The 72,089-nt window shown below is 36.4% G+C and overlaps 1 protein-coding gene across 2 annotated transcripts; it reads left to right on the top strand.

Moving 5' to 3' along the window:
- The first annotated feature begins 45,226 nt into the window (after positions 1–45,226).
- On the top strand, positions 45,227–71,714 carry ZNF711 (zinc finger protein 711). 2 transcript variants are annotated; one of them, XM_068962075.1, is made up of 10 exons: positions 45,227–45,263; positions 46,979–47,106; positions 48,576–48,680; positions 54,559–55,101; positions 60,957–61,112; positions 61,973–62,110; positions 64,110–64,244; positions 68,033–68,080; positions 69,410–69,553; positions 70,122–71,714. In XM_068962075.1, exons 3-10 carry the CDS (start codon positions 48,602–48,604, stop codon positions 71,297–71,299), a joined length of 2,421 nt encoding a protein of 806 aa, XP_068818176.1. In that variant the 5' UTR covers positions 45,227–45,263; positions 46,979–47,106; positions 48,576–48,601; the 3' UTR covers positions 71,300–71,714. The 2 variants fall into 2 exon arrangements, with proteins under 2 accessions (XP_068818176.1, XP_068818177.1); XM_068962076.1 differs by lacking the exon at positions 64,110–64,244.
- Positions 71,715–72,089: the final 375 nt, after the last annotated feature.

The following is a 72,089-nucleotide window of genomic DNA, read 5'->3' as shown; positions in this document are numbered from 1 at the left end:
TCATTTTAAAGAAGATTTCAAAAACAAAGCAGAAGAGGAAATTCCAAAGACAGAAGAAAAATATTTAAACAACGGAGGAAAAATACTGGGTCTGTTTCCTTCTTCCTGTTTGTATCAGTTTCTCTTTCCAGATGATCTCATGTATAATATTATTACCAAACCAAGATTCCCTCCTCTCCAGAGTGGTTGTGGATGGACATGTACTGAAACTCAGGGATGAGTTTTGGTGTATGTTTCACATCCAATTTAATCTTTTGTTAATCAGAAAGTACAGTGAATTATTTTAAAGTCTGTATCAAATTTCCCCATGTCAAAATACCTCTGTCAAAGTAGCTATGTTAAAATATTCTTGATTTCAGTATGGCTCATCAGAATGGCTATGTCACAATGTTGTGAACCCACTCATAACTAGCATGGCTATAAGAATAGGCTCTGGGTAGATCTGGTCTGGACCCACTTATATGCCTCATGTCTGTGTTATAAGACCAATTTCAAAGTCCATTATTACTAGAATTTACTCTTTGCTTATGCACTTACTGAAAGTATGGTCTTTAAGAACAAAGTTTTTATCAGTTAAGGTTTATATGTATTAGCTTCCCTCCAAAACTCTGTTGTATATTGTATCTGTTTAATGCTGCAACTCTCTATATTCAGCTTCAGTATTCTCTAAGTTACTTTTTGTCAACTTTGTTTTATCTGGGGATAAGCATTTTTCACACTATAACAATGGGAAGGGGGGTTTATATTTAATTCTTTTGGCTTGAAAGTTCACTCACTTCTTACAGTAACAGCTGAAATGAATCTTCCATTTGCATTTCCCCTTCTATAAGCCATTCTATATCATAGGAAGATAGATGAATATAAATAGATGACAGATAGATACAAAGACCTGCTAAGTTACTACCATAATACCCAAACATTTGCTTTTTAATAATATCTTTGTTTATTTGTCATCATTTAGGGACAGGCCTAGAGATATCTTGATATTTACATATTTAGCATGTGGTATCAATATGGGTCACCTTCCCTGGTGGCTCATTGGTAAAGAATCTGCCTGCCAAGCAGGAGACGCAGATTTTATCCCTGGGTCGGGAAGATCTCTTGGAGAAGGAAATGGCAACCCATTCCAGTATTCTTGCCTGAAGAATTCCATGGACAAAGGAGCCTGCCGGGCTACAGTCCACAGGAGTCAAAAAAGAGTCAGACATAACTAGGTGACAAAACAACAACAATCAATATGGGTCATTGTATTTCCAATCTCCTTAAAATCATGGCTGAACCTTTCCTCTTGCCCTTAAAAAAATCTATGTGCAGAATCCCTGGAGCTCATCCCTTCAAAGTGTCTTTCCTAGAAGTCCTGTATCTCCACCACAACAGCTCTCTGGACGAAATTACAAGTAAGTAATCCCTTAAAAGGAAAATTAAAGCTTGTAAATACTGGGGGGGAGGGGGGGGTGGGTGGCGCGGGCGGGGGGGCGAAGAAAGCAGAATCTTACTTGGAAATAATTTTAGTAGAAACTTTTATGTATTTATTTCTCAGTAGGAGGTGGGGTTGCAGAGAGGGAGGGGCATTGTCAGAGATAACAATGTTTCTAACTATGAATATATACATAATTTTGTTTATGCCAGAAGATAACTCTAATATATTTCTGAGTAAAAAAGCATTGACCTAAATTAATCTGTAAGATTTTTAAAATTGTATTTCCTTCATTTATCTAAGTATCCTAGTGATTTCTTAGATACTCTTAAACACAGTAAATACTCCCTAACAAAAACCTTAGTTTTAGTTAGGAATATAATAAAAGGAGAATGATTTCTTTGTTTTCTGAAAGATGCCATTATATCAATATATCTGTCATCTAATGTGCTTTCTGGATGATTTCATTTATTTGCTTCCTAGAGAATATATGATCGGAGAAGGCAATGGCAACCCACTCCAGTACTCTTGCCTGGAAAATCCCATGGACAGAGGAGCCTGGTGGGCTGCAGTCCATGGGGTCGCTAAGAGTCAGACATGACTGAGCAACTTCACTTTCACTTTTCACTTTCATGCATTGGAGAGGGAAATGGCAACCCACTCCAGTGTTCTTGACTGGAGAATCCCAGGGATGGCAGAGCCTGGTGGGCTGCCATCTATGGGGTCGCACAGAGTCGGACATGACTGAAGCGACTTAGCAGCAGCAGCAGAGAATATATGATAACAGTCTAGGTGTGTTTGATATTTTTTAATATCCTAAAATATTTCATGTTTATTTTTTCATTTAAAATAGCATTATGACTCATGAACCCAAAGAGGACAATCGTTATATCTACCCGTCTTTTAACTGTGATGGCTTCCTGGAAACAGCTAAACCTGAAGCAAACTATGGAGGCAAGTACTCCTTGGCAATGCACATGAAGCCACTTTTTGTGTGTATCATGTATTTCAATTTCTATATATAATTATTATCACAATTCATATAAAAGTATTATAATAATACTAAGGCTTTGCTATAGCAAAAGTATATGACAGAATCAGTGAAGATAAAGATACAGAAAGTTTAGCTTATAAGACTATCACCACTATTTCATTTTGTAAAATGGGATTAGGAAATATGAGTCCAAGGTATAGTATATGTAAGACTTAATATGAATTAATATGCTATATATATAACTTAAATTTGCAATATTTAGAAAGGAGATTTGAGATCAAAGGAATACTAGTTAAATTTCATAAGAATAACTCAGAGGTCAGACTGATATTATGATAATCATTAAACTGTCATAATTTAACAAGACAGCTGCTATTTGTGTTTTAGTGTTCATAATACATTAAATAGCACATTGCTCAAGCTAATGCTGAATACTGGCTAACTGCTGATCTCTAGTTACATGTTAACAACTAACATGAGGTGCAAACTGTTTCTTTGTATGTGTTTAAATCCAGAAATCAAAAAAGATGAAATATTATCACCTGAAAGTTATCTTTATAAATGTTCTTGACAAACGCAATGAATCATATAAAACTGAAACTGTTCAAAAATGAATATCTGGTGTTTGTTGACATATTGAAGTGTTGCTTTTTGTGGGGGTAGGGTCATTTTTAGTTGAGTGACCACTGACAAAATGACCTCCCCCAAGAAACCCACAGTGGGGAGACTGATATCACCAAGATGGCAACATATGTCATTTTTGACTTCACTCCTCCTCCTCAGAAGAGCTAATATCTGTTTAAGAATATGGCACAACTGAGAGAATTCTAGAAATAGGGGTGAGATTAGAGCATCCCTTGCACCACAGAGACCAAGAGATACTGCATTAGAAAGATAAGAGGAGCTGCTCCACACTGACTGCATTGTCCCTTCTATTGCCAGCAGCACCACTCAGAGAGGTCTCTGTTTCCTCCAGTAGGAAAGGAGAGCCCAGTGAGTCAACCAACCTTCTAAGCTTCATGGGTTGCTTTGTGAGAGCCCCTACTCTGGTCTCACCACATGGGGATTTCAGGGGAACTTGCAGGGTTCAACCACTGGGAATCTGACTGTTATGGAGAGGAGGGAAGGGGCTTTCAACAAGGATCTTGGCAGACCAAATTCATAGCTGCAGTGCCCAAGTAGTAACCCTAATTAAATGGCTTTGCTCATTTGCAAAACCGAGTCAGTGGTGCACTTTGACCAGGCTTAAGTGAACTGCTCAGCAGTTCTCATCAGGATGTAGATATGCCTGATTTGGGTACTCAGATGAGGAGTTTTTCTGGCCATAGTTCCTGGGCCAAGGAGTCTGAGGCAAGGAGCTGAGTCCACTGGGATCCATCCACTGGGGAGAGTGTCTCCCAACCCCATATGATCAGAGAGGCTGGTGAGAGCACCTGAAAGCTGTGTAGCCTAGCAACACTCCAGCTGAGAGACATGCAGAGCTGACTGCTTCCAGAGTAAAGTCAGTGGGCTTGGAGGGTTCCTTTGCTAAGCCCAGGCTGGGAGATTAACTCATAGCCAAGGCTGAGGGTAACTCCTAGTCCCTCCAATCCAGAAAGCCTGCTTGGAAAAAAATGGGCATTGCCTACAGTGACACTTCACTGTCCCACTCAGGCAAGTGACCTGAAATATAGCCCCACCTACTATGAATCCAGAGCTCAATCTGACCAGAAAAGCTGGCAAGAACACCTAGAAACTGTGTAATCAGCAATGCTTGGACTAAGAGTTGGGCTTGCCCAGTCAAGGGAACTGAGACACATCCCCACCCACTGTGAAGAGTATCTCCCACCTCATCTGATCAGAAACGCTAGCAAGAATATCTGGAAGCTGTGCAGCCCAGCAACACTCAAGGCAAGAAGCAGGCAGACAGAGCTGATAGCTTGCACAGCAAAGCCAATGAACCTGTTTGGCCAGAGAACTTGGAGTACGGGTTGGCTTAAGACAACAAACAAAGAGCTTTACTAACTTTAGGGCTGCATCTGTCACTGCACCCAAGCAGAGAAAATAATTCATGGCCCTGCTCATTGCTGGATACAGCCTCTATCTTGCCTGATCAGGGAACCTAACTAGAGCACACAGGAAGCTGCATAGTCCACCCAACACCCCTGATTAGAGTGGCACTTGAACAGAGAGCACAATCCATATCTGTCTCTATTTTCAGGAAAAAAAAAAAAAAAAAAACTGGTGTTCTCAACGGTGCACACTATTGCCTGATTTGGGGTCACAAACAATAAAGCCATACAGACTCTTGATACCCTCCCAAGGAGGGAAACTAATCAATAGGTCCATCTACTACAAAATATAGTACCCAGTCTCAATCATCTAGTAAGCCTGACCAGAGAATCCAGGGAAGTACAGCACCATCTAACAGTCTTACTTGAGTAAAGAACCAAGCTAGCAGTGCTATCCACATGTTCTCAGTCAGTGGCACACCTCCCCATCCCCAAATTCAGAGCTTGCATACTTGCCTACCTCCACCCTCAACATAACATCAGACCACACTTGCCTAAGGACATTACCAACAGATATGCCTAGAAACCCAAACTGAGTTGATTGGTGAAGATCCGCCTCTGCCTAAATGTGCACTAAATGTGCACTAAATGTGCCTAAATGTGCAGATACCAATGTAAGAAATCAAGGGTAACAAAAACCAAGTAAATATAACATCAACAAGGGAAACTAATAAAGCTCCAAGAACTGACCCTAACAAAATGGAAATCTCCAAATTGTCACACAAAGAATGGAGAACAATCCTCTTAAGGAAATCTAGCAGAATAGAAGAACACAACATAGACAACTAAATGGAATTAGGAAAACTGCTTTTGTGGATGGATGAATGGATGGATGGAGGTCAGGCCTGCAGCCAGAGGGAGATGTTGTTCTGTGGAAAGGGTGCTCCACAGGAAAGTGAAGTCACTCAGTCGTGTCCTACTCTTTGCGACCCCACGGACTGTAGCCCTACCAGGCTCCTCCATCCATGGGATTTTCCAGGCAAGAATACTGGAGTGGGTTGCCATTTCCTTCTCCAGGAGATCTTCCTGACCCAAAGATTGAACCTGGGTCTCCCGCATTGTAGGCAGATGCTTTACCATCTGAGCCACCAGGAAAGTCCACAGGAGGACACCAAGATATCAGAAAAAGCTAGAGCTGAAAAAGTACCCTGCAGGTCATCTAGTCTAACCCTCTCATTTTACAGTAAGAAGCCTAATGTTCTAAGAGGAATAGGGCTCTCCAGGGTTTAATTATTGGCAGAGCAGGAAAATTCCAGGTTTCTTAAGTCCTGCTTGACTTTTTTCTACCATTAACTTTGGCGAGTGCAAGGCTACCTTGGGGAAAACAAGCAGCTTTGCCCATGTTATATAGCATATATCCAAAGCATACACATAGATATATTCAAGTGTTGTAATTGTTATAAAACCTTAATACTTTGGCCACCTGATGCAAAGAGCTGACTCATTGGAAAAGACCCTGATGCTGGGAAAGATTGAGGGAAAGAGGAGAAGAGGGCAACAAAGGATGAGATGGTTGGATGGCATCACTGACTCAATGGACATGAGTTGAGCGAACTGCAGGAACTTCCAACTCTGTCTAAAACTTAAATAGTACTGTTTTTTCATGGTTCCATCTTGCTGGTAAATTTCAAATCTAATTTCAACTCATAAAATTCTCTCTAGATCTAGACCAGTGATTCTAATACTCTATAGTATATTTGTACACTTATATTTCCAGCAGACTCCTTAAAGACCTATTATATTATCTCTTCACTCCACCCTACTCCTCTCCTATATTCTGTATTATAGTGAATGGTGCCACTGACCCAATCATCTAAGACTGGAGTCTGTGAACACAAGGAAGTTCTTTTCTCTCCTTTACTGCTCCCTTTAAGTCTAATCATGCATGAAGTCGTGTGTTGTTCTTTTTTCCCTTAAATCTAGGGTTACCAACTCACTACAATTTGCTTGGGACAGTCTTGGTTTTAAAAGTGAAAGGCCCACATTCAGGGAACCCCTTCAGTTCTGGGAAAACTCATTCCCTGTCACTGACTTACTTCAGGTCTTCAGCATGTCTCTTCTAAATTGTTGGTGGTGATTTAATCACTACGTCCAACTCTTGTGATCCCATGGACTGTAGCCCACCAGGCTCCTCTGTCCATGGGATTTCCCAGGCAAGAATACTCCAGGGGAATCTTCCTGACTCAGGGATCAAAGTTACATCTCCTGCTTGGCAGGTGGATTCTTTACCACTGAGCCACCTCTTCTAAATTATGGCCAACTAATTCCTTTGCCACCTCTGTCTCTATTTCAGGTTTACCTATCACACTGCTGCCTAAGTTATCATCTTAAAACCAAATATGATCTTATTGTAATCTAGCTTAAAAGACCATGCTTGATCCTCATACAAATAGGTCAAAGTTCCTCAAGTAAGCATAATATGATGGATTTTAGCCCTCCTCATCTCTCCAACTCTCTACCTCCATCTCTTGCTTATCTTAGTCTTCCACTCTATGTTCCAGCCATACCAAATTTATGGCTTCCCAAATACAAATCCCATGGACGGAAGAGCCTGGTGGGCTACAGTCCATGTGGTCACAAAGAGTCAGACACGACTGAGCGACTTAACTAACTAACTAAATACATGGTTCCCAAGCAATTATGGCTCTATGTCTGCAAAACTTCCAGTCATCCTAGTATATACTTTGGGTATCACATTCATGAAGCCTTTCCCAAATCTTTAGGCAGAGGTAGTGCTCTATTCTCTGCCCTCCCAACAGTACTATTACTGTCTTCATTCTTATACTAAGGTATCATGTTATAAATATTTATCTGCCTGTCTATAGTATATGTGTCTTTTAATTCATCCAGATCAGCAACAATCACTTATTCATTATTGTATTGAGTGCCAAGCAGAATGCCCACTACAGAGTGATAGTCAACATGTGTGCGTGTGTGTGTGTGTTTATCTTTGAACCATTCTCTTAAAAATGGGGAAGGTGATTAGTATGTTTTCCAATAAAAATAGAGAACTCTCAAAATAAAGGCCTACAGCATTCATTCCTTTCTCAGATCTGTTTTAAAATAGTATTTCTAAATGCTCATGAACATGTTTCTCAGGGTCTCTGCAATAGAAAAGAGTATCTGTGAGTAGAGATTTTTAATTGTTAAAAAGTAACATGTTATGCAGAGAAAGTGAGGTTTCAGTATGACCCCTATCATAAAACAATTTTATAGCACTGACAAAAGTCTGGGTTACTATGACATAAACAATGTTGTTATATTAATAATAACATATGATTTGGAAACATTAGTGATGTAGCTTAATATTTGTCAATATGATTATACAACAAAAGAATAGTGAGATACTTCACAAAAACAACAAATTTAATTTGTAGTTATATAGTACTAACATTCACCCCTGCAAGATTAGAGTGTGGACTTTGTATAATTTCAGGAAAAAAAAAAAAAAGAGGTGTCTGTTTTTCTTAGGTAAATTTGCTCTTGTAATATTAGATTCTTCTTTACTATGGAGATTCTGGATTGCACTGTATCTAAACTTGTCTAGGGAAACTGTACTACAAGTACAGTATTTAATGGTTATTTAAAGGCAGCCAACAATTCGTTTGCTAAAAAATTTTGTGTGTGTTGTTTTAAATAATTAACATTTATAATGGTGATTAAACAAATTCTTAAAATGATTCAGATATTGCATGTCCAATTTTCTTATATATGAGTATATCTAAACAAGAATAGAGATTTTATTAAGTATCATTTAATTATGTTTGATATTTTTAACTTCCTTGCAGAGTTTGTCCATCCCAGGAGGTCCAAAATCAAGCTACATTCAAAGAGAGAGACAATAAATTGGACATCCAAGCTCTGAGGATCCAGAAGTCCCTTATAGGATAGGATGCATGCAGATGAAACTCAACTATTAAGTTTCCTGCAGAAAAAAATTATATAAAATCATCTGTTCAACCTCAAAGCATACTTGGAATATTTTAAGAAAGCTATGGGTATGAGTTTCCTATGCTATAAATTATCCTTTACCTTTCTTTCTCTTTTAATGCCATCAATTCTTATCTCTAAAATTTTTAACTCTTCCTTCCCCCCACCCCTCTCTATGACCACAGAGCAAAACTTTTATTTTCGGTTAACACCTTCATTAATTCACCAGGGATGGGAAATACTTGTTATCTCCAAAATTTAGCTTAACATTTGCTTACTGATTTATGACATGTATCTTTATAACATGCTCAGTGAAATGCACAGAAGCTTGGCTGCAAATTGCCTACAGAGAACATTGAATATATTTTATTTACTAGATAAACATATAGAATTTCATCAAAGCATCACCACACAAAAATGTATTTTCTTTGAAATGTGTGGCTTGATTATAAATTAGTCTCTTAAACTAAGAGTTACTAAATAATTTCTGTAACTGAGTGGCGTTGTGGAATGATTCCAAGATCTGGGTTCTTTCTTACCCTTTTCCTTTCTTCTATTATTCCTACTTCTCTTCCTTTATCCCTCCTTTATTTATTTTTTATGAATTTTTATTGGCGTATCTTGCTTAGTTGTTCAGTCATATCCAACTATTTACGACCCCACGGATTGTAGCCCTCTGAACTCCTCTGTCCATGGAATTTTTCAGGCAAGAAAACTGGAGTGGTTGCCATTTCCTTCTCCAAGGCAACTTCCTGACCCAGGGATCAGCCCACGTTTCCTGCGTTGGCAAGTGTATTATTTAATACTGAGCCACCAGGGAAGCTCTTATTATAGTTGCTTTCCAATGTTGTGTTAGTTTCTGCTGTACAGCAAAGTGAATCAGCTGTACTCATAATACAGCCCCTCTTTTTTTGGATTTCCTTCCCATTTAAGTCACCACAGAGCATTGAGTAGTTTCCTGTGCTATACAGTAAGTTCTTATTAGTTATCTATGTTATACATAGTAGCATATACCTGTCAATCCCAATCTCCCAATCCAGCACAACTCTCCCCATCCCTGCTTGGTATCCATACATTCGTTCTCTGTGTCTGTGTTTCTATTTCTGTTTTGCAAATAAGATCATCAATATCTTTTCTCTAGATTCCACATACATGTGTTAATGTACGATATTTGTTTTTCTCTTTCTGACCTACTTCACTCTGTATGACAGTCTGTAAGTCCATCTACATCTTTACAAATGACCCAATTTCATTCTTTTTTATGGCTGAGTAATATTCCATTGTATATATGTACCACATCTTCTTTGTCCATTCCTCTGTTGATGAATATTTAGGTTGCTTCCATGTCCTGGCTATTGTAAATAGTGTTACAATGAACATAGGGGTGCATGTATATTTTTTTAATTTTAAAAAATTATGTATTTATTTTCATTTTTGACTGTATTGGATCTTCATTGCTGCATGTGGGCTTTCTCTAGTTTTGGCAAGTCAGGGCTACAATTTAGTTGCAGTGTGTGGGGTTTCTCATTGCAGAGGCTTCTCTTGTTGTGGAGCATGGGATCTAGGCACATGACCTTCAGTAGTTGCAGTTGATAGGCTTAGTTATCCCACCAATATGTGAATCTTCCTGGACCAGGGATAGAACCTGTGTCGCCTGCACTGGCAGGCAAATTCTTAACCACTGGACCAACATAGAAGTTCTGTATGTATCTTTGTGAATTATGTTTTTCTTTGGGTATGTGCCCGGTAGGGGGATTGCTGTGCCATATGGTATTCCATTTTTAGTTTCCTAAGGAACCCCTATAATATTCTCTACAGTTGCTGTATCAATTTACATTCCCATCAAAAGCGCAAGAGGGTTCCCTTTTCTCCACACCTTCTTCAGCATTTACTGTTTGTAGATATTTTGATGATAGCCATTCTGACTGATGTGAAGTGATACCTCATTGTAGTTTCGATTTGCATTTTTCTAATAATGAGTGATGTTGAGCATCTTTCTATGTGTTTATTGGCCATCTCAATGTCTACCCTCTTTTCTTTAAAAGGCACTTATTTCACACCAGTTGTGTGTCAAGCACTGGTTAGTTGCAAAGATACGAAGATGAATCTGAGATAGTCCCTGGAGCTCAGACTAATAGAAAAGACAGAGACAAAAGCCACTTATTTTTATCCAATGTGATCAGTACAACAATAAAAAAAATGCATACAAGAAAGTAGTTACCCAAAGAACAATTAACCAATAAACCATTAGAGAGAAGTGTGATAATACTGGTGAAGGAAGAAGGCCATAAAAGAAGGTGATGGCAAAGCTCTCATAAGAGGTGAGAGAGAGTTAGCTTTATAAAGTGAGCTTGGGAGAGTTTTTAAGACAGAGGGAAAGCAAAAAGTGGAGAAGTGAAAACCAACATGGAGTATGCAGGAAACTTCCACATACTGCTGGTGTGTAAAAGTGAGAAAGGGCATAAGATAAGAGATGAGGCTGGGGAGGTAGACAAAAATTATGTCATGGAGGCTTTCATATGCCTTGTTAAGGAGTTTAGACTAAATTTTACTGGTTATGGGGATACTTTGAAGGATTTAAAATAATCATGACTGAAAGTTGCTCAGTCATATCCAACTCTTTGCAACCCCATGGACTATACAGTTCATGAAATTCTCTAGGCCAGAATACTGGAGTGGATAGCCTTCCGTTTTTCGAGGGCATCTTCCCAACCCAGGGACTGAACCCAGGTCTCCCACATTGCAGGCAAATTCTTTACTAGCTGAGCCACAAGGGAAGCCCTTAAATAATCAAAATCAGATTTAATGTTTAGATTGATCACTCTGATGGTTATGTGCAAGATGGATTTAAATGAGACAAGATGAGAGGCAAAACAACCAGTTAGAAGGCAGAGATGAGAAATCCTATCACTCGAGCAGTGAAAGAGAAAGATTGAGAGGAAAGGAAGTCTGAAGCAAATTTTAACAAGTAAACTGACATGACCTGGAGGCTCGTGAGATGTTACAGATGGGAGGGAGAAATGATTAAGGTTGAAAAGATATTGGCAGCATTCATGGAAATAGGTTGTTAACAGATTAACAGGCCAATGAACAGACTGGGTGAGGGGTAAGAGAATGAAAGAGCTGGGAGGATCAGTTCAGTTCAGTTCAGTTCAGTTCAGTTACTCAGTCGTGTCCGACTCTTTGCGACCCCATGACTCGCAGCACGCCAGGCCTCCCTGTCCATCACCAGCTCCCGGAGTTCACTCAGATTTGCGTCCATCGATTCATTGCTGCCATCCAGCCATCTCATCCTCGGTCGTCCCCTTCTTCTCCTGCCTCCATCCCTCCCAGCATCAAAGACTTTTCCAATGAGTCAACTCTTCGCATGAGGTGGCCAAAGTACTGGAGTTTCAGCTTTAGCATCATTCCTTCCAAAGAAATCCCAGGGCTGATCTCCTTCAGAATGGACTGGTTGGATCTCCTTACAGTCCAAGGGACTCTCAAGAGTCTTCTCCAACACCACACTTCAAAAGCATCAATTCTTCAGTGCTCAGCTTTCTTCACAGTCCAACTCTCACATCCATACATGACCACTGGAAAAACCATAGCCTTGACATGACGGACCTTAGTCGGCAAAGTAATGTCTCTGCTTTTGAATATACTATCTAAGTTGGTCATAACTTTTCTTCCAAGGAGTAAGCGTCTTTTAATTTCATGGCTGCAGTCACCATCTGCAGTGATTTTGGAGCCCAAAAAATAAAGTCTGACACTGTTTCCACTGTTTCCCCATCTATTTCCCATGGTGTGGTGGGACTGGATGCCATGATCTTCGTTTTCTGAATGTTGAGCTTTAAGCTAACTTTTTCACTCTCCTCTTTCACTTGCATCAAGAGGCTTTTTAGTTCCTCTTCACTTTCTGCCATAAGGGTGGTGTCATCTGCATATCTGAGGTTATTGATATTTCTCCTGGCAATCTTGATTCCAGCTTGTGTTTCTTCCAGTCCAGCTTTTTTCATGATGTACTCTGCATATAAGTTAAATAAGCAGGGTGACAACATACAGCCTTGACGTACTCCTTTTCCTATTTGGAACCAGTCTGTTGTTCCATGTCCAGTTCTAACTGTTGCTTCCTGACCTGCATACAGATTTCTCAAGAGGCAAGTCAGGTGGTCTGGTATTCCCATCTCTTTCAGAATTTTCCACAGTTTATTGTGATACACACAGTCAAAGGCTTTGGCATAGTCAAGAAAGCAGAAATAGATGTTTTTCTGGAACTCTCTTGCTTTTTCCATGATCCAGCGGTTGTTGGCAATTTGATCTCTGGTTCCTCTGCCTTTTCTAAAACCAGCTTGAACATCAGGAAGTTCACGGTTCACATATTGCTGAAGCCTGGCTTGGAGAATTTTGAGCATTACTTTACTAGCGTGTGAGATGAGTGCAATTGTGCAGTAGTTTGAGCATTCTTTGGTATTGCCTTTCTTTTGGATTGGAATGAAAACGGACCTTTTCCAGTCCTGTGGGCACTGCTGAGTTTTCCAAATTTGCTGGCATATTGAGTGCAGCACTTTCACAGCATCATCTTTCAGGATTTGAAATAGCTCTACTGGAATTCCATCACCTCCACTAGCTTTGTTCATAATGATTCTTTCTAAGGCCCACTTGACTTCACATTCCAAGATGTCTGGCTCTAGATGAGTGATCACACCATCGTGATTATCTGGGTCGTGAAGATCCTTTTTGTACCCTTCTGTGTATCCTTTTGTATCCTTCTGTGTATTCTTGCCATCTCTTCTTAATATCTTCTGCTTCTGTTAAGATCATACCATTACTGTCCTTTCTCGAGCCCATCTTTGCATGAAATGTTCCCTTGGTATCTCTAATTTTCTTGAAGAGATCTCTAGTCTTTCCCATTCTGTTCTTTCCCTCTATTTCTTTGCATTGATCACTGAAGAAGGCTTTCTTATCTCTTCTTGCTATTCTTTGGAACTCTGCATTCAGATGCTTATATCTTTCCTTTTCTCCTTGGCTTTTCGCTTCTCTTCTTTTCACAGCTATTTGTAAGGCCTCCCCAGAGAGCCATTTTGTTTTTTTGCATTTCTTTTCCATGGGGATGGTCTTGATCCCTGTCTCCTGTACAATGTCACGAACCTCCGTCCATAGTTCATCAGGCACTCTATCTATCAGATCGAGGCCCTTAAATCTATTTCTCACTTCCACTGTATAATCATAAGGGATATGATTTAGGTCATACCTGAATGGTCTAGTGGTTTTCCTGACTTTCTTCAATTTCAGTCTGAATTTGGTAATAAGGAGTTCACGATCTGAGCCACAGTCAGCTCCTGGTCTTGTTTTTGTTGACTGTGTAGAGCTTCTCCATCTTTTGCTGCAGAGAATATAATCCATCTGATTTCGGTGTTGACCATCTGGTGATGTCCATGTGTAGAGTCTTCTCTTGTGTTGTTGGAAGAGGGTGTTTGCTATGACCAGTGCATTCTCTCAGCAAAACTCTATTAGTCTTTGCCTTGCTTCATTCCACATTCCAAGGACAAATTTGCCTGTCAGTCCAGGTGTTTCTTGACTTTCTACTTTTGCATTCCAGTCCCCTATAATGAAAAGGACATCTTTTTTGGGTGTTAGTTCTAAAAGGTCTTGTAAGTCTTCATAGAACCATTCAACTTCAGCTTCTTCAGTGTTACTGGTTGCGGCATAGACTTGGATAACTCTGATATTGAATGGTTTGCCTTGGAAACGAACAGAGATCATTCTGTCGTTTTTGAGATTGCATCCAAGTCCTGCATTTTGGACTCTTTTGTTGACCATGATGGCTACTCCATTTCTTCTGAGGGATTCCTGCCCACAGTAGTAGATATAATGGTCATCTGAGTTAAATTCACCCATTCCAGTCCATTTTAGTTCGCTGATTCCTAGAATGTCAATGTTCACTCTTGCCATCTCCTGTTTAACCACTTCCAATTTGCCTTGATTCATAGACCTGACATTCCAGGTTCCTATGCAATATTGCTCTTTACAGCATCGGACTTTGTTTCTATCACCAGTCACATCCACAGCTGGGTATTGTTTTTCCTTTGGCTCCATCCCTTCATTCTTTCTAGATTTATTTCTCCACTGACCTCCAGTAGCATATTGGGCACCTACAGACCTGGGGAGTTCCTCTTTCAGTATCCTATCATTTTGCCTTTTCATACTGTTCATGGGGTTCTCAAGGCAAGAATACTGAAGTGGTTTGCCATTCCCTTCTCCAGTGGACCACATTCTGTCAGACCTCTCCACCATGGCCCACCCCCACCCCCACCCCCGTCTTGGGTTGTCCTGAGGGCATGGCTTAGTTTGATTGAGTTAGGCAAGGTTGTGGTCCTATTCTGTGAGTATGGTTTCAGTGTGTCTGCCCTCTGATGCCGTCTTGCAACACCTACCATTTTACTTGGGTTTCTCTTATCTTGGGCCTGGGGTATCTCTTCACGGCTGCTCCAGCAAAGTTGGAAGGATAGGGGCAGATTAATGCCACTGGTTTACATGACAAGACTCAACTGGTACATTAACACTGTCCAGCCATTTGAGAGTGACATAAGATAGGTCACTCTCCAACTCCCCACAGTGATTATTTTATGCCTTTCCTTGAACTCTGACCCACTCCCACACTCATACTCCCGTTCTCAGGAAATGACCTCAACTTGTAATGTTTTTTCCAAACTTTAAACTTTTTTTTTTTTTGTATTAGGGTATAGCTGATTAACAATGTTGTAATTTAAAGAATAAATTGAAACCATGAGATTAGAACTCCCAAACCAACAAATTCTCCTACATCCACCCTCTTCTTTCAAAGCATCTCACATCTCATCTAAGGGCAATAACTTTTACTCTGACAGATCCTATCCTCCCCAGCCTTTACTTGGACCTTGCTGCATCAATTATCTTCCTTTTATCCTGGGTATCTTCAATCTCTCTCTCTCTCTCTCTCTCTCTCTCTCTCTCTCTCTCTCTCTCTCTCTCTCTCTCTCTCTCTCTCTCTCCTGGCTCCATCTAATGAGCTTAAATATACATGAAACTTTTTTAAAAAGCCATAAAAACCCATCTGTGAAATCCGTGAAAAATGTCTCTCATAGATCTCTAACCAAGGGTCCGTATTACTATGTTCTGAAATCCATTCCTACATTTTGCCTGGAGACTATGCTTCCCCCATGCTACTCCAGCTTATGCCAGAGACAAAGAAGAATGCTAATGTGAGTTCATTTCTGAAAGTCATGGGACTACTCTGATGACTGGCTTTGGCTTGAGCACTCCCTAATGGCTTTGTTGAACCTTCCTTAGACTTCACAGCAGTCCAAGACATTTTCTCCCAACTATCCTTCCCTCTCTCCTTCACTCAGGATCATACTTTTTCAGCCTTTTCCATGTTTCTCCTCGTTTTCTCTCAACAAATGTTTCCTCTAATTAAAAAAACAAAAAACAAAAAAAAACAAAAAAACCTTGCACAGTCTAATCCTATCTTGATGCTTGCTTCTGGGAGGGCCTACTTAAACACACTCCCTTAACAACATTTTCCCCTGCAACTTCTCTGTTATTTCCTTCATTGTCAAGTTTCTGGAATGAGTTGTCATTACTCCCTACCTTCATTTCTCTCTCCTTGCTCATCCCTCAGTTCACATCAATTTAGCTTCAATACCTAGTACACCTACTATTTCACCCAAATGCTCTTACTAGTATAACCAATTACCTCTGTCACAAAATCTAATATATAATTTATAGTCTTTATTTTACTAGTCTAACCATCAGCCTTGATTACCAATGACCCTCCTTGAAACGCTCTCTTCCTTTGGTTTTGTGAGGCTTGCTCTCATTTTATCATGCCTAACTCTGCTTCTTCTCAGCCTCCTCACTGGCTTCTTCTCCTATTCAATTCACTAACTATTGGAGTTAAGTCCTTTCTTCTTCTAAACTTATTCATTCCCCATAAGCAATTTAATTTGCTCCCATTGTTCTAATTGTCATCTGTAGTAACTCTTAATTCTGCATCTGTAGTTAAGACATCTTCCTGACTTTTTCATGTGGTCATCTGCCTACTGCAAAAGCATTGGAAACTCAATATTTGTAAAAGTGAGCTCATCTATCAGGTTCCATCTTAGTTTCCTATGGCCACTATAATAAATCACCAGGAACTTAGTTGCTTCATAACACTCACTAATTTATTATCTTAAGATTCTGTAGGTCAGAGTCTGAACATTATTCTCACTGAGCTAAAATCAAAGTATGGACATGGCTGCATTTCTTCTGCTCTATGGAAAAATATGTTTCTTCTACTTTTCCAGCTTCTAATATACTCACATCCCTCTGCTTATGGTCTCTGTCAAAGCCAGTATTGGTGGGTTGAGTCCTTCTTACACTGCATTACTCAAAATACCTTCTCTCCTCTCCTTTTCCACTTTAAAAAAAATAAAATAAAATAAATTGGACTTACCCAGATAAATCCAGAGCAGCATCCCTATCTTGACATTAGATGATTACCTTTATTCCATCTGTAACTTTAATTCCCATTTACTATTTAAGGTAATATTCACAAGTTCCATGGATTATGACATGGATATCTTTGGAGGAAGGCCTTATTCCATTATTCAAGACTTTGATCACATTGCTTTGATAAAAATGAAGGTTTTGTTGGCAAAAGGAAAGGAGAAAATGGATATTGGACTGGCAACTAAAAGTGTCTGTCAGATTCTCCAAATGTAATTCTAACACATGCAGCACTCTTTTTCTCTTACAGAAAGGCAGATGGGGATGGGTAGATGAGAGACTGGCTTAACTGTTTCTCCAGTTAAATTGTTATTCAAAAACTGGAGAGAAGGGATTCATATGATTATTCCAAATTTGGGAGAATTTAGCAAATTCCGTGACATCTAATGTTGAATGTAGGATCAGCTCAAATTCTGTAGATGCAGTGGGGAGGAAGAAAATACAAAGGTCTTCCAGTTGAAGTTGCAGTGAGGCAAGTTCTTCTTTAGATTACCTAAAATCAATTTCTTCACCCAAACTAATATTGTATAAGGGTGCAATTGCACCCCCCTCCCCACCATGAATTCAAGATATACTGTAAAGATACTAAGAAAAAAGAAAATTATAGTCCAATATCATTTATAAACATAGACGTAAAAATCTTCAACAAAATATTCACAAACCAAATTCAACAATACTTTAAAAGGATCTCATATTATGATCAACTGGTATTTATCCCAGGAATACAAGGATGGTTCAATATCTGCAAATAAATCAATGTGATACACCACTTTGACAATTGAAGACTAAGATGCAGAACAAAGCATTTAACAAAACTTAACATCCGTTGATGATCAAAAGAAACTCAACGAAGTGAGTATAGAAGGCACATACCTCAATATAATAAATGTCATATATGAAAAACCCGCAGTTAACATACTCAAGGGTAAAAAGGTGAAAGCATTTCCTCTAACATCAGAAATGAAGCAAGGATGGCCACTCTTGCCACTTTTACTCAACATTGCATTGGTAGTCTTAGCCATAGTAACTAAACAATAAATAAATAAATAAAAAGAATCCAAATCAGAAAGGAAGAAGAAAAACTGTCACTCTTTATAGATGACATGATATCATATATAGAAAGTCCTAAAAATACCATAAAATATACTAGAATTGATAAGTGAATTCAGTAGTTATAGGACACAAAATTAATGTACAGAAATTCATCGCAATTCTGTACACTAACAATGAACTATCAGAAAGAAAAATTAATATTAGAGAAATGCAAATGGAAACTATAATGAGATACCACATTACTTCTGTCAGAATGCCTGTCATCCAAAAGACAACACATAACAAGTGTTGGCAAGGCTGTGAAGAAAGGGAACACCATACACTGTTGGTGAAATTGAAAATCAGTGCAGCCATTATGGAAAACAGTATGGATATTCCTCAAAAAAATAAAAATAGAACTGCTATGTGATCAATTAATTTCACCTCTGGATATTCATGACAAAAAAACAAAAACATTTTGCAAAGATATATGCACTCCAATATTCACTGCCGCATTATCCACTATTCGTAATAGAAAAGATTGGAATCAACCTAAGTATTCATTGATAGAGAAATGAATAGAGAAATGTGATACTGTGTGTGTATATATATCGCAATACACAATGGAATATTACTCAACCAAATATAAAACGAAATCTTGCCAATTGCAACAATATGGATGGATCTAGAGGGTATTATGCTAAGTGAGATAAGTCAGACAAGAAAAGACAAATACTCCATGATCTAATGGATATGTAGAATTTAAAAATGAAAACAAATAAACAAAGTGAAAATAGACTAATAGATACATAGAACAAATGGGTGGTTGCCAGAAGGGTGGGGGATGGAGGTAGGTGAAATAGTTGAAGAGGATTAAGAGGTACAAACCTCCAGTTATATAATACATAAGTCGACAGGATATAATATGCAGCATGAGGAATACTGTCAAAAGTATTGTAAAAACTTTGTATGGAGACAGATGATTATTAGACTTATCATGGTGATCACTTCATAATGTATGCAAACATGAAACCATTATGTAATACACCTGAAATCAACATATTTTACTTCATCTATATTTCAATAAAAAGTACAAATTAATGTTGTTACTTCTCTTCTTAAAACATTCAATATCCTTCAAATACCCTAGAACAAAGAGTATTCAAATTCTTACCATAGTTTACAAGGCCCTCCAAGACTCTAAGATCTAGGGTCTCTGTCTGTCTTTCTATCTACCTATCTATCTATCTACATCTGTATCTATCAAGTACGTGTTCATGTTTAATATTTATGGAATACTTATTATGTAACTTTATATGCATTTTGATAGAGTCCTCATAAAGTCCCTATGAGGTAAGTGATCTTATCTTTCCAGTTTTACAAATAAGGAAATTGAGTCAGTCAGTTCAGTCGCTCAGTCATGTCTGACTCTTTGCCACCCCATGGACTGTAGCATGCCAGGCTTTCCTGTCCATCATCAACTCTCTTCAAGTAGCTTAGTAATTTGCCCAGACCACATCATTAGTATCAGAGCTGGGATTCAAACTTATATTCTTCCCAGTTTCTTCACACACCACATTCCAGAAGACTCTCTGTTTTGATCTCACTGACTTTCAGGTTCTCTTTGAGGGCCTTCAAACATATAGTTGGTGGGTTACAGTCCATGGCGTCTCAAAGAGTCAGACACTACTGAGTGACAAAGAACAGAAACAGAACAAAACATGTAGTTTCCTCTACCTTGATAACCTAATCAGAAGTAAGTCCCTGGCACACAGACACTTCGGTGGAAGATGTGGCCACAGCCTAATTTAGAAGCTGGTCCTGAAAGAGTTTCTGAGAGGTTTAATGTTTTGTATCATATGCCACATAATCCTGAATATCAATGGGCTTCAGGTTGTTGAAAACCTTCTTTAGTCAACCTGAAAGTCTTGTAGGAGTATACCCTGTAGGTGTTTAATATCACATAAGAGTAGATTCTAGCTGACTCCTATAGTCCTCAGCAAAAAACAATCTGATCTCTTCATGAAAAGTCTGGCATAAAAAGGTCATCTGTGCAGTTAGAGATTTTGTCTGTATGCACTGACACATTCCCAAATTGTCAGAAGCTTCTACTGCAAGTGCTAGAGTCAGAGCAGGAAAAGACCCAGGATAATTAAAGGCATGGTTTATATACTAGAGATAATATAGCATAGTGGTTAACAGCCTAGATAACTTTGTAGTCAGCCTCTGCATTAAAATCTTAGCCTCTCCACTTATTAGTTATGGAACATTGAACTAATGACTTATCTTTTATGCTCTTGGCACTTTATGGAACAAATATCACATTTCAAATTTCGATATGTCCTAGATTATACCTTCCTTAGCTGATTTTGCTGAACTTTTTATACAAACATACATACACACATATAAACTTTACTCTTTTCAATTCTGTTTATTCCCTTGGTATATACGACTGGGATTGCCCAAATTATGAAATTATATTCAGGTCTGTTTTTTTGACTCCTACATCTACCTCACAGTGACAGAAGCAATTTGTTCTTTAATTGCTTCCTGCTAGGCACAAGGATGATTTTGGTTTGCCTTTCTGACACTCAAGCAACAAAAAAGTCCTTATATCCTTTGTTCCTCATGACTAAAAGAGACAAAAAATAACACAAATAGCAATGTAAGAAAGCTAAGTACCCCTATGAATAGGTTCTCCTCAGGTAGGACAGAATATTTTTACTGAATTCTTATGGAGTAAAAGAGTCTATTTTACATTACTTTTCTAACTAAAAGTCTCTAGCAAAGATTATTTTTAAGTTATACACAATAGCTTTGTTTTAGCTATCCTTGAAATGTCTACAACTTTATGACCTTGTATACAAAGTTATTCATTCTGTTTTCTAAGGGAATATTCATCCCTTTGGTATTTTTAACAGTTTCAGAGGAATTTTTTTTTTAATTTTTCCTCTACTGTTAAGCTCCTATCTTAGTAGATGTTTTGAATACATTGTATATTTAGTTATGATTGGTCTAGGTAGTACACATTCAAGGTTCATGCCTTCATATCATGTGGTTGAGATATTATCACAATAAAATATTTTATCTTAAGAATTATCTCATGTCTTTGCCCACAAAGTTTGTGTTATGACACTTGTAATCCAGAGACTTGAAAGGATTGGGAGAGTGCCTGGCTGGGAATTTTATTAGACTGTAAGAGGGATAATATTTTGAGTAAGGCAGAAGAGAATTTCAAGGAGGTCATCTAAGACCAAGAGAAAAAGACAGATATGACATTGCTAAAGAGAGAGAAAAAACAAGAGGTCAAGTATTTAGTTTACCCCTCTATAAAATGAAGTTAGACTAGATGGCCTCTCAGCTCACTTCCAGACATTAAGTTGCATCATCCAAATCCTGCAGGATGAACAAAAATAAGGTCCAGAAAGTGGATTAGATCTAGGAAAACAATTAGCAGAGATCAGAAACCCAGGCTTGCTGACTGGGGAACAAAAATCCTAGACCAAAAATATCAGGGCCACAAAAAGCGGCTATTTAAGGGATCTGAGTGATATACACAGGGCGTCAGCAACAAAAGGGACACTTGATACTGAGGCAAACACATTTTCAGGAGGAATTTCCCACATAGCTCTTGCCCAGGGTCACTCAGAACAGTTTTCAACATATGTGCAGACTTGAATCTATAGACACGAAAATAGGAGTGATTGTCTGAAGTAATGGCCTACAGGAGCAGGGGAAAGGATAATTCCAGATAAAAGGAATCATAGCAAATATCTTTGCCAGGGATTGGGGATGAGTTCAAAAGGAAAATTCCTACTTAAAAATTAAATCCTGCAAAATTATCTTATTTCTAGTAAGAAAACAATTTCCTTTCGTTTAGCAATAACATTCTATTGAAATATATTACAAGATGCTCTGTATTTTCATGTTCTTAAAGCTGCATCCAATCTTGTGGTAGGCCATTATGAATGGATTTGAAAAGACTGGAACTTTCAACATTAGTAAAGAAATAAGAGGATATTTTGTCTTTTCAAAAAGTTCTTTGAAACCCTGAAGTCTTGATAAACTTACCAGGATTTCCCTTCTGTGTTAAGTAAGACAAAGGTCCAATTACAGTCCTCAGATGAGAGTCAAAATCTGTGTTAGTCAGAAGCCTGCAATTCACAGAATTGTTTTCCTTTTAAGAAAGCTGACATCTGGCAATATCTTGTTTACTTTCCAAACACAGGACTGGAGAATATGTTAAGATTTCTGATGGAAACTCCAAATTTTAATAGTTTAGTATCTGATTAGGTACATCCATTTGACATCCGCTATAATACATGTATATTATCTGTTTTTGAATCATATAATTAAAATGAAGTATGATACTGTATGGGGCTTCCCTGGTGGCTCAGTGGTAAAGAATTCACCTACCAATTCAGGAGATGCAGGTTCAATCCCAGGGTCGGGAAGATCCCCTGGAGAAGGAAATGGCAACCCATTCCTGTATTCTTGCCTGGGAAATCTCATAGATGGAGGAGCCTAGTGGGCTGCAGTCCATGGGGTTGCAAAGAGTCAGACAGAATTTAGTGACCAAACAATAATTATACTATATATTAAATTATCTTCTTGCATAAGGCTCCTTGAAACAACACTAATTCTCATTGGTGAACTCATTACTGATATTGAGGAGCTCCCTTGGTAGGTGCAGTATTTGTAGACTAGTATTTCAATGCTCAGAGACTTAACTGAACAGATAATCAGATCTGTCACTACATTAACCTTGTGATATTTTCCCTGTCAACACTGGAAAACTATGTATTCAGGCTGAGAGTAAAAAAATATATTCTTGGGGCTTCTCTGGAGGTCCAATTCTTAGCTTAAGAATCCACCTTCCAATGTAGGGGAAGTGGGTTCGATCCCTGGTCAGGGATCCCAACTGCTGCAGGGCAACTATGGCTTGGCACCATTAACTACAGAGTGCATGTGCTCTGGAGCCCATACCACGACTAGAGAGAAGCCCATGTGCCGCGATAAAAAGGAATGAGCTACTGATACATGCAACAAGCTGGATGAATCTCCAAAGAATTATGTGTGAAAATGTGAATCCCGAAAGGTCCCAAACTGAATGATTCCATTTTAATAACATTTTTGAAATGACAACATTTTAGAAATAGAGAGCATATCCATGGTTGTCAGGAGTTGCTTTGCAGGAGGTAGAATAGAGTTTGCTATGGCTATTAAAGAGCATCAAGAGGGATCCTGGTGGTAAAGGAATTATTCCATATCTTGACTGTGGTGGTGGATACAAGAACCTACACATATGATAATATTGCACAGAACTAAATACACACACACAAATTCAGATAAAACTGGGGAAATCTGAAAAAGATAGATGAACTATACTAATGACGACATTCTGGTTGCTATAGTGTATTATAATTTTGCAGGATGTTACCATTGGGGAAAACTTCTGTGTTATGTCTTAAAACTACAAGTGGATCTACACCATCCTAAAAAAATATCAATAAAAGTTTAATGTTATGATGGTATATTTATAGAATGCTAAGGAACACAGTGGGAGGAAGTACTTAAAACTGCCTCAAATACAAGGGATAAGAGAAGATTTGTATTAAAATAGATGCCTAAACTGAGTCTTGAAAAATGAGTAGGAGCACTCCAGTTAGGTGGGGAAATTTTAAAGACTTCTATAGAAGGCAACAAAATCTGAAAAAGCATTCCAGACTGAGGAGAAGCAAGTAAAAGAAGTATGGCTGAAGCATAAAGAGCATACGCAAGAAATATCACTTTTCCTTTTGGAAGTAGTCAAAAGGGATCCCTGGAATTCAACACTATGATACATAAGAACTGAAAGGGAATCCTAGCACCCCTTGTTCTCCAGGAGTTAGGAGGGGGCCATAACCCTACTCTGGTCTCCATCTTTCCATTACATAAATAAAGAATTTGCCCCATATCTTTCTGCGTTCCTTGCAGGATTCCCATCTCTTCCTCACCACCAACACTCACAACCTCACAATCATTATCTGCTTTTATATCATTAGGATCATCTCTTTATACCATTTATCTCTGTTTACTTCAGTCACCTAAAGAAATCCAGAAATCCCAAATCTCTAATCTGCATATAACTTTGCAAATTATCTTTTGACCCCCTTTCCCCACCTCTCACAACCTCCTGAACTTTTTCTACATTGTCTACTGAAGCTTACAATCCATTACCAGAAAAACTACCTATATTCTCAACTTCTTTTCTGAGTATTCATTTTACTTTTTTTTTTTTTTCAAATATACATTCTTAACCTCTAAAGTTTAACATTATAACCTAAAATCTGGTAGAGACAGCCCTCTATATTTTTTTTCAGAACAATCTTGGCTATTTTCATCACCCTAGGTCAATGATTCTCAGTTAGGGGTGATTTTGCTCACAGTGGGATGTTTGTTGATGTCTCCAGACAAGTTTGATTGACATGAAAGATAACTTGAGAACACACACCAGAGATGCTGCTAAATATCTAACAATGCACAGAATGGCATTGTTACAATGCTACAATAAAGGCTACACTGGCTTCAAGTGTCAATAGTACCAAAGTTGAGATGCCCTGCTCTAAATGAATTTTAGAATCTGTGTGCCTGGTGACACAACCAAGTTGGAAATTTGATTTCAATGCCACTAAAATTTTGGAGCTATTTTTCACTCTTGATATTAAATATTTCTATTCTAAGCTAGCATATGTGTCCAGGTCCTTAGGCACATAACTTAAGATCTTAAAATGTTGAGACTGGTGTTCAACATTTCATTAAATAATCATCAGTATCAGCCACACAATTTTTATCAGATTCTTCCTATGGGTTTATTATTTTAAAAAAAATTCTGAAAGTTATTCATTTAAATTACATTAGCTACATTTATTTTTAGAGGATGCATTTGAATTTTAAACTTACTTTTAAACACCAATCTTTATACATGAACTTATAAATTTTAATAATTTATCTGTATATTCTATTAAATTTTCTGCAAGTTTTTTTGTCCTTTCCATATAGGTAACTTATTTTTTTTTCACATTCATATGGTCATAGGTATTTTCACAATATATATTTGTTTCTTTAAAAACTTATATATTTTAATTGGAGGCTAATTACTTTACAATATTGTACTGGCTTTTGCCATACATTAACATGAATCAGCCATGGGTGTACACGTGTGCCCCATCCTGAACTCCCCTCCCACCTCCTTCACCATCCCATCCTTCAGGGTCGTCCCAGTGCACTGGCCCTGAGCACCTTGTCTCATGCATCAAACCTGGACTGGCAATCTATTTCACGAATTGTAACACACATGTTTCAGTGCTATTCTCTCAAATCATCCCACCCTCACCTTCTCCCACAGAGTCCAAAAGACTGCTCTTTATCTCTGTGTCTCTTCTGCTTTCTCGCATATAGGGTCATCATTACCATCTTTCTAAATTTCATATATATGCACTAATATATTGTATTGATATTTTTCTTTCTGACTTACTTCACTCTGTATAATAGGCTCCAGTTTCATCCACCTCTTTAGAATGGATTCAAATACACTCTTTTTAAGAGCTAAGTGATATTCCATTCTGTATGTGTACCACAGCTTTCTTATCCATTCATCAGCCAATGGACATCTAGGTTGCTTTCATGTCCTAGCTATTGTAAACAGTGCTGCAATGAACATTGGGGTACACGTGTCTCTTTCAATTCTGGTTTCCTTGGTGTGTATGACGAGCAGTGGGATTGCTAGGTCGTATCGCAGTTCTATTTCCAGTTTTTTTAAGGAATCTCCATACTGTTCTCCATAGTGGCTGTACTAGTTTGCATTCCTGCCAACAGTGTAAGAAGGTTCCCTTTTCACCACACCCTCTCCAGCATTTATTGCTTGTAGACTTTTTGATAGCAGCCATTCTGACTGGTGTGAGAGGGTACCACATTGTGGTTTTGATTTACATTTCTCTGATAATGAGAGATGTTGAGCATCTTTTCATGTGTTTGTTAGCCATCTGTATGTCTTCTTTGGAGAAATGTCTATTTAGTTCTTTGGCCCATTTTTTGATCGGGTCGTTAATTTTTCTGGAATTGAGCTACCTGACCTGCTTGTATATTTTTGAGATTCATTCTTTGTCAGTTGCTTCATTTGCTATTATTTTCTCCCATTCTGAAGGTTGTTTTTTACTTTGCTTATAGTTTCCTTCGTTGTGCAAAAGCTTTTAAGTTTAATTAGGTCCTGTTTGTTTATTTTTGCTTTTATTTCCACTACTCTGGGAGGTGGGTCATAGAGGATCCTGCTGTGATTTATGTCAGACAGTGTTTTTCTTATATTTTCCTCTAGGAGTTTCATAGTTTCTGGCCTTACATTCAGATATTTAATCCATTTCGAGTTTATTTTTGTGTATGGTGTTAGAAATTGTTCTAGTTTCATCCGTTTACAAATGGTTGACCAGTTTTCCCAGCACCACTTGTGAAAGAAATTGTCTTTTCTCCATAGTGTATTCTTGCCTCCTTTGTCGAAGATAAGGTATCCATAGGTGCGAGGATTTGTCTCTGGGCTTTCTATTTTGGTCCATTGATCTATATTTCTGTCTTTGTGCCAGTACCATACTGTCTTGATGACAGTAACTTTGTCACATAGACTGAAGTCAGGCAAGTTGATTCCTCCAGTTCCATTCTTCTTTCTCAAGATAGCTTTGGCTATTCGAGGGTTTTTTTTTTTTAATTTCCATACAAACTGTGAAATTATTTGTTTTAGTTCTGTGAAAAATATCACTGGTAGCTTGATGGGGATTGCATTGAATCTATAGATTGCTTTGGGTGGTATGCTCATTTTCACTATAGTGATTCTTCCAATCCATGAACATGGTATACTTCTCCATCTATTTGCATCATCTTTGATTTCTTTCATCAGTGTTCTATAGCATTCTATATATAGGTATTTTATTTATTTAAGTAGATTTATTGCTAAGTATTTTATTCTTTTTGTTGCAATGGTGAATGGAACTGTTTCCTTAATTTCTCTTTCTGCTTTTTCATTGTTAGTGTATAGGAATACAAGGGTTTTTTTATGTTAATTTTATAACCTGAAAATTTATTATATTCATTGATTAGCTCTAGTAATTTTCTGGTGGTGTATTCAGGATTTTCTATGTAGAGGATCATGCCATCTGCAAACAGTGAGAGTTTTACGTCTTTTCCAAACTGGATTTCATTTGTTTATTTTTCTTCTCTGATTGCTGTGGCTAAAACTTCCAAAACTATGTTGAATCAAAGTGGTGAGAGTGGGCACCCTTGTCTTGTTCCTGACTTTAAGGGAAATGCTTTCAGTGTTTCACCATTGAGGATAATGTTTGCTGTGGGTTTATTATATATGGTTTTTATCATGTTGAAGTATGTTCCTTCTATGCCTACTTTATGTAGGGCTTTTTATCATAAATGAATGTTGAATTTTGTCAGAGGCTTTCTCTGCATCTACTGAGATAATCATATGGATTTTATCTGTCAATTTGTTAATGTAGTGTATCACATTGATTGATTTGCAAATATTGAAGAATCCTTGCATCCCTGGGATAAAGCCCACTTGGTCATGATGTATGATCTTTTTAATATGTTGTTAGATTCTGTTTGCTAGAATTTTGTTAAGGATTTTTGCATCTATGTTCATCAGTGATATTGGCCTGTAGTTTTCTTTTTCTTTTTTTGGCATCTTTGTCTTGTTTCAGTATTAGGGTGATGGTGGCCTCATAGAATGAGTTTGGCAGTTTACCATCCTCTGCAATTTTCTGGAAGCATTTGAATAGGATAAATGTTAGCTCTTCTCTAAATTTTTGGTAGAATTCAGCTGTGAAGCCATCTGGTCCTGGGCTTTTGTTTGTTGGAATTTTTCTTTTTTTTATTACAGTTTCAATATCTGTGCTTATGATGGGTCTGTTAAGATTTTCTATTTCTTCTTGGTTAAGTTTTGGAAAGTTATACATTTCTAAGAATTTGTCCATTTCTTCCAAGTTGTCCGTTTTATTGGCATATAGTTGCTGAGAGTAGTCTCTTGTGATCCTTTGCATTTGTGTTGTCTGTTGTGATTTCTCCATTTTCATTTCTAATTTTGTCGATTTGATTTCTCTCCTTTTTTTTTTTCTTGATGAGTCTGGCTAATGGTTTGTCTATTTTATTTATCTTCTCAAAGAACCAGCTTTTAGTTTTATTGATTTTTGCTATAGTCTCCTTTGTTTCTTTTTCATTTATTTCTGCCCTGATTTTTATGATTTATTTCCTTCTACTAACTCTGGGGTTCTTCATTTCTTCTTTTTCTAGTTGCATTAAGTGTAAGGTTAGGTTATTTATTTGATTTCTCTTGTTTCTTGAGGTAATATTGTATTGCTATGTACCTTACCCTTAGCACTTCTTTTAATGAATCTCATAGGTTTTGGATTGTCATGTTTTAACTTTCACTTGTTTCTATGCATATTTTGATTTCTTCTGTGATTTGTTGGTTATTCAGAAGTGTGTTGTTTAGCCTCTCTAGGTTTGGTTTTTTTAGTAGTTTTTTTTTTCCTGTAGTTGACATCTAATCTTACTGCATTGTGATCAGAAAAGATGCTTCAAATGATTTCAATTTTTAAAAATTTACCAAGGCTACATTTATACCCCAGGATGTGATCTGTCCTGGAGAATATTCCATGTGCACTTGAGAAAAAGGTGAAATTACTTGTTTTGTGGTGAAATGTCATTTAAATATCAGGTCTAACCAATCCATTTTATCATTTAAAGTTTGTATTTCCTTGCTAATTTTCTGTTTGGTTGACCTATCCATAGCTATGAGTGTGGTATTAAAGTCTCCCACAATTATTGTGTTACTGTTAATTTCCCCATTCATGCTTGTTAGCATTTGCCCTACTCCTTTCACTTTCTTGATCTAGGAACTCTAGTTGTCCCATGAAGATACTGCTTTGCCTAAAATCCTATCAAGTGGCAGCTGTTTCCTTTTCCATATCCCCCATATCAATGTTCCTAGAAGTGGGTGAGATGTTCTACTTACAACACTTTTACTCTCTCTTCCCTAAAAGCTCCTCAGCTTTGAATTTCAAGTCATTCATTAATTTGCTTATTAATTCACATAATATTAACTTACTGAGCACCCTACTATGTTCCAGGTATTATCCTAAGACCTGAGGATAGAGTGATAAAAAATATAGACAAAAATCCTTGCCCTTATGGAGTTTATATTTTACTACCTCTACTTATTGAGTTATACCACTCCTTCCTTGAGGAGTTTAGCTTCTGGCCCACTAACTGTCATTACGCTTAATAATGTCAATATCTATATTAATGAAATTTCCAATCCTTTGACCTCTTTCCCCTTAACCTCCTCTCTTTCAGGGATCATGTCCCTTGTTCCACCTTAGCCACTTACTCCCATAGTCTTTCCCTAGCCAGAGTCATTCATTACTCTCTTCATAAACCCAATTGTAAGCTTTCCATTATCTGATCAAAACTTCCTATCCCTCTTGCACACTCTTCTTTTTAGCTCCTTGACTTCTTTAAATTCAACTGTTATAGAATGTACACTCCTTTGATCCTATCAGCTTTTCATTATTCCTCATCATTCTCATGCCCTCACTTTCCCCTTTACCTAGTTCAAATTCCATGGTTTATTATAATCATTCCCTTGTACATACCCTCAATATTCTTATCCTTTTCTTGCTAGTACTCATACTCCAAAACTCAATCCTGGTTAAATCCAGTTCTTTATGAGATTAAAAGATGCTTACTCCTTGGAAGGAAAGTTATGACCAACCTAGAGAGCATATTGAAAAGCAGAGATGTTACTTTGCCAACTAAGGTCCGTCTAGTCAAGGCTATGGTTTTTCTAGTGGTCAGGTATGGATGTGAGAGTTGGACTGTGAAGAAACCTGAGTGCCAAAGAATTGATGCTTTTGAATTGTGGTGTTGGAGAAGACTCTTGAGAGTCCTTTAGACTGCAAAGAGATCCAACCAGTCCATCCTAAAGGAGATCAATCCTGGGTATTCACTGGAAGGACTGATGATGAAGCTGAAACTCCAGTACTTTGGCCATCATGCGAAGAGTTGACTCATTGGAAAAGACCCTGATCCTGGGAGGGATTTGGAGCAGGAGGAGAAAGGGACAACAGAAGATGAGATGGCTGGATGGCATCACTGACTCGATGGACATGAGTTTGAATGAACTCCAGGAGTTGGTGATGGACAGGGAGGCCTGGCGTGCTGTGATTCATGGGGTCACAAAGAGTCAGACACAAACGAGTGATTGAACTTAACTGAACTGAACTATCTACTTCTACCTGAATCCATGCAGCTTCAGGTTGCTTGAGTAAAAGCACACAACCACATCTATTAGACTTATACCACATTCCTGATCATGAACCTCATCTGTGCTCTTAGTATGATTTCCTTAGTCCAATCATGTTCTCATTTTCCTAGATGTGTACTTAATACCTTCTCCTCCTCAAATCTCCAAATATCTCCTCTCTCTCCTCACATTAGCTGGTGACATTCCTTCCTATTTCCCTGAGAAAACTAAAACAATAAAAATAAAACTTCCAACTGTATATTAGTGTAATTTTATCAGGAATGAGGGGAAGCTTCTTATTTTAGATGTATTCCAGCTAATTCTAGCAAGCCTTAATGAATTCATAGATCTAAGTAAAATACATCTATTGCTGCTAACATCTTAACAAGAGAGACATCTAGACATATGTGCCTCCAGATGGTAGTACACAATGCCATCTATGAAATATTCTTGCAAAAACTTGAACCCATATTTCATTAAGCCTCTAGAATGCAAGTTAGAGAGAATAGAAGAAAATGTTAAAAGTCACCAAGAGGGTACAAACAGAAAATCTAGACTCTACGGGACTCTGTAAGACAAATAATTTAGTTGATCAACAAATTAAGGAAAACAGATGGAAAGAGATTCTATAGATTAAAGGGACTTAAGACACACATTGTTCAGTTGCATTTCATGGTCCTCCTTTGTATCTTGTTTCAAGCAAACATTGCTAAAGGGCAAATGGGGAATTTTGGATACTGACTGGATACTTAATGCACACGTGTGTGTTTGTTCAATTGCTCAGTTGTGTGCTCTTAGCGACCCCATGGACCATAGTTTGCCAGGCTTCTCTGTCCATGGGATTTTCCCAACAAGAATACCAGAGTGGGTTACTATGCCCTCTTCCTGGGGATCTTTCCAACCCAGGGACTGAACTCACGTTTCTTTTGTAGGCAGATTTTTTTTACCACTGAGCCACCGGGGAAATCCATACTTAATGCTACTAAGGAATCATTATTAGTGTTTTAATTGGGGCGATGTGCACATGTTTTTAAAAGATCCATCTTTTAGAGACCTTAAGTGAAATTGTTATGGTTCATAAATCATAAAATTTATAGTTCATATGGAACATATTGGGCCTGATGGCCCAGACAGTAAAGAATCTGCCTGCAATGCAGGATACCCAGGTTCAGTCCCTGGGTTGGGAAGATATCCTGGAGAAGGGAATGGCTACCTACTCCAGTAGGTAAGCAAAGGAGAAAAGGAAAGATATACCCATTTGAATGCAAAGTTCCAAAGAATAGCAAGGAGAGATAAGAAAGCCTTCTTCAGTGATCAGTGAAAAGAAGTAGAGGAAAACAATAGACTGGGAAAGATGAGAGATCTCTTCAAGAAAATTAGAGATATCAAAGGAACTTTTCATGCAAAGATGGGCACAATAAAGGACAGAAATGGTATGGACCTAACAGAAGCAGAAGATATTAAGAAGAGGTGGCAATAATACACAAAAGAACTATACAAAAAAAAGATCTTCACCACCCAGATAATCATGATACTTTGATCACTCTCCTAGAGCCAGATATCCTGGAATGTGAAATCAAGTGGGCCTTAGGAAACATCACTACCAACAAAACTAGTGGAGGGGATGGAATTCCAGTTGAACTATTGCAAATCCTAAAAGATGATGCTATGAAAGTGCTGCACTCAATATGTCAGCAAATCTGGAACACTCAGCAGCAGCCACAGGACTGGAAAATGTCAGTTTTCATTCCAATTCCAAAGAAAGGCAATGCCAAAGATTGCTCAAACTACCACACAATTGCACTCATCTCACATGCTAGCAAAGTAATGCTCAAAGTTCTCCAAGCCAGGCTTCAACATTATATGTACCGTGAACTCCCAAATGTTCAAGTTGGATTTAGAAAAGGCAGAGGAACCAGAGACCAAATTGCGAACATCTGTTGGATCATCAAAAAAGCAAGAAAGTTCCAGAAAACCATCTACTTCTGCTTTATTGACTATGCCAAAGCCTTTGACTGTGTGGATCAGAACAAACTATGCAAAATTCTTAAAAAGATGGGACCACCTGACCATCAGACCACCTGACCTGCCTCTTGAGAAACCTGTATGCAGGTCAGGAAGCAACAGTTAGAACTGGACATGGATCAACAGACTGGTTCCAAAGTGGGAAAGGAGTACATCAAGGCTGTATATTGTCACCCTGATTATTTAATTTATATGCAGAATAAATCATGAGAAATGCTGGACTGGATGAAGCACAGCCTGGAATCAAGATTGCTGGGAGAAATATCGATAACCTCAGATATACAGATGACACCACCCTTATGGCAGAAAGTGAAGAGGAACTAAAAACCTTCTTGATGAAAGTGAAAGAGGAGAGTGAAAAAGTTGGCTTAAAACTCAACATTCAGGAAACTAAAATTGTGGTATCTGGTCCCATCACTTCATGGGAAATAGTTGGGGAAACAGTGGCACACTTTATTTTGGGGGGCTCCAAAATCACTGCAGATGGTGATTGCAGCCATGAAATTAAAAGACGCTTGCTCCTTGAAGGAAAAGTTCTGACCAACCTAACCTAGACAGCATATTAAAAAGGAGAGACATCACTTTACCAACAAAGGTCCATCTAGTCAAAGCCACGGCTTTTCCAGTAGTCCTGTATGGATGTGAGAGTTGGACTATAAAGAAAGATGAATTGTTGCTTTTGAACTGTGCTATCAGAGAAGATTTGAAAGTCCCTTGGACTGCAAGAAGATTCAACCAGTCCATCCTAAAGGAAATCAGTCCTGAATAATCAATGGAAGGACTGATGTTGAAGCTGAAACTCCAATACTTTGGCCACCTGATGGGAGGAACTGACTCATCAGAAAAGATCGTGATGCTGGCAAAAAGTGAAGGTGGAAGGAGAAGGGGACTACAGAGGATGAGATGGTTGGATGGCATCACTGACTCAATGGACATGAGTCTGAGTAAGTTCTGGGGGTTGGTGATGAACAGGGAAGCCTGACGTGATGCAGTCCATGGGGTTGCAAAGAGTCAGACATGATTGAGGACTGAACTGAACTGAACTGACCCATCCCTCTCACCTATGCAAAGATGTCATTTTAGTGTTTCTCCTTCATTACACCTGCATTATTAATTTTCCCCTTCCTACTGGATCAGCCCCAGTCAGAATTTAAGCATGGTATAATTTCTCACGTTAAAGAAAAATGTCCTCTTCAGACACCCCATGTTCTCCTTCCAGCTATTGCCACATTTTCTGCCCCATTTAGAGTAAAACCCCTTGAAAGAGTTTTCTACATTCATAGTTTCCAACTCTTCCCATTTCATTCTCTCTAGAGTCCATTGCGTTCTCTCTAGAGTCCATTTCAACTAGGCTTTTACTCCTACCACTCCACTGGAACTTCTCTTGTTAAAGTCACCAATAACCCTGATGTTGTTAAATCTAGTGGTCAGTTTCTCAGTCCCCATCTTACTTGAACTATCAGTAGCATTTGGTGCAGTTTATCACTCCCTGCTCAAAACACTTTCTTCGCCTTGCACCCAAAATTACATACTCTACTGGTTTTCTTCCTTCCTTGGTATTCTCTCCTCAGTCTCCTTTGCTGGTTCTTTTTCACTTTTCTAGTTTTTAAACAATTCACTTGTCTAGATTTCATTCCTTTTCTTTTGTATCTATACTCTTTCTTGATCATCTCTAAATTTTATATTTTTATCCTGGACTTTTCCCTTGAAATCCACACTACATTTGGATATTTAACAAGCATCATAAACCTAACTGGTCCACAACTCAACTCACTAAAAACATGCTTCCCTTCTATAGATTTCTCCATTTCAGTTGTAGCAACTCCATCCTTCAGTTATTCAGTCTGAAAGCTTTGCAATCATTCTTTCTTTGTTTTAACCCCCTACCCAATCTATCAGTGAAATATATAATGTCTACTTCAAAAATATATCTAGAATCATCAGCCGCTGTTAGCACCATGGTCAAAGTTATCATTATCTCTCATCTGGATTGTTGTAATTGCTTCCTAAAAGTTTTCCTTGCTTCATCCTTTGCACTGCTATAGTCTACTCTCAACACAGCAGCAAGGACGATAAACCATATGCTAAGTCGTCACTTCCATAGTTGGAACCCTCCATTAAGGTTCCCATTTCCCTCTGAGAAAAAGTGAAAGTTATTATAATGATAAAATGCCCATGATCCAATCTAATTTATCTCTTACTCCAAGGACACTGGCTTGGCATTTAGTGATACACAAGCCAAATTCCTATCTCAGGATCTTTACATTTACTGTTCCCTCTATTTGGAATCAGAGAAGGTGATGGCACCCCACTCCGGTACTCTTGCCTGGAAAATCCCATGGACGGAGAAGCCTGGTAGACTGCAGTCCATGGGGTCGCGAAGAGTCGGACACGACTGAGCGACTTCACTTTCACTTTTCACTTTCATGCATTGGAGAAGGAAATGGCAACCCACTCCAGTGTCCTTGCCTGGAGAATCCCAGGGACGGGGGAGCCTAGTGGGCTGCCTTCTATTGGGTCGCACAGAGTTGGACACAACTGAACCAACTTAGCAGCAGCAGTAGCAGCTATTTGAAATATTTTCCTCTCAGATATCCACCTAGTTCACTCCTTCATCTGTTTCAGGTGTTAGCATAAATAATATATTATCAGTAAGGTTTTCCTTGAATATTCTATTTTAAATCGCAAATCGTCCCTGAAATTATCTTTCTTCCCTGTTGCATCACTGCCTATCACAGTGCCTATCACTCTACTCATTTTATTTAATCATTAACCTTTAATGATTTAACCTTTATCTAATCATTTAACCTTTTGTCCCTCTCCCTCCTCAACAGAATGAAAGCAATATAAAGTCATGGCTTTTTGTCCTTTTATTTTGTTCACTGATGTACTCCAAGTTTCTAAAACAATGTCTGACATACAGTAGATACTCAATAAATAGTTTTCAAATTGATCACTGCATGACTATAGAGTTATCCTGGAGCTAGATCATACGAAAAGTGGTGACATACTCATTAAGTAAAACAGGTACCATGCCTAGGGCCCATGATACCTATAAAGGTCATGAAAATGTTTTAACTGTATTTTACAATCAGAAGAAAAAAAGAATAATAATGAATATATAATAATGATTCCAGCCTGAATTACATTAGTCTTTATAACAACTCAGTCAGAAAATGTAAATTTTAGTACATTTTTATGGAGGAAGGAAGAAGTGCCTAGGGCTCATGAAAGTCATGATGTGGTCTTGCACTAGGTTTTATAGGCCTGGTTAAGGAGTTGAACTTCACCTTGTAGAAAAAATGGGAAACATGGAAAAACTTAAATAGGACAGCAGAGTGATTAGATTTGCATTTTAAAAAGATGTCTTTCATGAACATGAAAAGGATAAACCAAAGGAAGGGGGCAGACCTATTAGGAAATTATTGCAGTAATCCAAGTAAGAGATGAATGATAGCCTGGAATATGGATGGAGAATACAAAAGTTATTTAGAAAATTGAATCAATAGGATATTTTAATGACTTCTCATTGTGAATAAAATAAAATATGAACTCACTACAGGGCCTTGAACAATCTAAGATATGCATGCTTTCAACTTCATCTTCCACTGCTCTCCCCTTCACCTACAACAATCCAGCCACATTGGCCTTGTTTCAATTTTTTAGGTGTATAAAGATTTTTCTGGTCTCAGGGCCTTCACATATGCTTGTTCTCTCTGGGATGCTCTTTCCTCAACTCTTCTTCTGACTAAAATTTTCTCAAATTTTAAGTCTCAGCCTAAATATCACTTTCTTGGAGAGGTTTTAGTTACCTGAACACTCACTCCTTTTCTCTCATAGCAGGTTCAACAAATTATATGTATTTGCTTGTTAGCTTGTTTTGTTTATTATCTGTATCTTTCAAGTAGAATGTAAGCTACAAAAGGTATCAAGCACATAGTAGGCACTCAAAGAATATGAATGAATAAATGAATGAACGAATGATGATGACATTTTGTTTGTTTCCAGTTTGGGGCTATTTAGAATAATGCTGCTATAAATGTTCTTGGATATACTTTTGTTGCTGTTATTGTTGTGCTTATGTATGCATTTCTGATGGGTATATACATCAGAGAGGAATTGCTAGCTATCAGGGTATTCATATGTTCAGCTTTAGTAGATAGTGACAAAGTATTTTCCAAAGTGGTTGTCACATTATGGAAAATAGTATTTTATTTTTTATTTATTTTAAAATTTATTTATTTTTTATTTAAAGGATAATTGCTATACAGAATTGTGTTGTTTTCTGTCAAACCTCAACATGAATCAGCCATAGGTACTGATGATCACAAGTTGCCTAAATTTTACCTGGTCTGAAGTGAAATGGATTCCTATATAGGGATTCAAGATATGACAGGAAATTTTCAGTTGTGTGCTAGAGCTATATGTACTGACTCACTAAGGCCATCTTTAGTATATTTCTTTCAAATCTGCATTCAGTAATGTCATATTGGTAGTTTAAAATTACCCATGGTGGGAGTATTTACACCATGGAAATCAGGTAATACTATAAATCAAGGTTTCTATCTTCCCCCAGACTGTTTACCAGAACACCACTGGTAAAGCACAAAGTTTAAGCAAGTGTATGGCCACTCACAGATATTTAGCTTTGAATAAATCATTTCCAATTCCCAGAGAATGTAGGGTAAGGACATATTCAAATTGTTCTATTAGTAAAGATGTTAATAAGATTAATAAAAATAGTTAATATTTATTGAGTTCTAACTGTGTTTCAAGCATTGGACTACAATTTATAAGGATTCTCTTTTAGTTCTCACATCAATTTCCACAACCCTATGAGGTAAAATACTATTTAAATCCACATTTTACAAATGAGGAATCTCGGCACAGAGTTTAAAAATTTTGTCCTTAGTCTCTAAAGTGGTAAGTGGTCCATATGAATTACTCCTCCTTAGGCTTAAATAGTGGATCTTTATAATCATGGAAGCTCCATGAGGGCAGAAACTGTCTTATACATATCTCTGTTGCCAGTGTCTGGAGATGCCTAGTACAAAATCCTTATTGAATAAATAGGTGAATGAATGTGTAAATATCTGCTTGACTGAATGAATGACTAATACTAGGCTTCTATGAATTAGGTTATTAAAGACTTAACTTAGTAATCTAATAGTTGTCCCTAGTAATTATATTTACTTGTTTTTTCATCTAATTCTGTCTTGAACCCATTCTAACCAGGCTTTTGTCCTAACCACTCTCACAAAAGATGATTGGTCAAGATCACCAATAACTTTCATACTGCTAAATCCAATCATCACTTACTAGCTTTTATCATAGTCAAAATGTCTGTCAAAAGCATTTGATATTGATACAGTTGAGCATTCCTTGCATTTTTTGTAATTTTTTAAAAATAATTTTGAAATAAATTTCAAACAATTTAAACATTTTTCTTTTTTTACCAAACTTGTGCTTCCAGGTAAGATGGAGTCAACACATTCTTCCATTTACCTCCTACTGTATTAAAACATAAAATATGGACAGACAGCACAGAAAGCTGTTTGAGAACTCTGAAAAGCAAACAACAGCAAGAGGACCAGGGAAGAAAATCAGAATTCAAAGTACCAGTGAATCAGTGATTAATTTACCCATTTTTACCCTCTCCCATATTCCCTGGCCTGCAGTTACTATAACTTGAAACTCAGAAGTGAGACCTGGGGATGCAGAGATAGAGAGCCAGGAGCAATCCACCAGTTCTAGCTGGAAAGAGAAAAAGAGAATTCCTAAAGCTCAAAGAGAGTAAGGTAAAACACCATTTGTTTTCTTCTTTCTCTCATTCTCTTCATTCTTCATTGATCTAACCAAATCAAGTCTTTGTTAAAACAAAAATGTCAGTGTTCTATAGGATATAAATAAGACCCAGAATCTCAAAGTAGTATCACTCAAAAGTACAGGACACAAACTATTCAGGATATGAAGATCCATGAATATCTCAATTTACGTGGGAAATGAACATGTGCTACTCATGAGATGAAGATGTTGGAATTATCTAGTATTTGAAGCATCTTTAACAAAAATGTTCAAATAAGCAATCATAACACTCCTGAATCAAATATTAAAACAAGGCATCAGCAAACAAATAGAATGGGGCTTCCCTGGTGGCTCAGACAGTAAAGAATCTGCCTGCAATGCAGGAGACCGGAGTTTGATCCTTGGGTCAGGAAGATCTCCTGGAGAAGGGAACAGCTACCCAATCCAGTATCCTTGTCTGGAGAATTCCATAGACAGAGGAGCCTCGTGGGCTATAGTCCATGGGATTGCAAAGAGTCTGACATGACTGAGCAACTAACATTTTCACTCTCAAAGAAGTATAATATACAAAGAAAAACCAAATGGGAATTTTTGAACTGAAAAACTGAACTGAACTGAAAAAGACATTAACCAAAACAATTACAAACCCACAAAATTTCAGTTTCTGGATTTAACAGAAGAATAGAGATGACAGAGTAAGGAGTTAGTGAACTTGAAATTAGACTAATATAAATTATCCAATTTTAACAAAAAGAAAAAAGATTGAAAAAAAAAATGAATGAAGCCTTAGGGACCTGTAGGACAGCACAAAGTGTCTAAACTTTATATAATCAAAGTTTCATCAGGACAAGAAAAAATTATGGTGCTGAAAGAGTACTCAAAAAAATAAATACTGAAAATGTTCCAAATGTGGCCAATTATCTGACATAAATACACAAATAAAAAGAAGCTGAGTGGACCCCAAACAGGACAAACCCAAAAAAATCCAAGTCTGGTCACATTATAATCAAAGTGTTTAAAGCTAAGTACAAAGAACAATTGGAAATCAAATTTAAAAAGACACAACAGTTCCTCCAAAGGACTTAAGTATGTATCTAATAAGGTATATATCTAACAAGACATGTATAGAAGTTGAATTCTGAAAAACACAAAATGCTGATGAAATAATCCAAGAAGATGTCAATAAATGAACATACTGAGTTATACAAATTAGCAGAATCAATGCAATAAAGATGTCAGTTTTCCTCAGAGATCTATAGATTCACAAAATACCAATCAAAATCCCAGCAGAATTTTTTATAGATATAGACAAGTTAATGTTAAAATAAAGGAGAAAAATAAAAAAATATATGAGAAAGGAGAATATCTAATATCATTTTGAAAAAGAAAAACAAAGAAACAAAGTTGGGAAAATTACACTACCCAATTTTAGGAAATATTAAAAAAGCCAAAATAATCAGATCAGTGTGGTATTGGTAAAGAACAAGATACAGATCTATGAAACCTAATAAATAGGACAGATATAAACCTACATAAATATGGCCATTTGATTTTTACAAATGTCCAAAATCTCTTTGGAGAAAGGATAGACTTTTTAATAAATGTTGTTGGAATCTTTGGTTGTCAATATGCATAAAAATGAACTTACATCTCACACTTTATCCAAAGACTAACCCAAAATAGATCATAGATGTAAATGTAAAGCCCCAAACAATGAAACTTCTGGGAAAAAAAACATAGGAGAAAATGTCTGTGAGCTGAAATGAGGCAAAGAATTCTTAGAATCCAAACTAAAGCACAATCTCTGAGCACCGAAGAATTGATGCTTTTGAACTGTGGTTTTGGAGAAGACTCTTGAGAGTCCCTTGGACTGCAAGGAGATCCAACCAGTCCATCCTGAAGGAGATCAGCCCTGGGATTTCTTTGAAAGGAATGATGCTGAAGCTGAAACTCCAATACTTTGGCCACCTCATGTGAAGTGTTGACTCATTGGAAAAGACTCTGATGCTGGGAGGGATTGGGGGCAGGAGGAGAAGGGGACGACAGAGGATGAGATGGCTGGATGGCATCACCAACTCGATGAACGTGAGTTTGAGTGAACTCCAGGAGTTGGTGATGGACAGAGAGGCCTGGCGTGCTGCAATTCATGGAGTCACAGAGTCAGACACGACTGAGCGACTAAACTGAACTGAACTGATACAAGAAAATATTGATAAATTGGACTTTATCAAATTAAAACATTTTTGCTCTGCCGAAGACATGGAAAGAAAAAGAAAAGACCAGGTGACAATGGATAGAAAATATCTGCAAATCACATATCTGATACAGGACTTATATCCGCAAATATATATATTTTGAAAAATATGAAACTCAACAACATGAAAAGATGGGTAAAGAACTTGAAAAGACACTTCACCATAGAGATTATGGCAAATGAGCATATGAAAGATATTTAGCAATAGTAGCTATCAGACAAATGCAAATTAACACTGCAGTGAGATATCAGTACACATCTATTAGACCAGCTGAAATAAAAAACAGTGATGGACTTTCCTGGTGGTTCAGTGGTAAAGAATCCACCTGCCAATACAAGAGACATGGGTTCAATCCCTGATTATGGAAGATCCCACATGCTGTAGAGCAACTAAGTTTGTGTGGCACAGTGAAGCCCGTGTGCCACAACTATTGATCCTGTGCTCTAGATAGAGCCCAGGAGCTGCAACTGCTGAAGCCTGCATGCTCCGGAGCATGTGGTCCACAATGAAAAGCTAGCGCAATGAGAAGCCTGCCCATGGCAACTAGAGAAAAGCCCATGCAGCAACGAAGACCCAGCACAACCAAAAATAAATAAATAAATATATATATATTTTTTAAAGTGATAATACCAAATGCCAAACATGATGGGGAGAAACTGATTAGAGGGTTCAGGTGATGACAACCTGAACTAATTTATAGTTTTCCATCCCGTCTTTCATCTAATATTTCACCCACTGATGATTACTTCCTGGATCTGTGACTTCACTAAAGGTTGTAAAATGGTGATTTTCTACATTTATTTCTATGTTTATTCTATATTTATTATATTTCCTATGAAAAAGAACTTTCCCTCATCAACCTAGAGTTATTTGGGTGTACTGAAATAGTCTGTATAGGAAAAGCAGAATAAAATACTGAGTTCCTTTCTTTTGATAATTGTCAAGAGTAAGGGGTTGATGTTTTATTTACTTAAAATGGTATCAAATGAGATTTTTATCTTTGATGGGGTTTGGCAGGGTGATCTCTCTTTCTCTTTCAGTATCTTTAATAAACTCATGGGTTTTTACATATTCTACACGTTTCAGTCACTTAGTAATCATGCAGTTACTATCATTATTTGATGCTCATGTATTTTTGACATGATCCCATTAGTCTTTAGTGGCTTTCTTGCTCACTAACACAACAATATAACACAGTTTCATCTTATTTATTTCCTTTCAAATATAAAATTAGCTATTACCCTCAAGAAGTCTTGATACTTTTTCAGTAGCATAGTATTTAGAGATTTTGTGCATCATTTTGTATATTTTTAATCACGTGTGTTCAGTCGTGTCTGACTCTTTGCAATTTTTATCATAGATTAAAGGAAAATATTTGTAGTCAACATTGATTTAAGCTGGTTTTCTTATAATGTTTTTGTTTAGCCGCTAAGCCATGTTTGACTCTTTTGGACTGATTGACCTAATGGACTGTGGCCTGTCAGGCTCCTCTGTCCATAGGATTTCCCAGGCAAGAATACTGGAGTGGGTTACCATTCCCTTCTCCAGGGGACCTTCCTGACCCAGGGCTTGAATCTGCGTTTCCTGCATTGCAGGTGGATCCTTTACCACTGAGCCACCAGGGAAGCCCCATTATAATGTTACTTAAACATAAATAACAGTAGAGCTCTGTATAAACAAATTTCTTAAGCTAACAGTCCTGATACAATTATAAAACCAAAATGATAAACAACAAAACTAATAAATTAACAGCATTAATTTTATGCATTAGATTGTTGTGCTGAAACTAAATTACTTTTCATAACACAAATATGACTCTGCAATGGCATATTGAGCATAGCTTATCTTATTGTATGCTGTGGGATGACTCACTTCCCCTAGCACTTTATTCTGACTACCAAGAAATTGTATTATGTACCACATACCTGGTATAGGACCTGACCACATAGTTCATTGCATATCAACCCTGAAACAACTAAAGTGGTACATTGATGTGCCTGTAAATACAAATACAAGTGTGAGTGTTGATGATGTATGGTAGTGTTCATTTACAAAGTGGTCTTCTAGATGATCCTGAATATGCTTATGTTAATTTATTTTAGATTATTTCCTTGGGAGATGGTCAGGTGCCAGTTAAAGCAAGAAGGCTAAGAGTTTTCATAGAACAAGTTGAGGTTAAAGGGAATATATCTGATGACAAACTGTGATTCCAGAAGCACATGAGAAGGAAGAGACAGCAACACATAGTTTCTAAATGTACTATAGCAAAACACTATTAGTTGGCCATGGCTACCAAAGAAAGTAGAGGGAGTGAAGTGAGCAAGTTATAAAACAAAGTAAGCTACAAAGTGTTTATAGTACCTAACGAATATTATTGGTTAATGTGAAACAGCAAAAAGCTGAAGCATGAATATAAAAGCAGTACTTATTTAAAATAATAGCACAAACAGCCATCCGTAATGTAGCATTTAATTTACCCTTCAAATAAACATTGACCAAAAAGCTAAAAGACATAACTTGGATGGTCTTCAACATTGTTGCCCAGCTGTGAGTCTTACAAGTCTCCTTCTCTCCTTGCTTGAATGTCATCCTTGACTTCTAGTGGGAATTTTACAGCAATGTTTAAGCAGGGGAGTGAGATATCAGGTTTTTTTGTTTTGTTATGCAGGTGATCTCTGTGGTGATGTAGATTCTACATAGTAAAAGATATGACTTTTAGCCGAGACTTGTAGCATATCTCTGAAATGAGTTGGGGGCTACTGCAGAGTCCTATTTGTTGAGGGTCTCAATTGAAGTGAAAAATGGAGTCGGGAGGCTTGATCTGAGACATTATTTTTTTTTTCTGATTTGGTTATTTCTGATTTCAGGATTTGATGAGCAAATGGAAAAGATGAACAAGTTAAGAAGGTGTTACAATAATCCAGGTAAAAAGGGATGTGAACCCGAACAAGGTAATGAGATTAGGAATGGAAAAAAAAAAAAAAAAACAGGATGAACTACATAGATATTAAGGAAGTAGAAGTCTCAGGACATTTTGATGGAAGAGATACTTGGAGAAAGAGAGAGGAGCAAGAATGATCTTCAGGTTTTAAAAATTATCTACTACAAGTTACTGTTCGCAAAGGTTATTGATGTAAAAACCCCCACATCTTTCTCAGATTCTTCCATGTCCTATTAGAATTGTCACTGGGAGAAGACCTTTCAAATAGTATTTACCAGGGAACCCAATATAGAAACACATCACCTACAGGAATATACTCATAAAAAACAACTTTCTTTATCTAAGAGGGAAAATAAAAGTAAACAAATAACACCTACAGGGTCAGCAAACTACCGTGCACAGGGCAAATCTGGATGGCTGCCTGTATTTTTAGTGGATTGAGATTAAGAATGATTTTTACATTTTTAAATAGTTTTTTAAAAATTCAAAGAATAATAATTTTTCAAGACACTTTAAAATGACCAAATTCAAATGTCAATGCCCATAAATAAAGTTCAATGGGAACACAGCCATGCTCATTTGTGTACATACTGTCTATGGCTGCTTTGGGGCTACAGTTGCAGACTTAAATAGTTGACAGGGACCTTATAATCCTCATAGCCTAAAATACGTATTACTTGGCTCTGCAAGTAGACAGTTTGTATACTCCCCGTCTTCTATAGCCCAGATACTGTGCCAGGGCTTTCATAGTGTGTCTCCTTTACGTTTCTCAAAACCTTTAATTGTATATTAGGTTATAGAGACCTGGAGAAATTATCTAGCTGACCGAGAAAAATAACATTCTTTGTTTGTAAAAATATTCAAATTATTTAGGCAAATGTATTGTTACCTTCTCTTTCTCTTTTTAAAGGAGCGTATCCTTTCCCACCTTAAACACTGTTACTCCAAATGCTCAAGGTACCAAAGCTAAATTTTCAGAACATAAGGCCCTTTGCATATGTATTCTTTTAGTCACATCGCATCACTCTTTTACCCACCCGTTACCACTGAATTTCTCCCATTTTGTTCAGACACAAGCTGAAAGTGACACAATCAAGAGACATTCGGTATTCACTTCATTTTGGTCCCTTGTCTACTCTTCCTTTCTATGCTTTTCTTCGCTTTACTTTCTAGATCGAATTGTCTACCACTAGGAAATAGAAGAGAAGGAAATGGCAACCCACTCCAATATTCTTGCCTAGAAAATTCCATGGATGGAGGAGCCTGGTGGGCTACAGTCCACGGGGTCACAAAGAGTCGGACACGACTGAGCGACTTCACGAGGAAATATAAAAAGAATGAAGGAGGGAAACTGCAAAATACGTAAGAGTTTCATTTCGGGGAAGCATACTTCTTATCACTCAGGTCAGCCTAACTGGTCAAATCCTCGAGGGTAGGACTGTTTGGTTTTTTTAAAACGTTATTCAACATCTACGAGAGGTTCAGTGGATGGCCATTCGGATACTGATTTCCCCACTTCCCCCTCTTCTTCTCCTTTAGAAACCCTGGAAAACAGAACATCTCCCCACGGAAACACCTCAGGGTCGCGCCAAGATCCAGGCTTGCGCACTGAGACTCGCCCGGCGCCGCAGCCTCCACTCGCAAGTCCGCGGGGTCTCCGGGCAGAAACCCAGCGCGGGCTTCTCGATCGATCGCGCGCGCGTGCGCGCTCCCCCCGCGGCCCCCTACCCTGCAGCAAGGGGAGCGTGACGTAATGCAACCTCAGCAAGTCAGGCGCGGTATAAAAGAGGACTAGGCGGCGCGCCTCCCAGACGCAGAGTAGCTTGTGATTGGCTCGAGCTGCGGAACCTCGGAAACCCGAATGTGAGGAGCTCGCTGATCCACAGCTGCTGCCGCCCCCCCCCCCCCCCCCCGCAGAAAACCGGAGCGCGGTCAAAATCCAACTGGCGGCAGCCGCGGCAGGTAAGGAGACTCCTGAGAGAGTACAGGGACTTGAGTCGGCTGCTCTCAGTGTCGCTCGGTTGAGTTGAGGAGAGGCTCACACCCAGAGCGTAGTGTAGGGCGACAGGAACAATGGAAGTGGCGTCTAGTCCCTAAGCGTTCCCTCCCCTCGGGCAGACAGTGTTTCTCCTCAGCAGCGGGTGGCTGGGGGAATTGAGAGAATTACTTCTCTTTCAGCTGCCCTGTTTTTCCCCCAGGCCACAGCCCCCGGGGGCTAGAGCCGTCGTGGAGGCCGTCGGTGGTTTAGGGTGACGGGAAAATGGCGGAAAACAAAACGGTGAAGAATGCGGCGGCCCCCTGGCATTTTCTCTCGGCAACACTACCCCCCCCCCCCATTGCTCTCAGCTGCACTTCCCCCATCTCGCTCCCGCCCCCGTCTCCGCCAGCAGCGGTTGGTAACCTTGGAAAGCTCGAGGGATAACGGCGTTTGCGAGAGGGTGGCACCGAATCTGGCATTTTAGGGGCTAGGGAGCCGTCAGAGCCTACGGTGGGGGTGGAGGCTGTGTGCTGCAACTGTCGCCTTCGCTAAAACACCACCATTTTGGTTCCCTGCCGCCGTCTCCCTTGTAGCGGGGCAAAGGGAGCAGGATGGTGAGGGGTTGGGCAGCACGGCGTGGGTAGTATCGGTGGCGACTGCTGCACCAAGTGAGGGAGGAGGGGAAAGGGTATTCTTGTCTCTTCGCTTTCTGCCTTTCCACTGCGAAGGTTCTCATTTGGTTGAAGATCCAGGGAGATGGGTAATGTATGGGAGGGCACGTGTGTGCGTTCTGTTCAGAATGATTGAAACTTGGCATGGTCGTGGGAAAGGGAGACTGATGCGGGAAGAGGGTTGCGTCCAAAGCTGCAATACTGCTAGTTGCCAGGGCTCCTTTGTCTCCTATCTCTGCTTATACTACTTTCACATTGTCTTTTTCTGCCGCCTTAGTATTTTTCTACTGTCCCTCACCCTATTTACATCATCTAGAAGCTAGGCCCTGAAGAATCTGTTTAGAGGAGACGAATGAGAGTAAAATGTGTGTGTGTTGGGGGGGGTTGTTTTTTATTTTTGTCTTGCTTTGATTTTTGTTTTGTGATTTCTGCTCCACATAAACTGAGGGAAAGATGTTTTCTTGAAGAGTATTTGGTGGTTACTTCCATTCAATAAGGATGTGAAATATACTCTTCAGAATACTGAGAAGCCTAGCTATATTGGCTACTGAATCCTTAACACACTGCTGTTCTCATATTGATCTTATTGAAACTTTCTATATGGGGAAAAAAAGGTGCTTCAGTTTATTTGATATTCTTACAGTGTGATAATTCCTGTAAGAGTTGCGCTATGTGTTAAAATTTTTACACTTCATTGAGCACTAGTGCAGATTTTTTTCCTATGGATTTGGCAAGAATAAAGCTTGCCCTCGGTTGGTTCTCTTTTACTTTCCAAAATAAAATGTTGTTAGTGATTTTTTAAATATGCTTTAGGAAAGATTTTAGTTTAATCAGATGGTCGGATTCTAAGTGAAGTAACGTTGTGGGTAGTTATTTCTGTTGGAATCCCTTTGGTTGCTTTTTAGGTTAACAGTTTTGAGCTAATCTCATCCTGTACATTAAAGTGTAAAGAAAAATTCTTAAGTTGTGTCAGAGATTTGGTTTAAAATGTTTTAAGATATCTAATTGTGAATGTATTTTTACAATAGGTAAAAAGAACGTTCTTCCAAAGAAAATAACGTAGTTCAGAAGGAAAAATAACAAAAACAAAATGCTGCAGATTTTATTTTACAATATGTAAGAAAATCTACAGTTTCTTCAGGATACTCATATTAAGGTGATTTACAAATTACTTCATGTTTTATTTAACAATTAAGCAAAATTAACTGTTTAAAACATTTTAAAGACATTTGTAATTGTTCTGTTGGTTATGTGATAAAGCAGTTATTCTAATTAAATTTGAAATAGTACACTGTTTTAAATGTTTGAAATAAGTCATTATGGTATTTTAATTTATCTCTCTGAAGACCCAGGTAGTTTGTGAACTCTCTTGACTTCATTTTGAAGGCAGAAAACAATGTGGTGTTTAAAAAAGATAACAAAAATACAGCTCAGAATGTGCTCACACATAAAGTAATTTTGTTTGAATCATTGTAATATACAGAGATGTCACCTACTGCTGTAGGATTTTGAGATACATGACTCAAATGTTGATAAAGATCACTCTGTGAGACTTTCCTGCCTTCTGTACACCTATAGAACTTTGAGGCAAGGAAAAAAAATCTTAGTGGAGCTGTACTTAAGAATAGATTAAGCCAAATCTATTAAACATTTCTAACTAAAAATGAGGAAATGTTCTATAAAATTGACAGATTTTTTGGTTGATTTGCTTAGAAGCTTGTATCTGAGAGTAAAGTATACATATAGCTTTAAGAAATAACATTAAGGTACAACCTAATTTTAGGTTCCATATTATTTGGTGATCTTAAATATAGTATAAGTCATTTGAAATGAAATAGGTTGAGCCCTTGCTTCCAAAACTAGCATGAGGCTAGCATGGCTTTATTAATTATTAATGAAAAAATTTACAAGTTACAGTTACAAGTAAAAGCTATTCTGAAAGAACCAATTTGCTAAATGTTTGTATGTGATTGATCTTATCTCTACTACATTTAGGAAGCAGTCATGTTTCATGAGCCCTCAAAACTGTGAGCCAAGAGATTGTAGTAGAGTAAGGCAAGAAGTCCTTACTGGCTCAAAGAACTCCAGGGAAACTGGGATAGAACATTTTTCATTATAAGTAGAACCCCGGGAGCCAGAGGTGAAACACAAGTTTATCTGCAGAGCTACGCTGCAGAGCTGAGCTGGGTCTGGAAGAAATGGATGAGAGCCACTGGATGAAATTCACTAATACTAGACACCTGAGTCCTCTAGTAATGTATAAATACCCCAACTATTGTCTGTTGTCATCTTGTTCCTTTTCTTCCTATTTAATAACCTATATTTTAACTGGAACCTCAATACTACAATTTTGTTCTTTTGCTTGCGTCTATCACTTCCCTGTGGCTCATCACCCTTTGTGCTTCTTCTCCATTATCTTTGGTTTACTTCCACTGACCCTTCTTTTATTTATGGTTGTCACATAAAGCATAAAACAAGGTTTCTTTTGTTTGTTTGCTTTGTTTTCCTTTGTAATGAGATTTGCACACCTGGTTGAGAGGCACATTTTCAATTGCATTTTTCTCAAAACAATTGACTTTGACCTAAATGCATTTAAACTATTTTAAAAAAACACTTCTTTTACAGAGATTTGTGAATGAACTTTACTAAGTATGGATCCAGGTGGTGGAAGTCTTGGATTGCACACATCAGACTCTAGAATGGCCCATACCATGATTATGCAGGATTTTGGTAAAGCATTTTCTTTGTTGTATTTTTTTCTTTGTAACTAAATATCAAAACTCTATTGGGGAAGGGGATAATTACAATGAAAAATTGTTCCTTTACCAGGAAAATACATTTGTAGGGCTTATTTAAGTAAATCTATGTGTCAGTAGTCTAGTTAAAATCATTCTTATAATTTTTTGGGTAGATTGAAGTAAGGAAACTTGGAATATAGTGGTAATACATCATTGGAAATGAAAAACAATTTATATAAATACAGCAGTTCTCATGTTAGAAAATGTTAAAATATAAAATACATTTTAAGTTGCATTGTTAATAAAGCTGGAAATGGAAGTACTTTCATCATTTCAAAGAAGTTAGCTGCTTATATAGTGATAGAGGAATATCTTGCACTAGGTGATTAATTATATTCTGATGCCATATACTTAGAAAGTTCTCATTGATAGCATTACCTTTTTCTTTTCTTGGAAAAAAAAAAAAAAAAAACCCTGTTTTTTTGTGACCAGATTTTTCAGCGGCCTCTTAACAGTAGTCATTTTGATGAAAATGATAAGGTACCCTTAACAGCAAATAATCTGAATTTGGGCAAAGTCAGTCTGAATGATAGAAGAGAGAGGTATCTGAAGTATAAGTGGCAGTGATAGGGTGGTAAGAATTACAGAAAAGATCAAAGTGAGAGTAGAAGAGACAAATGGTAAATTGGGATAAAAAGTAAATAGAAACATGAGATATTGTGGAATGTTAAAGATATAATTAGAAATGGGAGACTACAAAGAGTGATACTTTGCTCAATTAAGAAAAGGCTATACTATTTTTAGATAATATGGTTGAATATGTTATTTTGTCTCATGTTGTAAAGCCCACTGTAATGAGACTCAGAACTAGATTCTAGTCTTGGCAGTCCTATTAATTATCTATGTAAACTTAGGCAAATTACTTAATTCACTTTTATGAGTGGGTTGGGCTAGATAACATTTAATGTCCTCTCCAGATTTAATGTGGTGGTAGTTGTAGTTAATTGACGATACAAAAAGGAATCATGGATTTACTCTGCTTAAAGAATTAGAAGTGAGTTGTTTGACTATAGATGACCTAGAAGTGATTTTAGGTGGAAAAAGTATGGGAATGAACTCTAGAAGAAGGCAAAAGCCTGAGGTGTAAGAAATTTTAAAAAGAATTTTGTGAATTCCTTGCAAGAGATAAGTTTTTCAAATTGTGGAACACTTGAAATTCAGTATAATAAGTTTATAATAATTTTCAGTATAATAAGCTTAACTTTTTACCTTTTAAAAATAAGGTAGTTTTTAATCTTTTTGTTTTGGGGTATAGCCGATTAACAGTATTGTGATAGTTTCAGGTGAACAGCAAAGAGAATCAGCCATACATATACATGTTTCCATTCTCCGCCAAACTCCCCTCCCATCCAGGCTGCCAAATGGGCAGAGTTCCATGTGCTTTACAGTAGGTCCTTGTTGGTTATCCATTTTAAATGCAGCAGTGTGTACATGTCTATTCCAAACTCCCCAACTATGCCTTGCCTCCATCCTTCCCCCTGCCCCAGCAGCCATAAGTTCATTCTCTTAAGTGTGTGAGTCTCTATGAATGAAGTCAGACAGAGAAGGAGAAATATTATATGACATCTTTTATATCTGGAATCTGAAAATAAATGATGCAAAATAAGATTTTTTTATGGAAGAAATACAGTATTTTGTCCGTTTTATACAAAATCTTACTTACCCTGTGGCATCTGATAAAGTGCCAGAAAGCCCTCCCATCCCCACTCCTGAAGAAGTTGCCTATTAGCAAGCAAAGCTTGATTCCTTTCAAAGATTGAAAAAATGTCTGGTGCTGGTAAATTTTTAATTGGTGTTCCTCTTAGCTTTCTTTCCATTGTTCCATCAATTAATTGAGGCTTAATTAATCCCTTATATCTAATACTAAGGTTTCCAAATTCTAAAATTTGATTAGAAATTAGGTACGTTCTCTTTAAATTTTTGCTAGCTTAAAAACTTAGATATCTACACACCTAAAATTAATGATACTTGTGAAACATGAGTGTAGCATACATAGAGCTAGCTAAGTAAACACACTGTGTGGTATAGGATCTCTAAATTTTCTCCATTTTTGGTTGGTATGAAATGGCTACTATATTAAGAGTCTGAACTGTTCATTTAATTCAGAAATTTATTGGACCAGTTTCTTTTCAAGGATACTTTAAATTTTACAATAGTATGCTTTATGTGATAACTTGTGCATGTCTCAGTATAATAGTTGTCCTTGGAATCTGTGCTGTTGAATCTAATTGTTTAGGATTTTATTGCTAAAAAAAGTCCATACTGCTTTGGGCATGAGTGTGCATGTGTATTCAGTTGCTAAGTTGTGTCCAACTCTGTGACCTCATGGACTGTAGACCACCAGGCTCCTCTGTCCATGGGACTTACCAGGCAAGAATACCAGAGTAGGTTGCCCTTTCCTTCTTGAGGGAATCTTCCCAACCCAGGGATCAAATGTGGATTCATTACTACTGAGCCACCCAGGAAGCCCGTATTGCTTTGAGACTTAGTAGCAAAATAGCGGTATATGGTGGCCCAAGACAAACCCCCCAAATACTAAATATTATGCTTTCTGGTGAAATTCAGCTATTCACATTTAATTTAAGCAACTTTAGTAACAAGGGAAATGCTTGGAATAATGACTTGTCTCTTACTGTTATCTGGTCATCTAATTGATTTCACACTTTTAAAAGATTTTTTTTTTCATATTGTTTATAGTTTGCTACCTAGTGAGATAAAATGTTAATGCCTTTTAATGCTGCTTACTAAATGCCTTGAATTTTAAATAAGTCACTCTATGGTAGGTCTTTTTATTCTTTCTCTTTAATCTATTCCTTTAGTAGTGACTCACTTGATTAGCCCTATAAATTTCTTAAAAATCAGTCTCTAGAGTAAGTAATTTCTGTTCTCATTTAGGCAAGTTAAAAAAGCCAGTCTAGAGTAAAAAAAAAATGCATTCAGTTCCCAGCTTGAACCTTGGGCAAATTTATTTAATCTCTCTAAACCGTCGTTTGTTTATGTTTAAAGTGGAGATAATAATACTCGCTTATTTCGAAGTTCTGGGGCTTAAATGAGATATTATATGTAAAATACTAGGTTGCTTGGTGCATAGTATTCAATAATAAATATAGCTAGTGTGTAGCTAAAATAAATAACTTTGTCTAGAAATTCAGTAGAATTTCAAATGAGTTGATAAGAGGAAAGAGCAAAATTTAATGAAAAGCATTTTGGATCATGGTCTTAGTTTCTGTCAGTACCCTGTGGGAACTCATCAATTCTTGGTCTAAGATTCTTAAATTATTTAGTTCAGGGTAAACAAGCATGTTTGTATTTTTTTGGTTTAGATCTGATTTATTTTGACATGTGAGTTCCTGCTAGGTAAACTGAAAAGCACTTATTCCATCTTATTAGAATCCTCCCAAACAGGTTAATCTGAACCCAAGCCAGCACTAGCATTATTCTGTCCTTCCATCCTTCTTTAGTGTCTACCTTTAGGAAACAAACTATCTTCTAGCTGTGTTCTTAAATAAATGGAATTTCCCACACTTTAAGTCTAATTTATGAAAAAATTTTATACTGTATTAATGTTGTTATTCATATACATAGAATTTCAGTACTGTGAATTTTATAGGCTTAGCATTTAATTTTTCCTCGCTAAAAATCACATTTTCAGTCTGGTTGAATACTAAATTTGAACCCTCACCATCTCCCTGTCTACAAAAATGACCAGTGGAATAAAAAGTGAGTAGAAAGTTCTCATTGTATACACACTCCTTTTGTCTACTGATTTTCAAGGCTGAGGCTGTGTCCTTTGGGTAATGTGGTTTCGGTGAGAATTTTAGAATAGTGAGAAAACTTCAGAAGGGTTGAAAGGTAACTTTCCCTTCTCACCTTATTTTTTAGTGTGTTTACTGGTCTCCATCCTAATTTACCAGCAAACTTCCTTAATGAATTGGTTAATAATAGTGAACCATGTAACAAATTGCACTCTTTCAGATTATTACTGTATAGAAAGTGATCATTATGTAGAAAAGGCTTTGTACTGGATTCATGGAGTAATTTTCTTATAACTTGGTACATAAACTCTATTAATTTGTTTACTGCATCACTTCAGAGAGGCAGAATGTAACAGAATTACTCATGAAGGAGTTTTACAGTCTTACAATATTTACAAGAGGGTAGGAGTTGGTGTTTACCATGCTGCTCAAGATAAATGTTATTTAAAGCTTTATTCTTACAATTTACTAGTTTAGAATTTAATACAATTCAGAGTCTATATGTGTGTTTTTTTTTAATAAACCAAATCTTTATCTAAAATGACTTGTTTTCTTCTCCCCAAATCAGATGTTAAAAGATGCTTTACATTTTTGAATATAGTAATTCTTTTTTTTTTTTTCAAATTCACATTTATTTATTTAGCTGTGCTTGGTTTTTGTTATGGCACTCAGATCTCCTTAGATCTTATAGTTGTAGCATATGGGATCTAGTTCCCTGACCGGGGATCGAACCTGGGTCCCTTACACTGGGCGCACAAAGTCTTAGCCACTGGGCCACCAGGGAAGTCCCTGAATATAGTAATTCTTATAAAATAAAGAAGTTCAGAGACTTTCATGTTTATAACATGTATTGTCTAATGTATTAAGCTGTAATATTTTATTAACTCAATTTAACATATTGGCAACCTTTCATGGTTTTGTGTCCTTTTTATTTTAACTTTAACTTTTTGAAATGCTAGACTCACAGGAAATAGAAAAAATAGTGTATAGGGTCCCATAAACCCTTTACTCATGTTTCTGCAATGGTGACATCTTAGTACAATATTAAAAACAGGAAATTAACATTGGTGCATTACTATTATCTAGACTACAGACCTCATTCAGTTTTCGCCATTTGTGTGTGTGTGAGTGTATATGGGTCTGTGCAGTTTTGTTCCATATATAGATTTGTATAGACATCACCACAATGAAGATATATAGTGAGCATGTATTTATGATGTCCATCACTGTGTATGTGCTATGCCAAAATAGTCACATACACCCCCATCCTTGGCAACTGCTATCTGTACTCCATCTCTATGCTTTTAGAATTTTGAGAATGTTATATAAATGATTCCAGTTATACATTATGCAGTATATTGTATGTTGTAATTGAATTTTTTCACTCAGCACAATTTTCTGGCAGCTGATTCAGGTTGTTAATGTATCAATAGTTTGTCCTTTTTTATTGCTGAGTAGTATTCCATAGCGAGGATGTGCCAGAGATGGCTTAACCAATCATTTGCATGCTGCAAACATTTGAGTTGTATTTTTCTTTTACTACTAGAAATAATATCTACTATGCATTGTTATGGATATTCATGTATTTTTTGTGTGTGTAAACATATTTTAGTAACTGTGGGAGAAATGCTGCAGAGTGCAATTGTTAGGTTGTATTGGTAAGTACATGTTTTTCGTAAGAAACTGCCAAATGATTTTCGAGTGGCTGCTACATTACATATGAGAGATTCAGTTTCTCTGCATCCTCACCGACCTGTGGTGTTATTTATTTCTTTTTTTTAGCTGTTCAATATCTCACTGTGGCTTTTATGTTTTACTTCAAAATAAAGTATATTATTTTTAAGGTTTTAATTTAGATTTTACTAACATTATTTTCTTTCACTTCCCCCTCAGTTCCTGGTTGGTAGGGGTTTTTACTGCAGTTTAATTATCAGTAGTTCTTTAAAATTCTAATTTTCCCAGGACTATTTCTAATTTAAAAACTATTTTATGTCATCTGATATATAAATACTTTTAATTAATAAGATTACTTTCTTTGGATAATTTGTATTGTAGTTGCTGGAATGACTGGTACTGCGCATATCGATGGAGACCATATTGTTGTTTCAGTTCCTGAGGCTGTATTAGTTTCTGATGTTGTCACAGATGGTGGGATAACTCTTGATCATGGCCTTGCAGCTGAAGTTGTCCATGGGCCTGATATCATCACTGAGACTGATGTAGTAACAGAAGGTGTAATTGTTCCTGAAGCTGTACTTGAGGCTGATGTTGCTATTGAAGAAGATTTAGAGGAAGATGATGGTGATCACATCTTGACGTCTGAGCTAATTACAGAAACTGTTAGAGTACCTGAGCAGGTTTTTGTGGCTGATCTTGTTACTGGTCCTGATGGACACTTGGAACATGTGGTCCAAGATTGTGTTTCAGGAGTTGACTCTCCCACAATGGTTTCAGAGGAGGTTCTTGTAACTAATTCAGATACAGAAACTGTGATTCAAGCAGCTGGTGGTGTTCCTGGTTCTACAGTTACTATTAAAACTGAAGATGATGATGATGATGATGTCAAGAGCACTTCTGAAGACTACTTAATGATATCTTGTAAGTGACATTTAAGTTCCATAATTACTTGGTAGAAATTGGTTTATGTATAACATGAACAGGTTTTCTGGGATGGGGGATCTGTTCAATAAAAGTCATGGGGGTAATCTTTTTGAAAAATAATTTTTTTCAAAGCTGCGTTGTTCAGATGGTTTTTTGAATTTGCTCATGTTTTTAATTTACTCTGAAAATTCATACCTACAATGGAGTAAACTAATGCAATTTACTGATATCTTAGAATAAAAATATGAATTTGGAAGGTTCAAAAAGAATATTAAATGACACAAAATTTTAATAGTGAATATATGTATTTCAAAATGGGTAATTATGCAACCACCGCTTTCTCTTTAATTTGACAAATAGTGGAGTTGTCATTTCAGTTTTGCTTAGGAATTTAAGCATAACATGTTAAGAAATGTATAATTAGTTTTTCTAATTAAATAAGGAAAAGTAAATAATCAACTCAGATTGTATTCTACAGTTCTGCCTGTGTTTATTTTCTGTTGTTTAGGTGTGTGTATAGTCTGTGCAAAATACTTAAAACAAATTTATATCAGACTGACTTTATGATGTTCTTAAGACATTCTACCTGAATGAAGAAGATAGAAGTATCTTGTTCTCATTTCAAGTGGTAGGTTTGCCTGAATAGCAGCAATAATAAAAATGTTATGATAAGTTATTGGTGGAGCTTGAGGAAGAAGTGGATCTATTCCTTATAAAATTTGAAGGCATCATGCTAGAAGGAGTAAAGATTAGATGACAATTTCACTTTTCAAGGGAGGATTTTTGTTCTTTTATTTTTTAAAATAAAAAATGGTTGATTGAGAAGTGAATTAACAGGTAGAATATGTGTATGTGTATGTAAAATGATTGTATGTTATGTATGTGTATCAGTGAACTTAAAACACATTACATTTAATTTGTAATTATGATTCTGAAGTCTGATGTGTTAATTTTTTTCCCTCTATAAGCACTTCAAAGTAAATATTTATATTGTTTTGAAGTGAATAATTTAAGCCACTAAAAGACTGTGCAAATATTATTATTCTTTTTCAATTGATGTGGATTACTAAAGGAGCTCCATATTTACATCTTAACCTGACATTTTTTTCTTTTAAAAAGCAAAACTGTGATTATGGTTTTCTAAAACAGTATGGCAAAAGTCGAAAGTCTTTCTGTACCAAAACAAATTCATTATGCCTTTAAAAGGATACTTGTCAAATTAAACTCTTTGGTATTAAAATGGTCTAAAATTTAGACGTTATATGTATTGTGAGTAGTCATATCTCAACATATCTTCTGTGATTTGATCCTGCAAAAGTTCTTTTAAGTTTCTAGAATATTTTAATTTAAAATATTTATCTTGATGTTACCATATGTGTCAAGTGCAAAAGACTTCTGTCCTTCTAGTCTAATAGAATTAGACTGATAAGGAACATTAAGGAACTGATAAGGAACTATAAGGAACATTGTGTTACTCAAATAATACTGGAACTGCTGTGGGGTCATTTCAGGGGAATTCAGACTGGAGATTAATTACCTCCTTAATCATTAGTAAAGAAACGAACAATTTTTAAATAAATACCTTTTAAACTTAAATAATTTTTTATTGTAGAAAATAGGATATGTAAAAATGAAATGTTTTATATAATTTATTTTCTTACCACCCAGATCCTTTTTTGTAATGGTTAGAATATTCAAATTGGGACTAATAACTCTATCTTACCATTTTCATTTATTTTATTTTACTCTAGTTTGATTTAGTTTGTCCTTTGTTTTCTTCATCTCTTAATTTTAATTCATGTTTTTACCTCTTGGGTTTTGTTGACCTTAAATCTTCAGAAGTTCAAGAATAAATTGCCTTGAGAGCCTGCAATGTTAATTTTAAAAGTTCTCTGGTTTTTTCCCAAGACATCTTCAACTACTCTAAGAGATAAAATTGAGAACTTAAAACAGACTTTTATCTTATTCCTGAATCCCTATAAGGAAATCTCATCAGCAGTTGGGTTTTAGTGGTAGGGAGTTTGTCTTCTCTCAGTCACTGAGGTACATCTTAAGTTTTTTCCACTTTCAGACCAAATGTCACAATTTCTTTATCTTAACAGATAGCTATTCCACTTGTGCTAAGTAACTTGGAAATTAATATAGGATAGCTATCTGTCTAAAGTTGTCCCAGGTGTTCTTTTCTTTAAAAATACCTAACACCCATAAGACACTTGTGGGTGATGATTTCCTTTATGAAAAACTTCATTGGAGAAAGGAGAGTCCTTTAAATAATCAACCAATATAATGCATTCAATGTTGTTTTTTACCTATAAAATCAGTTTTTATTTCTTTCAGGAAAATAGTTTTGTGTAAAGAAAAATATATTGGTAGGGTCATTATGGGAGATATCATGAAACCTCACCAATTTCAGGGATAAAAGGAAAGAGTTAACACCTTTGTATTTTTTAATATAACAACTTTATTGAGATATTCACATGCCATACAATTCTCTCATTTAAGGTGTTCATCAGTGATTTTTCATATATTCACAGAATTGTATCACCATAATCAATTTTAGATTTTTTTCTTACCCCCCAAATTTTTTCATGCCTTTGAGCAGACACTCCCCTAGTCCACTCACCCTTCAGGCAACCACTAATCCAGTTTCTGTCTCTATAGATTTGCTGTTTTCAACATTTTATGTAAATGTAATGGTATAATATATGGCCTTTTGTGCGTGAATTCTTTTACTTAGTATAATGCTTTCAAGGATCATCCATGTTGTAGCATGTGTCAGTCCTTCATTTCTATATATTGATGAATATATCCATATATTTCATTATATGGATATATATTTTATCAGTTCATTGGTTAATAGACATTTGGGTTGTTTCCACTTTTGTGCTGTTGTGAGTAATGCTGCCCTGAACATTCATGGATAAGATTTTGTGCATATAGATTTTAGATCTCTTGGGTATATACACATAGAAGTAGAACACCTTTGTGATTTAAATAGTATTCATTTTTGTTTGTTTCATCATTGTGTAATGAAGTGAAATCACTCAGTTGTGTCCGACTCTTTGCGACCCCATGGACTGTAGCCTACCAGGCTCCTCAGTCCATGGGATTTTCCAGGCAAGAGTACTGGAGTGGGTTGCCATTGCCTTCTGGATCCATTATACATTGCCTCATCCCATCCCTGTGGTACAGCAGTATATAGTTGACCCTTGAACAACACAGCTTTGAACTGTGTGGATCCACTAATACAAGGATTCCTTTCAATAAATATCTACTATAGTATTACATAATTTGAGGTTGATTGAGTCTGCAAATGCAGAACTACAGATATGGAGGGCCAACTCTAAAGGTATATATAATTTTCGACTGTGTATAGACTCAGTGCCCCTAAGCCCTGCATTGTTCAAGAGTCAGCTGTACTTTATACTAATAATATCATATTCACCATATTAGTTTTTTGATAGATGTAACAAGAAGGGGATACAGTAGAAAGCCTACTTAGTTTTTTAAAGGAATATTGTACATTTTACTAAAATGAAATTTTAATCAAATTGTACCAGTTGTCTATAGAAGAATGTTGAATGATACCACATTTTGTGGGGGCTGGTAAATAATCCACCTTACTATTTTAATGTTATACTTAGCACCAGTAGAATTCTGTGTTGTATATAATATTACCCACTTATTACTAGCTGGGATGACATGTAGATTGAGAAACAACACTGTGGGACTTGAATGTTGTAAACCTTATAACAAACAAAAAGGTTAAGCTTGAATTTTAGGTATTTTGAGTATTATCTGCATTAAGAAAAGACTTAGAATCTATCTCTAAAGCCTGTTGATTGCCTGTTAAGTCTTTGTTAACTTTGTACTTTCTATAATGAAGAATATAGAATAAATCTTGGAAGTTGGTAATTTATCTCTAAAACTAAAACTGTACACTAACATATCTAATAACTTTATCATCTTCTATGAACATAAAATACAGAACAAGTTTACTCAGTACATTTCAAAATTGTTCATTCTGAGAAATCTAAGTACAAAATAAGGTACACATTAAACTGTGGACATTAAGGAAAGGTATGAATGGAATCAGAATAGCAACAGTAATTTCAATACTTAAAGTGAAATTCTGTTGAGAAGTGACCAAACAAATGTCTTATTTCATTTCATGAGCTTTAATTCTGTGAATTACAGTTTGAATTCAGTTGATCGTAGGAGGAACTGTGGTCACTTTAAACCACTAAAGTGTATAAAATAGTATTTATCATATGAGACTATCTTTTTCATTAATTTACTGTAAATTATTCCAACCTAAGAAATTCATATTTTGGACACTTTTAAAATTTTTAGTATTCTATGTCTTTATTTCTAAGAATGAGAAAGTACTTTTTTTCTGAAGACATTACTTGACTCTTGTAATGTTTTTAAAGATCTCATTGTTTTATTCAACATATTTTAAAAGAGAGATTGTTAAACTAATAATATTGGATTCTTCATCTTTTTTCTTTCATTTTAACCTGCCCCATTGTCAAAAATCTGTTTACCAAAAAAGTGGGAATAGAATTAGGGTCTATGATAAAATGAAAAAAATTTTTTCTATTTATTTTGATAATGTAGGTGCTCTCTTTCATAGACAGTAAACTATCTGAACTCTTAAATATTGTGGAATCATTTATATTTAGTCACAAAGTTGAAGTAGCTTTGCATTGTAGGAAGAATTTCTGAAGTGTGTTGTTTTTCACCATTGTGAAAGACCAAAAGAATAGTTTTGAATTTGTGCATATCGAATTTGAAACTGAGATAAAGGCTAGACTTTGACCCATGTAGATCTTAACTGAAATACATATATTTAAGAGTACTGAGTTAAAAACTTTTAAATGTCACTGTTTTCAGTAGTTCTGGAATTGATTAGATGTAGTCAAGACTTCATGATTTTTTATTTCATATGTGATACTATGATATATATAATAGGGAGGAGCAGATTCTCAACTTAGATTACATTTCAGTTTTTATAGGGACAGAAAAAGCATTGAAATAAAAAAAATGGTAGGCATATGATGTTAATATTTTGGGGAATATATTGTTTAATATTTATGTCCAAAGAATAAATTCTATGAATATAATATATTCATTGCATTGTTTGTGCACAATATTTACTTGAAACTAAACACTATTCTTAAAAAATCAAAAATTTTAAGTATACTTTAAGTGTAAGTAATTATTGTTGCTTTTATGATGATTTTGAAGCAAAGCATACAACAGTTAAGTCTAGAAGAATACACAGTTTCTGATTTGAAGTTGTCTTCCATTGGCTCAACAGGAGTATTTACTAAGTATTTACTAAGGTTTTATTTTTATGATTTCTAAAAAGCCCTTTTTATAAGATAATTCAGGTGTTTTCTCTTTTTTAGATACAAGATTTCTTATGCTAATTGGTTTAGACAGGCTGCTACTTAATTTGGAAACTTGTTTATGTCAGCTTATTTTATGAGTACTATATATTTTATGTTCTAATTTTTGTTATTAATTTTGCTGTTAGGATTTAGCTTAAAATGTTGAACATGATGGAAGATTATTTAATTTTTTCACAAACCATTTTAATTAAAGCTGAAATATAAGTATTATCTGTGACTAGATTTTTATACAATTATGATCACCTAGTCTATCTGTCTTGAATTCTTTTTTCATGAACTATACCACTTTTAATGGTTGCATAATAGGTTATTAATTGAATACAGTGGGTAAGTTGTTAACACATTATTTCACATTGCACTAATATTAATGCTTAACACCTACTAAATGTCACTGGTACTTTTTGGCTGAAAAAGTTTCCTCTTTATATTTTACAGTAGATGATGTTGGGGAAAAATTAGAGCATATGGGGAACACACCATTAAAAATCAGCAGTGATGGTTCACAAGAAGATGTTAAAGAAGATGGATTTGGTTCAGAAGTAATAAAAGTGTATATATTTAAAGCCGAGGCTGAAGATGATGTTGAAATAGGTATAAATACTAAGTTTATTGCTATAATGGTTAGGAATTAGAACTTATCTTTTCTGGAAACCATTCTAATACTGCCTTCAAAGTGCAACTTTTTAATAGGTTTCTTTAGGGATAGAATATTTTAAAATTATATATACATATGTAATATATATATAATTGTATATAAATATGGTACAGAACAAGTCATTCTTAGATTCTTTCAAACGCGTAGAAGATTCCAGTTGAGATTTCAAACATGAGTGGAGGGAGTTTGGTTTAGAATAGGAAATTGTGAGTATTTAAGGGTAGTCTAGAGGCAGGCTGCTTGGATTTTAATCCTAGTTCTACCATTTAAGTGGCCTTTGGTGAATTACTTAACCTTCTTCTACATCAGTTTCCTCATCCATAAAATGGTCATAATGGTAGTAACTACCTTATAATACTATCACAAGGATTAAATGGATAAATACATGTAAAAGACAAAGTGCTTTGCACATATGTTGTTATTTCTTAGTAATGACTGATAATTTAAAGTGAAATTTATATGATAATTCTCTTGACACTTAAAATATATGGGGTGAGTATTTTTCTAAAGGAAAATATTTTAATATATCTTCCTTATTATGATATAAAGTGTGCTCAGTCATGTCTGACTCTTTGTGACCCCAGGGGCTATAGCCCACCAGGCTCCTCTGTCCATGGGATTTTCTAGGCTAGAATACTTGAGTAGGTTGCCATTTCCTTCTCTAGGGGATCTTCCAAATCCAGGGATCGAGCCTGGGTCTCCTGCATTGGCAGGCAGATTCTTTACCACTAGAGCCACCTGGGAGGAAATTATTCTATGATGCTTACTGATTTTGATTCATGTTTTAACTTTTAAGGTGGAACAGAAATTGTCACAGAGAGTGAGTACACCAATGGACATTCTGTAGCTGGAGTGCTTGACCAGAGCCGAATGCAGCGGGAGAAGATGGTTTACATGGCAGTTAAAGATTCTTCTCAAGAAGAAGATGATATCAGTAAGAAAAAAATGGCACTATAGTGACTCATCCATAGACATCATGCATTCTTTTCTAAAAAAAGTAATCTCAGATTTAAGCACTACATAGTAGCAAATATCAATAAAATAAGTCTGACCGTTTGCTATAATTAAGAAGGAAGGGTCCTTTTGACTATTCACGAATACGTGTATTGTTCAAGTGAGCAAACATATTGTGTCTCAGATACTTGGGATACAGAGATCAGCAACATATGGTTCCTGACGTTACTAGAGGTCACAAATACGTAGGTAATTACTGAGAATCTACTTTGTGTGTGTATTGCATATGTTGCATATATTATCTCATTTAATTCTTATAACTCATTTCTGAGTTAGGTGGTATCATCCCTGTTTAATGGAAGCAGAAAATGCTCAAGGAAGTTAAGCAATTGCCCATGGTCATCTAATATTAAATGAGGAACATAGGATTTGAATTCATGTCTGCCTAACTCTGCTGCCGGTGTTCTTTGCACATGGCAGTGAGCACTGTTGACCTCTTTCTGAGTTTAGCAGTGGAAGGGCTAACTGGGTGTCTCCTTCTGCTACTGAGGCATTGGCTGAGTAAGTATTCTTCCAAGTCAAGCCACCAGGATTTTTACTTATTATGCTGTTGATGATCTCCAAGTAGTTGCTGCTTAAGGTTTCTTGGAGCTGAGTACCACACAGGGTGAAAAAAGCTCCTGACATTTGCTTTCCTGCCATAGTACACATTTCCTTAAGAAGACATTTTACTTTCTTCCTACTTTCTCCTCACCTCAGTATAGGAATGCAGCCCTTCCCTAAGGCTTTTTCTGTCTTCTTGCCATGCTGAAACAAAAACTATTTTGATTTACCCTAGAAAAGAAAAAGCCTCCCCTTGACTGCATTACCTTGACAATACTTAGCTTTACCTATACTGCACTATGATCCCCACTCCTCAAATTCCCTTCCCCAGAATTCATGGGGAGCTGAATTCCAATCCCAAACATGAATAATATACCACAGCTGAAAATGTCAAAAACAAATGAGTCTAGAGGACTTTATTAGAAAAAGAATTTCTACTTGATCTCTAAATTCTTTACTTTTTTACTCATTGGTCAGTAAGAAGGGGCACAATGGAAGATGGGAGATTGAAGCTTAGGTTAGCTGATGCCAGAATTCCATGGGGATGTACAAAATTTAGACCAGTGTCTCTTTCTGGTTAATTGAAAGAAAGGAAACCTAGGAGAGGGATACTTTTGTCCCATATTTTTTCCACATTTTTCAAATGAGTAGAAAATACCACTGTGTAAATTAAAGGAAAAGCATAAATTCAAGCCAGTTTTCTGTTTAACAGATTAAATCTAAGTGGATTATTTCACATAAAATAAACTTATTGACCCTCTAGGTTTAAATTCTTTTATACTAACGATATTTTTTAAAGTGTCTAACTTAATGTTTTTGTCTTCAGTAAGGTCTCTGAAAATCCTGCATCTTAATTGGTGTCCACATAGCTTTGAGCACCAGCATTTTATATTATAACCATGTATATATATGGTTTTACTTGCTTTAATTTTTAATTCTTTAGTTACTAGTATTTTTGACAATTTTTTCATTGCATGTACAGCACTGCATTTAAGTTACAATATGTAGGATAGCATGGACCGCTTTCTCATAATTGATTCTATGGGAAATGCTTCTGAGTTCCAAAGAATTATCATCCAGAATTATGGAATACAATTCTTCTTATAAATTTGTAATGCCCAATGGACTGTAAAATCAGTCAGTATATTTTAAGCACACGTTTTATATAAATTGAAAGTCATTTTCATAGGATTAGGTTCTAAGAGGAGGATAAGAATTTTGATGAATTATTGTCTCCTGGTGGCACTAGCCTCCCAAATGCCTAATATAATTTTTAAATTTACCAAATTGAAATCTTGAAAAAGAATCATTTGGAAATTTTTACCCATTTAGTAAATATTTGGGGTTATAAGCAAGCAGTTATTTCTAAAATTTAGGTTGTGCTGAAATAGCAGATGAAGTATACATGGAAGTCATTGTAGGGGAAGAGGAAGGAACTTTCCCTGAGACTCAACTTGAGGACTTTGATGTTAATAAAACAATTGTCCCTATTGTCTGGGCTGCGGTATATGGTCGGACACTGTCATCTTTTTAACCTAATAAGTACATAACATATATTTCATCAGCCTTTAGGTCATTAAATATGCTATGCTAATGCCCACCATGAGTTGGCTAATACTATGTTTTGCTGTGGACTGATTCATTTCAAGTTACTTACATGATTTTTATACCACATATCTTGTGTTATTTAAAATGAACTTTGCTTAATGCATTTTTTTCAGTAGGGTTTATTTTATATCCTACCTGTATAAGTGAGCAGCTTGAAAGTTTAATTTTTCTTAAAATAGAAATGTCCTTTGAAAATTGGTCCTTCCTCTTTTGTACTAACACCATAAAAATAAGATATCGGGGTTTGAAAAGGAACAGAAATTCAGGTGTGCTCTTCTAGGAAGTATATGATGAAAGGTAAATTAATCAAGTTATTTTTTCCCTTTCTATTTGATCTCATTTCTACTTAATTTTCAGGATGATCCAGATATATTTTTTATTTTGAAAAATTTTGTTGTTCAAATGTGTTAATTTATCTTGATTTTTGTCAAAGTTTCATTCATTCAGCAGTCATTTGTTCAGCATCTTCAATTTTGAGGGTATTCTGCAGAAATATCTACTCTTTTTTTTAATTAAAAAATATAATTTAATTATAAACCATGGAGTCTTGTTTTCATTTGCATAGTAAGAACAGCTCCCATTTCCAATCTTTTAATTTACTTTTTATTTGGAGGAAAATTGCTATACAATATTGTGTTGGTTTCTGCCATACAACAAAGCAAATCAGTCATAATTATACATATATCACCTCCCCCTTCTCCCTCCCATTCCCCCACCCCACTCCTCTAGGTAATCACAGAGTAACCAGGCTTGGTTCCCTGTGTTATATAGCAATTTCTCACCAGCTATCTCTTTTACACATGGCAGTATATATATGTCGAGGCTACTTTCTCTGTTCATCCCACTCTTTCCTTCTCCCACTGTGTCCACAAGTCCATTTTCTATGTCCGTGTCTCCATTCCTTCTCTGTTAATAGGTTCATCAATACCATTTTTATAGATTCCATATATACGCATGAATATACTGTATTTATTTTTCTCTTTCTGACTTACTTCACTCTGTGTAACAGGCTCTAGGTTCATCCACCTCACTAGAACTGACTCAAATTCATTTCTTTTTAAGGCCGAGTGATATTCCATTGTATATATGTACCACATCTTCTTTATCAATTCATCTGTCGATGGGCATCTAGGTTGCTTCCATGTCCTAGCTATTGTAAATACTGCTGTTGGAAACATTGAGGGTACATGGGTCTTTCTGAACTGTGGGATTGCTGGGTCACATGGTAGTTTTATTCCTAGTTTTTTAAGGAATCTCCATACTGTTCTCCATAGTGGCTGTATCAGCTTACATTCCCACCAACAGTGCAAGAGGGTTCCCTTTTCCCCACATTTCTCCAGCATTTGTTTGTGGATTTTCTGATGATGCCCACTCTGACTGGTGTGAGGTGATACACTTACTGTAGTTTTGATTTGAATTTCTATAATAGTGATGTTGAACATCTTTTCATGTGTTTTTTGGCCATCTATATGTATTCTTTGGAGAAGTATCTGTTTAGATCTTCTGCCCATTTTTTGATTGATCATTTTTCTAGTATTGAGCTATATGTGCTGTTTACACACTTTGGAGAATAATCTTTTGTCAGTTGTTTCATTTAAAATTATTTTCTTTTATTTTGAAGGTTGGCTTTTCATCTTGTTCATTGTTTCATTTGTGGTGCAAGAGCTTTTAAGTTTAATTAGGTCCCATTTGTTTGTTTTTGTCTTTATTTCCATTACTCTTGGAGGTAGATCAAAGAGGATCTTGCTGTGATTTATATTCGAGAGTGTACTTCCTATGTTCCTCTAAGAGCTTTATAGTTTCTTGCCTTACATTTTAAGTCTTTAATCCATTTTGAGTTTATTTTTGTGTGTGGTGTTAGGAAGTATTGTAGTTTCATTCCAAGTAGCTGTCCAATTTTCCCAGTACCACTTATTAAAGAGACTATCCTTTCTCCATTGAATATGCTTGCCTCCTTTGTCAAAGACAAGGTGCTCATAGGTTCATGGGTTTATCTCTGTCTGGACTTGCTATCTTATTCCATTGGTCTATATTTCTGTTTTTGTGCCAGTACTGTACTATCTTGATGACTATAGGTTTGTAGTATAGTCTGAAGTCAGGAAGGTTGATTCCTCCAGGTGTTTTTCTTTTTCAAGGTTGCTTTGACTATTTGGGGTCTTTTGTGCTTCCATGCAAATTGTGAAATTGTTCGTTCTGGTTTTGTGAAAAATATATTGGTAGTTTGATAGGGATTACATTGAATCTGTAGATTACTTTGGGTAATATAATCACTTTCACATTGTATCTCTCCATCTGTTTGTGTCATCTTCGATTCATAGTTTTCTGCATACAGGTCTTTTGCCTCTTTAGGCAGGTCTGTTCCTAAGTATTTTATTCTTTTGTTGTAGTGGTGAATGGGTTTGTTTCATTGATTTCTCCTGATTTTTCATTGCTAGTACATAGGAATACAAGGGATTTTTGTGTATTAATTTTATATCCTGCAACTTTATTATATTCATTGGTTAATTCTAGTATTTTCTGGTTACATCTTTAGGGTTTTCTATATGTAATATCATGTCATCAGCAAGCAGTGAGAGTTTTCCTTCTTTTCCAATCTAGATTCCTTTTATTTCTTTTTTTTTTCTGATTGCTGTGGCTAGGTCGTCCAAAACTATGTTGAATAATAGTGGCAAGAGTAGGCACCCTTGTCTTGTTCCTGGTCTTAGAGGAAATGCTTTCAGTTTTTCACCACTGAGATTAATGTTTGCTGTGAGTTTGTCATGTATGGCCTTTATCATGTTGAGGTATGATCCTTCTTTACTTTCTAGAGAGTTATCATAAATGGGTGATGATTTTTGTGAAAAGCTTTCTCTATATCTACTGAGATGATTATATGATTTTATCTTTCAATTAATAATATATATCACATTGATTTGGGTATATTGAAGAATCCTTGCATCCCTGAGATCAAGCCCACTTGATCGTGGTGTATGATCCTTTTAAAATGTTGTTGGGTTCTGTTTGCTAGAATTTTGTTAAGGATTTTTCCATCTATGTTCATCAGTGACGTGCTTAGTCACTCAGTTGTGTCTGACTCTTTGCAAACCTTTGGATTGTACCTGCCAGGCTTCTCTGCCATGGGAATTCTCAAGGCAAGAATACTGGAGTATGTTGCCATGCCCTCTTCCAGGGGATCTTCCCTACCCAGGGATAGAACCGAGGTCTCCCATATTGCAGGCAGATTCTTTACCATCTAAGGCACCAGGGAAGCCCAAGAACACTGGAGTAGGTAGCCTATCCCTTCTCCAGGGATCTTCCAGCCCAGGAATCAAACCAGGGTCTCCTGCATTGCAGGTGGATTTTTTACCAGCTGAGCTCCCAGGGAAGCCCATCATTAGTGACTGGCCTGTAATTTTCTTTTTTTGTGGTATCTTTGTCTGCTTTTGGTATCAGGGTGATGATGGCCTCATAGAATGTTTACTCAGGTTTTATATAGAAAGTAAGGTTTTCCTATAAGTTAGTTCCAAGGATACTCACAACAGCCCTTACTTTCAGTGTGTGAAATTATCTAATCTATGGGAGTGGAAGAACTCAACAACAAAAAGTTTAATCCAAGGAATGGTGATTGATGTAAGGTTTTGTAGATGCGATCCAATGATAATTGTTATACTCAGTCTATCAGTTTTTAATTTGTTGTTTTTTTTTTTTTAAGGAGATGAAAGAAGAGTTTCTCGAAGGTATGAAGATTGTCAGTCATCAGGTGAGAGAGCATTATATGTGAGATGTAAGTTAAATAGCTGGTTTTGTATACTACTTGGTATATAAAGAGTTATTAGTTTGTGTGTACAGACCCATTAGACTCTTATTTGCCTAGTCATATCTAGTTAGTTGTAAGTTTATTTCTTCAAGGAATTTTATTTAGAGACATAATGTGTGTTATTCTGTGAATGCAGTTCATTTTAGATTTACCTCAGGATTTCCCTTGAGGTCCACTGGTTAAGACTCCATGTGTCCCCTGCAGGGGGTGCAGTTTTGATCCCTGATTGGGGAACTGAGATCCCACATGCCACATGATGTGGCCAAAAAGTAGAAATAAAAAAATTTCTTTTTCAAGATACAAATGTCAGGCCACTTACTGCATGGCCATAAAAGGTTACTATGGAAAAGATTATAAAATATAAATTTTTCTGACATGAAAGTAAAAATTGTCCATGATATCAACCACTTGTTAATGTTCTCCTTGGGATGGAACTATTTTCTTAATTTTTATGCAGCCAGTAGATTATATAGATGTTACATAAAACTCATGTGTCAGCTTAAGTATTTTTTAGTTTTAATATATTTCATATAGTGTTTTTTATTCCATGCTTGATAGTTCTTTTTATTTTCTTACACAGGGAGAATAAAGTATCTATCTTGTTTCTAACCTTAAGAGGTTTTCACTCTCTAAATTTAAATATAGATTTCAGGTGAATTAATGAGAGACATACATATCATAGCATTTAAGCTAAACAATTTCTTGGGCTACGTTTTTAAACTAAATTGCATAACACAAGAGATTGTGAGAACGGATATTAAAGTATTTTGTATACATTGATTCCATTGAAATTTTGGAAAATTACCTGTCACATTTATCTTAACTCTTAAAAAGTCAATCTTACTACTTTTAACATTAAGTAAACCATTTTGAAGCATAAATACAAGAAGTTGTTGTTTGTCACATATTACACAGTTACCATGATTGTATTGGTTATCTGACATGTATAAATTAATTCTTTGCTAAATCTCTTTAATTTCATCAGCCTTCATTGGTGGGAAAGTTGAACTGATGTCAATATTTTGTTCATGGTCATAAAATTCAGTTTATGTTTCATTTACCTGATCAGTTTGTTCCTTTAGGATAAATAAGCTGGATATTTTAGTTAATTTTGTATGGTATCATATTTTTGCATATTCACTTGAGAAATGAATGTACTTTGTGAAATTTAGCACTTCAGTGGCAACCGAATGCTAAGTTTTTTCTAGTAATTTAATCAAAATGAAAAGAGTATAAATATATATAGTTCAATGGTGTATTGATTTTTTTCAGGAAATAATTTAGACTCAACATTAGAAAACAGAAGTAATACAGCAGCACAGTACCTTCAAATCTGTGATAGCATTAACGCAAATAAAGTACTTAAACAAAAAACCAAGAAGAGGAGAAGGGGAGAAATGAGGCAGTGGCAAACAGGTAAAATACTAATACATTGCTTTATGAATACTATAATTACTTGAAATGCAGTAGTATGTTTTGTAACCTGAGAATATAAGTCAGTTGTTTGTAGTGTAGTTAGTCCTACTCTCATATACTTGTGTTTGATCTAAGTAGTTGGGTTTTTTAAAAAATGTTTTACTGTTACTTAGCAAAACTGTGCTTGTTTGCTTTTTACCCAGATGATGTTTTTTAAAAGATAATTTTCAGGTTGTTACAAAGTATATGTGATATAACATTTTGGCAGATGAATGGTCTATAGTAGAGTGCTGCTCATTATATTTTAGTGTGCTCAGTTCATTCGCTCAGTCATGTCTGACTTTGCGACACCATGGACTGCAGCACACCAGGCTTCTCTGTCCATCACTAACTCCTGGAGCTTTACTTTATTATAAATTGGTTTTAATCTACATCTTGTCTTACAGGGTTTTATTCCACTAGTATAGTTCTCACATTGTGAATGTCAGCTAATTTTGCTGCATTTGTTGTAAAACCCTTTTAAAACAGTCTGGCCAAATGTTACAACTTCCTTTTTTTTTTAATCTAGCTGTTATAATAGGCCCTGATGGACAACCCCTGACAGTGTATCCTTGCCATATTTGCACAAAAAAGTTTAAATCCAGAGGATTCTTGAAAAGACACATGAAGAATCATCCTGATCATTTAATGAGAAAAAAATATCAGTGTACAGATTGTGACTTTACAACTAACAAGAAAGTGAGTTTCCATAACCATTTAGAAAGCCATAAGCTTATAAACAAAGTTGACAAAACCCATGAATTTACAGAATACACACGAAGATACAGAGAAGCTAGTCCATTGAGTTCAAATAAACTTATATTAAGAGACAAGGAGCCGAAGATGCACAAGTGCAAATACTGTGACTATGAAACTGCGGAACAAGGACTGTTAAACCGACATTTACTGGCTGTTCACAGCAAGAATTTTCCTCATGTTTGTGTTGAGTGTGGGAAGGGCTTTCGACATCCTTCTGAACTCAAGAAACATATGAGAACCCATACTGGTGAAAAGCCATATCAGTGTCAGTATTGTGTCTTCAGGTGTGCAGATCAATCAAATTTGAAAACTCACATTAAGTCTAAGCATGGTAACAATTTACCATATAAATGTGAGCATTGTCCCCAAGCATTTGGTGATGAGAGAGAACTTCAACGCCATCTGGATTTGTTTCAAGGACATAAGACACACCAGTGTCCTCATTGTGACCATAAGAGCACCAACTCAAGTGACCTTAAGCGGCACATCATATCTGTCCACACTAAGGATTTTCCTCACAAATGTGAGGTCTGTGATAAAGGTTTCCATCGCCCTTCTGAGCTCAAAAAGCATAGTGATATCCATAAGGGTAGGAAGATTCATCAGTGTAGGCACTGTGACTTTAAAACATCAGATCCATTTATTCTTAGTGGTCATATCCTTTCAGTTCATACTAAGGATCAGTCATTGAAGTGTAAAAGGTGCAAAAGAGGGTTCAGACAACAAAATGAGCTCAAAAAGCATATGAAGACTCACACTGGAAGGAAGATTTACCAATGTGAGTATTGTGAATACAGCACCACAGATGCATCTGGCTTTAAACGACATGTGATATCAATACATACAAAAGACTACCCACACAGGTGTGAATTCTGCAAGAAGGGATTCCGACGACCATCAGAAAAAAATCAGCATATTATGAGACACCACAAGGAGGCTCTTATATAGTAAGATTAATATAAAGAAAGAAGCTATTTAGAAAATATGACATGCTACATGGGAAGATAATTTCACAAACTCTTTCACCTGGTTACATAGCTTGATATTAAATTATAAATTTACATTCTTTTTATTAAAGATCTTCAAGTATTTGAATTGAGAGGGGATCTCATAGCCCTTTGAAATTACTTAAAGAATTTAAGGAGCACCATAGAATGGTTGCAGAAAACCTTATTGTCTATTTAATGGTATAAACATAATTCAACCACAGAGGGGAAGAGCAAAGACAACCACTTTATTTGGCTGATCATACTAGAGACAAATCTTTCTGAAAAAAATCATATCTAATTAAGGCCTAACTGCATAAAAGGCCTCACTTTTATGCAGTTTTGTAAATGGGGTGGTAAAATAAAATGCAATCATCCATCAGTCACTTAGTCACTGAATCTTTATATGGTACCTGGAAATTGAATTCCAGAAATGGCAAAAGTTTTGTGTATTCATTGAAAGAAATTTCACTGGAAAACAGGTTAGATTAGTTCAGTACTATTTAGAAGGATTTCAGAGCTACTAAGGTTTTATTACAGGATAGGATGTTTAAAATACAGCATTCTGTACTGAAGTCTAAAGATTCAAGTTCCCCTTTTTTCTGATGTTCAAGTTGATTGATATTCAGTATGGCTTATATGACAAAAGTATATTTGAGTCAAATGTGGCTTTCTAAAATGCATGCAACAGTAATGTTGCAAACAAAGCTAGCACTATATTTCTTAATGATACTAAGATTAAATTGAGAGAA

Source organism: Capricornis sumatraensis, chromosome X (genome assembly GCF_032405125.1).
Source record: "Capricornis sumatraensis isolate serow.1 chromosome X, serow.2, whole genome shotgun sequence".
Classification (NCBI taxonomy): domain Eukaryota; kingdom Metazoa; phylum Chordata; class Mammalia; order Artiodactyla; family Bovidae; genus Capricornis; species Capricornis sumatraensis.
The sequence above is the reverse complement of the archived record's forward strand: the minus strand, read 5'-3'. Positions and strand labels throughout refer to the sequence as shown.

Coding starts and splice junctions, on each gene's coding strand:
- ZNF711 (XM_068962075.1), top strand. CDS start 48,602: ATGGATCCAGGTGGTGGAAGTCTTGGATTGCACACATCAGACTCTAGA. Junction 62,111..64,109: donor TCAAGAAGAAGATGATATCA/GTAAGAAAAAAA, acceptor TCTAAAATTTAG/GTTGTGCTGAAATAGCAGAT. Junction 68,081..69,409: donor TGAAGATTGTCAGTCATCAG/GTGAGAGAGCAT, acceptor GATTTTTTTCAG/GAAATAATTTAGACTCAACA.